Source organism: Salarias fasciatus, chromosome 5 (assembly GCF_902148845.1).
Source record: "Salarias fasciatus chromosome 5, fSalaFa1.1, whole genome shotgun sequence".
NCBI classification, from domain to species: domain Eukaryota; kingdom Metazoa; phylum Chordata; class Actinopteri; order Blenniiformes; family Blenniidae; genus Salarias; species Salarias fasciatus.
This window is the reverse complement of record NC_043749.1, coordinates 4,689,445-4,761,533: the sequence shown is the minus strand read 5'-3', so window position 1 is coordinate 4,761,533 and position 72,089 is coordinate 4,689,445. Positions and strand designations below refer to the sequence as shown.

Sequence of the window (72,089 nt, the reverse complement as noted above, 5' to 3'; positions counted from 1 at the left end):
TCTGTCTCGCTTCATGGCGCCACAAGGGAATCGCTTTAGTCAGATAGAAGCCCTGAACCATGAACAGAAAAGAGCCGGACACCGATAGGACACCGGCACAGGCAGGGAAGCACTGAAAGACGGACCAGAGAGGCGAAATCATTGTCGTATTGACTGACACCTATCTCTCCTCCCCTCAGCCTAACTAGCTGTCTGCCCAGGTCCTGATATTCATTTCAGATATGGATATGAGCTGCAGGCTGAATTAGCTGAGGCGGACAGATCGGGCTCATTCTGTTGTCTGCAGACGCTTCATTTAATGACTCCTTCCATATATCAAAGTCATGATGCAGGGGAGCCGGCGTGTGTCTTATTTCAGCACTTTGTGATGATCTTAGTATGGGATGTACGGCGCGTTTCAGCTCGGCTCGTTGTCAAGGTGATGTTCGGAGTTCATGTGAATGCATTTCCAGCAAGATCTGGGATTTATGACGCACGTCACGCTCCGACCGTCCACCCATTCATTATTCATGTTTCCTATCCAGATTCAGCCTCTAGCTGATACAGTTACATCCACACAGCCGTGATTTATCTGTGCTGAGACCAGAGCCTCGCCTCACACACAACAATCGGCCAGAACATTATGGCCACCTGGCTAATGTGAGATCACATCATGCAGATGTGTGTGTTCCGACATCGTTCTGTGAGATTCAGCTGCAGGAGCTCGTCGTCTTGATCAAGATCGCTCGGGTCGGTCTTCGCTCCCCGCCGTGACCCTGTCACTGGGTCACTGCTTTCCCTTCCCTTGGACCACTCTGATGGAAACTGACAACTGCATTCTGGGAATAACCCGAATGACCCAGTTATCTGGCCATCACAGCTCGATCCTTGGAAAAATCCTCAAATACTGAGTATCGAGTTCCATAGATGTGGAGTAGTCTGGTCTCACTGCAGATCCTGAGGACATGCCCTGTAGTGACCTCTGGTGGCTCCAGTTATTATGACGGGAACAATGTAGAGAGGCAGGTTGTGGGAGAAAAGTTGAATTAAAGATGCTGTTTCTGACAGTGTTTCAAGTGAAAGCACATCTGTTTATTTCAGAGAAGCTTCATTCTCGGTGTTTCTGAAAACGATGTACATTCACTGGAAAATGGTTGAAACACTAAAAACGGTGTAGTTGGTATGCCAGGCCACAAGTTGGCTCTGTTGGCTGTTTCTTTATTGAAAGAGCCCAGAGAACAACACGCGATAAACATCAACATTCATATGGACAGATGGGAACGCTGGCTTTCCGTTATGGGTGACTCTCAATAACGGCACTACCGAGTCCCATTAACCACAGCGTTTTAGAAATGGTTCCAATTTGGGAGCCGTTTATCCAAAGCTGTTCAGCAGCTCTGTGCACCGTTGGCTTTTAATTCTGACCCCCAAAGTGCAGCAAAGCTTTCCTGTTTTCACTTGAAAATGTCAGGTAAACTGAACAGATTTCATTAAAGGTAGATTTTCTCCAAATAGCATCAAATTCTCACTCGAGAAACGGGCTGTGAAGTGTTTCAGTGTTTCATAAGCTACATCTGTTTGTACCTGCGGGTTTGAAAAATCAGCGCTCTTGTGAGCACAATAGGACATTATGCATTTTTCTCCAAAGAAAACCTCGCTGTTCTGGCAGCATTCATTGTGTTTTCTGATGTGACGTGTTTTGATTAAGTTGACCACTAAAACCTCTTTTTTTTTTTTTTTTTACTGCTACAAGTGTAAAGAAAACTGGAATGCAACACAAGACTGAGACGGAGTAACCACATGTTTGCAACGGACATGATTGGTGAATTAGTTTGGGTAAACACTCAAGTGAAAGACACGAACGCTCCCAAAAACAAATCAGTGGACGACTTCGGTGATGCATACGTGTCCACCGCTTTGTTTCTATACATTTAATGTATTGTGTATATAAGTTAATGTTGCAGAAGTAAACTAGTTTTAGCCCTTTTGTGTAATTTGGGAAAAAAAAGAGAAGTCCCGTTGAATTCACTGCTGGATTTCAAGCATTTTTCCACCATCTAATTTGACTCTTAATTACCCAGAGTGCATGTTAGAACCAGATGTATCGGGGTCATTTATCTGTCCATTAATCCATCTAACCGCCGTCTAGCCACACTGCCAGCCGCCCCCTCCTTCCTTTATGACTGATGACTCCTGCTCAGCATCGACAAATCATAATGAGCCCATCTGACGGCCTTTATGGTGCGTTTTAGCCTGAAAGCAGGAGCACAATGGGAAGTCTCTCAATGAAGAGAGTCACTTCACCGCAAAATTACCTTCTTTATTGTTTACCAGGAAAATAAAACGGCCGGTGGGAGGGATGGAGGGGAGGAGAAGTAGATTGTTAACAATCCATGATTTTTGTTGGGAGGTTGCATAACCGCGTGGAAACCACATCCTCATTGTTACAATCGTACAATCGTGTGTCTGCGTGCATGTGGGGTCGGACGTTTCGCTGCCTGCTGCTTTTCAAAGGCCTTCCTGATCATTCCTTTGTTACTCATTTTTTCCTCCTCTCTCGTGTGTCTTCCTCAGAGAGAGGTTGATGTATGACATCTGTGGACTTCCCCGGTGGGCCGTGGAAACGCATCTCCGCTCTCTCTCCACGCGTTGTGCATCTGGGGGTGAAAAATAGGGCTTCGGTTGAAGGGAGGGGTTTTGGATTGAGGAGGGAAAAAAACAAAACAAAAAAAAACAACTCCGTCAATCACCACTCAAATGGCCCTCTGGACTGTCGGTGTTCCCAGTGACGAGAGGAGGAGGAGGATAAATATGTAAAGGAGGGTCGTGAGAGGATCATTCACGGAGAGATGCAGGAAAAGCGAGGCTGTAAAGACGGAGGAAAGCCTCGTTAAACTGACAGGCCGCTGCCAGAAAGCTCATTGTGTTGTTTCCACCCCAGTGATAGACCATCTAAAACCCTCGTCCCTCTTCAGTCTCCACTTCAACGTTGCTTCCTGCCCAAAAGTACATCCACTGATAAAACGCAGGAATTAGGTACTTTAGCGGCTTTCTGTTAAATCCGCTAAAGAGAAGGGATTTCCTTTGTCATGACAAAGTTACTGACCCCGTTTTACTCGCGGGCTCCTCCTGAGTGTTAAGTCGGTGTGGAGAGGATGTTCAGGCCATATGTCTTTAAAGCCTCGCTGATGGGACAAATAGCTTGGCTTTCTCACAGACACGCTGATATACAACACATGGTTGGCTGGAGCTGGATCATGTCCAATCAGGGGGATTTAAGACCGGAGAGTATTAGTTACTGTTTGGAAAATTAGACATTTTCCAGTTTTTTTTTTTTTTTTTTTTTTTTTTTGCCTCTTGTTCTGTTTCCTAAAAATCCTACATTACAAATTTGTTCTTATTTTGAGCTGTGATATCACTACTTGTGTAGTTTGCAGGAATTATATTACTTCAGTCAAGTGATTGATTTTGTTGCACTAAATGGAAACATGATTAAAACTAATCGTTTTACTTTTACACAAATGTAGAAAATTTGAGGATGCTTGATCCTTTTTTATGATTGTCACTGATGTTTCAACATTTCTCAATTTGCACTGTTGATATTTTACTGCAAAGGCCTCATTAGTCTTGAAAATGTTTGTTTAAACACATTGAGCAAAATGAAAGTTGCGCTACATTAAACGTTAAAAAAAACCAAAACAAAAGTCAAGTATTTTACCATGTAGCGAGTAAAAAAGAGAAATCCAGACCAACCCATTCAATTGTTGCAATATTTGATCGAGCAAAACGGAAATTGAATCATTATAGTGGAAGAAGAAGAAATACGTGTTGGTTAATGACTTAAATTGGTATATTTTACTGTGCTGGAACCATTTTTATGATGATTTCAATCAATCTGACCAAATATATTCAACAGTTCTGTTTGTTGGCACAATGAATGTTTGCACAAATGGCAATCAGTCTTAAAAGCTCTGACACAAACCAGTGAGCACATCAATCATCCAGTCAATCAATTATACGTTGTTTGTTTGAGCTGGTTAGTGCAGTTCAATGGGCTTCCAAGATGATTGACTAAACAAGACAATAATGGTAACACTGCATGGAAAAATATACAAACAGTCACTCAGAAGAGTAAAATCTTGACCAGATTTAAAATACCTTCAGGAAAACAAATGGGAAGAAACTAAAATACTAAAATATGGAGTTTACTCACAGTTTCTACCAGTTCTACACCCTGAAACTGCTTCAGCCGATCATAAACACAATCATGCTCCACTGTCGGATCTTCACACACGCTCCTGGTGAGAGTTTAGGCATCATTGCTTGCCTCGCACGTTGATCCAGCAGGGCGGTGGCAAGTCGTGTCCCTGCTTCCCTGCAGTGGCAGTGTTTCGTTTTCTGTAATAAGCAGGTTTTACAGGAGCAGGTTATCAGCGTACCGCCCAACCCCCACCCAGCAGAGCCAGGGGATCACTCTGCCTCTGCTCTCTAACCTTCAACCACATTCAGATTTTTTTAAGTTTCTTTATAAAGGTCTCGACATTTGTCCTCTGATCCCCATCCCATCAATGCAGCATGAGCCACTGCTTTGACAGAACATATTATACTTATATTAACATTACTAATGTTCCGTCAGTCTTTGTTTCATTTTACTTTTCGCTTTATTAATTCATTCAACATTTGCTGAGGTGGTTCCATTTTGGCCAATTGATGGACCAACCTCATCGCTGTATCTTCTGAGCCAGGAACTCTTGGATAGCAGCTCAGGAAAAGCTTCACTTTGTAACATTACACAAAACCTTGACATTCTGTTGTCTGGCGCTCTCTCTGCTCCAACAACCACTGCTTTCTGTCTTTGTTCCGCTGAGCGGATAAACACATGATGGTCCAGTTAACACATCTTGTGCACCACATGTAAAGTCTCCCTTGTATTAAAATCAGAGGATCGGTTCAATTTACTCAACCATCCAGTCTTTGTTCCGACCAGCAGCTCGGAGGCGAACTCCGGGGCCCGGGCGCTGGGTGTTTGTGTGCCCAGCGGTGGGGCCGTTAGCTGGTGGTATCTCATTTTCCATTTCATTTCCCCGACTTCAACCCCCGTCCTCCCAACGCTCATCCTTAAACTGTGCCTACATTATGCATGGGCCAGAAAGTGTATCATTGTAGGTATGAAATATGCATGAGGCTCTGCGCTGTGGCTCCCCTCCCCATTCCTGCCCCACCCACCACCTCCACCACCACAGGAAGGAATCGTTTTGTGCTGTCTGATTGGGTTAGGGGCTAAGATCAATGAATTGTTCTTGGTGGGGGGAGGGGGACGTGTGTGTGTTCCCGTCTGTCTCTTCTCTCTGTGGCATTCTCCTCAAATGGCAACAGAAACGGGTAACGTGAAGACGGGCTTGCAGAGTGGCTGGTGGTGACGGAGAGAAGCGGGATAAGAGTGGAAAGAGCATAGATCTGAAACCCAAAGGTCGGCGTTGGACTGAGAGGAAGATGAAAACCCGGGCAGCAGATCATCAAACAGAAGGAGACTCTTCTGGGGTCTGTCGATAGAAGCAATAACCGCTGATTGATTGTGTCACTGTGTCACATGGAGCTGATCTCTGGAGACTCGGTGTGTGTTTGTGCGAGTGTGTTTGAGGCGAGCTCGGTGGGAGGCTGACGGGGCCTGAGTGGCTCAGCTGTTGTCAGAACAGGGGGCCACGCGCCTCGTTTGGAAACAGTCCAGAAATCCCATATTGTGAAACCACAGTCGCCTCAAATGAAGCGCCTCCATTCTGTCTGCGTTTTTTTTTTTTTTTTTCCGTTCTTTCCTTTTCAGCTCCTCCTTCACGCTGTGGTTTACTCCATCTAATAATTTTTCATGCACTTGAGATGGATTTTTAATGACACCAGTGAGAAAAGTGTGTGCGTTGCGTGATTTGAGAGGTTTAGGTTTGGGTGGAACTGGTTATCGGGTGATTTCCCCTCTGGAAGTCTGATGCCATGCAAATCCTCCAAATGATCCTCTTCTCCTCAAACTCCAGACACAGTTGTGGCCATGATGATAAACAAAGGCATCATCTTTCCCACACGGACCCACAGCTGTGCACATTAGCACACTGTGCACAGATGAAACACTCCCTCACCTCCTATATGAAGATCTGTCGCAATATATGGTTTGGTTTTGAAAGTGTATCTACAGTACATCACACTGCGTGTTTGTCTTCAAACACATGAAGAATGTTCCCAAACACACAATTTATCTGCAGGTCTTTGATACATTACTTACTTATTGTGCATCTCAGTTTGTGTGCTGCAGTGGTTTACACTGTTATCACACTGAGAACCTTCTAGGTTTGAACCCGGTGGCATCCTGAGCCTTCCTGTGTGCAGTTTGGTTTTTCTTCTTGTACCTATTTTTTCCCTCATACTTATGTTAACGTCTTTCCGGAATCCCCAAAAATGCATGTCAGATTAATTTGTTGATCTGTTTTGGTGATGAGTTGTCTGTTATGTTTACTGACCTGGGGGTCATGAGTTAACTCGGACAGACTCAATGAGGCTGGATTGTCTGGATTCATAGTCTGTGGTCGATTACTCGCTGTCTGTGGACGCACTTGTGTCACGTAACCCAACCTTTTTTGATTAAAAGCATTAGTCTTGTTGGGAAATAGAAGTCTTCAGTGGTCAATTTTCAAGCTGCTGCTTATAAGTAGTTGGCTTCAGGTTCAAAACATTAAAGTTTAGATATATTATTTTTAGAAGGAAAGCATTAGTATACAGAAACTTATTCAAATTTGTAAAATCCTGGCCACTTGTCTGAGTCTAAATGAAGTGAGTGTAAGTGTGAGTGTAAATGAGTGCAGTGTTCTCTGAATGGTGTGGGAGGGTTTGTCAGTCCGTCAGCCTCCTGCTGAGGACTTCTCCTGCTGCGAACGGTCGATGATGAGGCATCCCTGACTGGACAATGATTCACCAAACAGCTGACATGTCAGACATTTTGCAGATGAAAGTTCAGTCCTTCATCACTTCTTCTTGAGTTTCTGATGGTTGGCAAACTGCCGCGTCTTCCTCATCACTGCACTTTACTAAATACGTCATTTTGAACCTTTCTATCATTAAAATTTATCATTCGGTCGAGATGAACCAACTCACAGTGCATGAGTCAAAGATTAAGCGCTATTTAAATTTGTAAAGGTGTACAGATCAGCCATCGACACGTGACGTGAATAAAACAAACAAAAACAACGTTTTAATATTGATGTATTCAAAATGAGACAAACATGCATGGGAGTTAAAGAGATGCAGCTTTGAGAGTCTAGTTTGTTAAGCTCACTCAAACAGATTTTAACAGAAACTGGTCACTGTAGACCAGGAATATGCTCCAAGAAAGGGAGAGATGAGTTGAACACACCACAGCAGCACTAAGTGACAGCGAGCTGCTCCTCTGCAGGACTCTGTGTGGCTTCTTACAGGCCCACAACGAAAACATACAATAGAGGTTGGAAACACGAGAACGGCTTCTCCTGATTTTTGGCCAGTGGCTGAGAAGTGGTTTGAGAGGCGCATGGCCAGAAGTGGTAATCTGTTTGGTCTGAGAGATCCTCTTTTGTTGTCGTTACTGTGGCACTTTTACTTTTTGCTCCCTACCAAATTTCAGTATTATGGGTTAGTATTTTTTCGTGCTTTGGAAGTTTTCATTTGTGGTAGAAATAGCCCAGTATTTGTAGATTATTTTAGTTTCATATCTCTTTCCATGTCTCAGAAAAAAGTCACGCTGCGAGAGCTCAAATTAAAACCTGTTTTCTCTCGTCCTCATTTCTTATTTAGGAAAACCTGAAACATCAAACTCATTGTCACCAGCCTGTATCATCACGCAGAAATCGGTTGTGCTCTCCTCATGTTGACTTTGACTGACAGCTCTATTTACTGCAGTGAGCAGGTTATTAGGCGTGCCGGAGACGGACTGAACGGTTCATATTGTGGCGACCTACTGGGGACGCTACCAAAGTCAATTTGGGTCTGTGTTTGTTTGCTGTGAATAATGTGTTGCCCCGTATTCCCAAGAGATTCCCTCTGTCGGGAGACTGAGCGGGAAACATAATGGAAGTGACGATAAGAGAGGAGAAGAAGGCACTACAAAATGTTTCAGGGAACAAGACCCTTTTTGAACCGAACGGCTCGATCTTCCATCACCTCCAGCTAATTCCTCTGTGGAAGCGTGTGTCTGAGTGCTCACTGTAAGAAGGAATTTTCATGGGCTTCACTTGTGCAAGTAAAACAGCTGGATTTTGTGAAATCCGAGCTTTCCTCCAAAGAGGAAGATTGGCTCTCAAGAGCTCTCTGAGGATGTTGTTAACTCCTGGAAGACTGTGTTAGAAGTTAAATGGTGATTCACTGTAGAGTTATTGTCAAAAGTGGCAGATGCAACTCTTCCCTCCTGCTCCTTATTTTGCTTTTGCTGCTCTCCTTCCTTCCTTTCGTGCAGCTTTCTCTCCATTTGCCCAGTTTTCCATTCCTCCCCCCTCCTTCCCCTCTTCTCCAGTCTCCGTCCACGTGAGGCACAAACAGATCGGAAACAGCTGTGAAAATTATTCTGTCTAATAAGAGCCAATCTTGGCTTCTCGGTTAGCCTCAGTCTTGAAAAAAAAAAGTCACCCTTCCTTGAAAATCCCCTCAAAGTTTGCAGCTCTGCTTTTACTTCCCCCTTTATTTGCGTGTCTCTCCACAGGGTTGCCCATGTGCAACTGATACGTGAGGTTCTGCCAAGCCGGCTGAATGCCAGGCCAGATAGAGGAGCAGAGAGGGTGCAAACTTCTTCTCTGTTTCATTCTCCTCACTTTTCTCCCAGCACCAGTCGTTTCCATCTCCCCTCCCTCCCCCCAGCTCGTTCTTATCGTTTGAACAAAAGCAAAAATATTCCAATCCGCCTGCCTCGCGGTTTCCTCTCTTCTTGAGCCACCCCACCTCTCCGTCTTTCTTTTTCTCCCCTCACGCCGTCCCTGGCTGCCGTTCAGCGCGTGGTCTCCGGCCTCGCCGCTCCTCTCATCACCCGCTGAACTGTATGAGCGAGAGAGATGCAGCCAAGCTATTAAGTAGAACGAGCTGACAGCCAGAAACCATGAGATGATGAGTTCACTGCTGAGCTGTGTGGACGGACTGGGTCACAAGGCAAATTCCAGGTTCCCCCCAACTCTTTTTTTTTTCCTCTTTTGTGGCTACGTGCGATAAGCGTGGCCTTAAAAAGCGTCTAGACGGCTCGCAGCTCGCACACTGAGGCTTCAGTGAGCTGCAAAATGAAGGAGTTCTGCTGGGCAGCCTCTTTCCCTTCATGTGAAGAAATCTACTTCCATTGAAGCCCTCGACAAGGCGGGATTAGGAGTTTTTTCCCACTGTACCGCCATGTTGATGATAATCTCCCTCCATCCTGTCTGTAATTAGTTCAAGCTCGTTTTCAACATGACAGTTGACTGAAATAGCTGCAGCCGTCTATGTGAGGAAACCCTCAGTCGCCTGCAGGTACTTTGTTCCTTTTGAAAGTCTTTCAAAGACAAAACTGACTCCAAACTTTTCACCTCCACTTATATTTCTCTATGTGAAAGTTCTGGGCCATGTCAAGGTGTTGGGAGAAAGTTTGTTTTTCTTATGTGTCTAATTACACCTCTTTAGGGTATGCCAACTTTATGATGTCTGGGCACAACAGAAATGAGCTCATTAAAGACAGAAGAGAGTAGCTACAGATGCTTAGATACTGACGAGGGCTACAATCTGTATTTCCTGCTTAAAAACTTGGTTTATTACAAAAAACTTGATTATTGTTTCGACAAAGATTCATTCATCGCATGGAGAGTAAAACAAGGGTAGCTTCAGTCGCTTTATTTGCGTGGTTTCATTTTACACAAGTGAAAACACATTTTTCTTGTATTTTTATTTTTAAAAACAGTTCTGCATTTGCACGGCAACTTTAGAAAAAAAGATATGTTTCCATGGAACAGCAGAAAATGGTGTTGGTTTCTTGTAGGGCCACTAGTGGGTGCTGTTTGTCGTGATGAAACCACGCACGCGTGCAGAGAACGATATGTCAAACATTAACGGTGGCGAGTAGATAGATATTTATATGGACAGATGACAAAGCACGGATCTCAAAAATCTAATGGAAGTTTTACATTTTCACTTGAAAACGTCGTGTAAACAAGCAGGGTGTAAACTTATCTGAATGAGGCATATATGAACTCTATGGAATGGCGATCTGTCGGAGGTCCGTCCATCAGTCCACCAGGTCCTGACCGGACAGGCTCCAGCTTCTCACCACCAAAATGTAATAATACTTCACAACTGCTTGTGTCTGATGCAGGGATTGGAACTGTTACATCTGTAGTGGGGTGATTTATAGGAGTATCTGTATGTATTAACTTGATACGTGAGTTTAGATCACCGTCCTTGCTACTGTGCTGCTGAAGCATGGTCAAAACAACAATCAGCTTTTATTCCTGTGTTGTTTTTGGCCGTCTCAGATGTGCTCTCGCTATGCCTCTGGCCTCCTCCTCCCTCTCTCCATGGGACTATGAGATTGATTGATACCTTCAGTTGTTCCTGAAGGAAAGAGTGGGATGAGTACATGACTTGTGCTTTCTGTGTGTTGACAGAGAGACGAGGCGGAGGTTATTTTCCTTCTTCCTTTCCTTCTTTTTGTCTTCTTGGAAGCACCTCGGGCCCTCTTCACACGGGCTTTTAAGCATGACAAATGGGCTCATTTTTTAAAAACGCATTAGGTCGGTCATTAAGAAAGTGAGGTGTGACGACTTCTCTTTTTTTTTTTTTGCCGGTATGGAGCTTTAGTGTGCAGTTTGGGGGATGCCCCTCTCCTGCTTGTTTCTCCCCTTTTTCATCTGAACAAATGGGAACAATTGTTCCTGGCACAGCAGGGTGATTCTCAGCATATTTTGGGCATGATAGCAGGCTTTTCGTGCCAGATTTGAGTGATGTGGACTGCAGCAGTTCAGTTTCCATAGTAGCAGGAGAGGAAACATGAGATGCTGCGGCTTGTTGCCTGTAACTGATTTATTCAGCCTCAATATTGTCCAGCATTGTGTTCTTAAGACAAGCGACTGTGAGGTTGCACAAGAGTTTGGTCATGGTTTGATTTCCCCCGTGTGCTTGTTGTGGTGTTTTTGTGTCTTTGCATGTATTTGTAAAGAGAAAAGTCAGGCATCTACTCTGAGTTTTTAGGCATAGGTGTGCTTGTTCTCTGGAAATCCCTCCTGATTTACGGCTGAGGACTCCGGAGAACAGTAGATGCAGTCTCTGCACCAAGAGGAGATGACAGTCTGCCTACGTCACCGATGCCTGGCAGACCTGGAAACCTCCAACCTGAGTAGGATCGCTCTTTCCTGCGTTCACTCGCTCCCCTCACCGTTTCTCTTCCTGTATTTATTTGACATATGACTGGCAGGGGTTTGAGGGGGAGGGGGCGCCTCCCTTTGGAGTCGGCCATTTTGGGCTGCATGGTTAGTTTAGGATCCGGCATCCTGAGACCCATTACAAGGACACAGTCAAGTTGGCCTGATTTAAGCCATCGGCCGCACTCTGAACGTTAGTGCAACTTTGACAGAGGACTCATGGAAAGCGCTCTAACAGATGTTTCCATAGCCGGCTGCCTCTGTGGATCCAGAGGAGGGAGAGTAGACTGATTAACTGCTGCACAGGGGGACACTGCTCCGGTGCCGACTGTAAACCAGCAGATCAGTCACTGCAAGACAGACGATACCGAATTTGCGTTCAAATTTAATTCAGGGGAGCCTGGTTGGTGCTGCGTTCACGGAGGAGACATAAACCGGTGAAGCTGCAGATGCAGGCTTAGAGTGGTAAGATGCTATTTCAGTTAATCACTGCTCCGTCTAGAATCTACAGTTTTGCACCAACACCAGTGGTGAATGAGGCGAATGTTGAATTTCTTCTTCTGTCAATTCATATATTATCTGCTTGATGTACATGAGACAGACCACCCCTGTAAACCCCACCATTACAGATCCCAATGCAGTAAGAACAAACAGTGCTGAACATGGAGAACGCGAAGGCTCTGATAAATCTTCAAATATGTATAGTTTACGTGTGCAACTGTTGTTACACTATTGGTTTAATCCCAATAATTACTAATGCGATGAATTCAATCACAAAATTGTCTCTTAATAAAAGTGATTAGGCTTTTTCTGTCTGTTTATTCTGAGATGTTGAATATCTGCTGGGAGAAGGGCACCTGAATCCAGATTTCTACTGCTGATGGATGAACAGCAGCTTCCTCAGCTTTGGAGGGTCAAGCCATGAATTGATAAGTAGACATTTTTCACAGAAATTTAGTCTTTGCAGCAATATAGAAATTTTAATCACGTATATTCTGAGACACTGCAAAGAAAAGCTTTAAGATTTGGAAATCCGGCCCATTCACGATGAGTAGATAGTGTGGGTGGATTCATTTTGCAAACTCATGCAATATTAGAAAAAATATGAACACGACAGTCTTTTTGCTTTATTTTGCAGTGAACTTCGTGCCTGGATTCAGTTTTGTTCCTTTAAACCTCCATACATTCAGACTCTGCTGGTCTTCCTGACGTCAGCACAGAAAACTGCCAAAACATTTATGGGGGCACTGAGCAGAGGAGGAAAAGCTGCAGACTGCACTGTGGGTGGGGTCGCTGTTAATGCTGTTTGCCCTCTCGCAAACCAAGCCTGGTGGTCAGCCGTGGCTGCGCTCAGCCCCTTAAACTCTGCTGTCTGTCGCTTCTTGCTGCTCTCGCTCGCTCTCGCCCTGCCGGCCTGCCGGTTTCACCTCAATCCTTCCGTCCGCTGCTCCCTGATCGGAGGGAGATGAAGACAGACCTTTTCAATTAAGGAGCGCTGCTGAAAGTGTTGCCTTTTGCTGCTGCTCGATTGGCCCCCCTGAGATCTTCTTGTCATTTAGTGTGTGTTCCCCACCCCCCCAACCTTTCCTCCTCATTCCCAGCACAGCCCGGGGGAGGCCGGGAAGCGGTGAGTAACTTTTAAACATTTTCATCGTCTTCATTCCGCTGCTGACTTGTTCATGCTGGAGCTGGAGGTGCTGATTGGCGGAGGGGAGTTGTGTTTGGCTGCAAGTCAAGACTTTTCCCTGGGTGGTGTAAATTTATTGTTTTGACACCTCTTCTTTATTTTTTTTTCTCAACAGCTCATCCCCTTGGTAATTGTTTAGTTTTCTTAAAGGCTCTGTTAACTTATCTCCACAATGTCGACCTCAAGGAACATTTAAACTTCAGGAGGGCATGCCATGAAAATATGGCCAATCCGTTAGACGTCTGCTTTCACTCGTACGACTGTAACTCCGAGCCACTCTGCCAGGGAGCGAGGGTACATTTGCATTGCTGTGATGTTTTGTTTTTCCCTTTTCTGTGAATTATGACTGAGTGGTGACAACTACGTAAAAAGCCTCACTTGAAGTCTCGTCTCTCCGCTCCCTCGGGTGCCGCTTTGTTGGGCTGCCAATGGAGTTGTCAGAGGTGGGTGGCTTCATCTTTAGACAAGAGGAAAAGACAGAAGTGAGAAAATATGTGTCAGGGGAGGGAGAGGAACGGGGGGGAAAGTGGCTAAAGGTGGAGTGATTGATTGAGTTTGAAGGGTTGGGGAATAAAAAAGTGAGCGACAGAAGGGGAAGAGGAAAACGGCGGTTTGAGAGACGGCGCCTTGTCATCTCAGCTGTTGTGATTTAAGTGGGCTGACAACACACAGAGCTCTCCAGCTTCTCACAGCTGTGCAACATGCCTGCCTCTTCTTTTATTTTTAACCCAGATACCTATATTAGGCTGGCAGGTCCAAGCAGCTTGCAGACCATTGTCTATTGAAGTGTGTGTGTGTGTGTGGCACACGTTTGGATCTGCATGTGCAAAAGCGAGTGTGTGACCGTGTCAGCAAATGCCGATCTATGTCAGGGCGTGTGTGTGTGTGTGTGTGCAGTCCTGTGACAGCTTTCAGAGGAGTTTTTATGTACAAGCTCCAACACCGCCCGGCCGTCTTATTGACCATGTGAGTGTGTCCGTAAATTGGCAGAGTGCATTCCACACACACATGCTGCCAGCTCTGTTGATGGCACCCTCATGCGAGAGGCTGGTAAAAAAGACAACAAAAATAGGGGGAAGAGGGAGGGGTGAAAATACTGAGATTTACTGCAGGAAGAGGCCTGTAGCATCCTGAACTCCATGCACCTGACAGGGACTGCACCTGGGCTGCAAACACCCACCCACAACAGGTACATCTACCAGGTAATGGCCTCTGCTCCGCTGCTGACGGATTTCAATGTATTGCCTGGGAGCATGCTGTATGTGTGTGTAGGGAAAGAAAGTCTGGTTATTAAGGGAATTAATGAATAAAATGGATCTGTCGAGAGCTGTGGAAAGACCTGTGCTCTCGCTCTGTTACCGCTTCCATTCAGACCTCAAACAAACATCCCTCACTTCAGTTTCTTCACGGCGAAAGACCAAGATCTGCTTAGTTGACTAAAGCAGAGGGAGGATTAGCATGAGGAGTCCGGGTGGGTTGGAGGAAGGCGGGGGTTTGCAAAACAGAGGGATGAATGAATTAAATTCTGAAAGTGGATCTTTAGTCGCTCCTCAGGCGGTGAGTTCAGCAATTGATTTGGTAAGTGAGCGGTGGCCTCACTCGCCCACCACCCCCGGCCTTCCTCCTGCTGCCAGCCCAGCAGCAGTCAATACAGAGGAGCTGGCTCACAGCGGCGTATCAACTCAAAGCTGCATTGATCAGCCGCATTGATTTTAATCCTAATTATGTTTCATCACCTGAATCTCTGAAAGGGCTGTAAAGCGTGCCGCTCATTTGCAGTCTGTCTGTGAAATCACTGTGGTCCCGGGAAATGTTTTCACCATCAGTTTTTTTTTTCATGCTTCTATTTTGCTAATCCCCCCCCTCCTCTATCAGATTCATAAATGACAGGTTTATGTTTCCGTGAATGTTCACCCACCCAACACTTCACACTTTAGCTGTGAATTTTCACCTCCCACAGTAATCTTCACATGTTCAGATTTGGACATCACCTCCTGGAGATGCATCCACGCTTTGGATGCAAGGTACGCTCTAAATAACCGGGCGAAGCAGACGCCGCTATGCTAGCAGCTCAGCCAGGCTGTCCTCATGGACAACATCTGTACACTTCGTTAAATGTCAGTGTCAGCATTCTTATAATAGGTCAAATGTTTGCAGTGTTTACTCTTTTGGATTGGGCTCTCATGCCGACGTTTCCTAATTAGCACCCTACATTCAGTGGAGCTTGCCAGGAAGGACCGGATACACTGAAAGCTGATGAAGCTATATAATAAAAGGTAATCAACACATTTTTAACAATCTGAGATCATTGTTTTCAAGTTGAATCTGACAACTTCTACTGTAATTTGGGGTCTGTTTATGGAGCCACTGACAACACAACTTTTTGAAAATTTCTAGAAGGTGGAGCTTTTTGGAAATGCTGCTACTGCGGTGTTGTGGTAAAGAGCTCTTCTGCTCATGAGTGAGCAGATGGACAATACTGTTTTCCTCCAGCGCGCCGTGACTGTCCTTATTCTCCTGGAACATTTTTGCTTTTATCGATGAGTCAATAACAGTCCAACTTGCTTTGCCCATGTAGTCGTTAATGTTTATGACATTGTTGTTTGGACATTTGTGTGTGGTTAAATGGCTATCTATTTCATTTTCATTGTTTCTTCCATCCCCACGTAAACCCGAGCTTCTCAGCTCCGGGCCTCTATGGCCAGCGTCCTGCATTTTTTGGTACCTCCCAATTGTGCACATCTGATTGCAATAAGGGCCTGTTTATTGGGCTGTTTTACAAGCTTGGTCATGACATTAACATTGGATCGAGGTTTGCTGAAACAGGGAGATATCTGAAACACGCAGGACGTCGTCCCTCGAGGCCTGGACTTGAGTATCCCTGGTGTAAATGGACACTGTTTTCAAAATGTTGCCATTTAAATGCAATTTTTTTTTTTCTGAAATGAAGACCAATATCTCTCCACTTGAACTGTTGTCATGTAAACAGGACCTTGCACTGATTGTTTACACAAACTACCTTTTAAGAATAATTGTTGGATGTTTCTTGCTGTTACTTTGCAGATTCAGGCTGGTTCAGGTTTTTTGCATAGGTTGAGTAAATCATGTAAAATAGTTTGTCATCAGCATATAAAATGATGGGCTGTCAAGCTTCATCCCTCAAGCCCACCATCTGTATCTCTTTATTAAATTAAGGTCAAGTTAGCAGTTGGCTGTGGTCAAAGGCAGGGCAAAGCCGAGATAGGTTGTTGGCCCAACAGTGAGACAGACCTTAACCACAGGATCACATTTACACCTAGAGGCAGTTGATAATGACTGATTTACCTCAAACCAGGTCACCAATCTGTCACTAGGCAAACATCATGAGACAGTCGCACTCACCCAAGGGCAGTTTAGAGGCACCCGCTTGGCCTCAAATTTGTTAATCGTTGTTTCTTGAGGGGAAGTGAGCAACAGCAGTTTATCTAGAAAGAACCACACAAGTGTTGGGTAGAACATGCGAACTCTGCGCTCCTACAAGGCTGTATTCAGACCTCGTTGGCTTGATAAGGCAGTTTTGTTTTATAAAAGTTGCACATTCATGGTTTTGTGGATGCTGTTTTTGGAGTGAAACCACAAGCATGCACACAGAAAACGGCATGTCCATTGTTTACATGGAGCCTGAGTGTTTTCAAAAAGTTACGTTGTCCCTGTTTACACGGTATGTTTGGCAAGTTTTCGGTATCTCTGGTCGTCGTCATGTAGACGGACCCTGATAATGCAACGAAATGTATTTTCACTTCAAAACAGGGCTTATTCCCACGTTGAGATTAAAATATGATCCACCACACCAGGTGAAACCTTGTTTCTGTTAAACATTCAAGCTATATTTCGATGAAACTTTGAGAGTAACTCAAGTTTTTAAATCAGATCTGGTGTTGCCTCATCGGCAGCGTCTGTTCTTTTTTCCCTCCCCTCCTGAGCCTTTGTTTGTTTTCAGTCTTCCAAGAGAAAATAGTTGGACAGGGCTGTACATCATCGCCAAACATGACTGTACAGCATCACATCTCCACCCACTCACAGACACCATCAGCGCAGGGACATGTTGCAAGACATAAGATCCCAGCTCAGCTCGGCTCAGCCAGACGAGATTTAATGAAACCTGACTGAACCTGCAGAGAAATTAACTAACTGGGTTGTGTCACAGTTCTGACAGACCCCATACTGGAGGGTGGGGGGTGGCCGAGAGTGAGGTGAGTGGTGTCATTTCAATTAGAAACAAAAATGTGCACTAGCCTAATTTAAATTAAACAGGGAATTGCAATTATAATTCTTTGTGTACAAGGACACTTTATCTGATGGGCCTGGTCTTGCATTAGTCTAAATATATTTGTGCGCTCACATACACACACACATGCGCGCGCTCACTGAGCTCTGGAGACTACTGGAGGCGAGGAGTGCAGCCAGAAAAAGCGAACAGCCACTCAGCTCTGCCAAGCTCAGTCACTGATAAGGTCGACCGCGGGGAGATGTCTGCACTCAGAACCTGTCCGTCAAACACGAGAGTCCGCTTCCTCGCCGCCTACTTTACAAGAGAGTGATGGGAGTGATTAAGGGGGAGGAGGAGTGTTGGGAGTGAGAAAGATGGAGAGGCAGGAAGACAGATATGGAGCGGCTTGGGAATAAGAGGATCGAACCGGATGAATGAAGAGAAAGTGTTCCAGAGCGAGCAGAAAGAGTGGAGGAAAAACCTGAAAAGCCTTGAGAGATTGATAAAAAATGAGCGAACACGTGTCGGTATGTGCGGTTGTCGGGCTGAAAGAATGTGACCTTCCTGTCATGTGGCTGCCAAACCACCTATCGCTAATAACCCTCCATTCTTTCAGCCATTATTCTTCCTTTCTGGTTGTTTACTCCCTGAAGCCTTGATTAGGTTACAGACATTAAATCAATTACCATAGAAATCGAGTCATTGTCGTACCGAGATCCAAAAAGAACAATAGTGCTTTGTTCCCGATTCACAATACGTGTATTGAACGCTGCACTGATTTCCAAAGTAAGAATGAATCCTCATGGCAGCAGTGTTTGGAGGGACACGGGGCAGCTGTTCAGGTCGTGAGGAAACCTTCTTTATCCTCCAGTTCAACAATTTTCTTCCTGTCAGAACTACTGACAAGGCAGGAAATGAGTTTTAACCTAAGGTATTTATTTAACAATGGACAATTATGTCTTTGGAGCATGTGAACACACAGTTACTAAGAAATATGTTCACACTCAGTCATTTTTTGGATTTCTCTGGCATTTCTTTGATCATTGATGGCTCCACATGGGAGTCCAAAGAGGCCCCAGATGTTGTTCCTCAACTATCTCCTTTAACCATCTCTTGACATGGTTGAGAAAGCGGGCCTGGCTGTAGCATTCGTCTAAACTGAGGACCGCCTCTCATCCTGCAAAAGTGCTCATTACACGTAAAGAGATGGATTGGATTTTCACAGGATGTGGAGCGACCTCAGATCTCCTGCAAGAGGCAATAAGCACGGGAGCCGCACAGCTGAGCCGCGGCTTCAGCAACAAGCTGATTTGATTTTCTTCCACACCTCCCGTGTTTTTCCATCGTGTTGGGTCAGGAGCAGAGAACCCTGTTACAGCACAACACACCACCTCTGTCTGTGGGAGCGGGCTCAGTGGAACATTTTGGCAATGGAAATTTGTGCATTTTGGAACCATCTGCTGCATGTGCCACACAAAACCGAGCTATTTTTGGTCCTGCAGCAAGCCGAGGAAGTCTCGCCTCGCACGTGGTTCATTAAGGTTCTGATTGAGGATGACAAACTTTCCTCAGAGGGTCTGGTGGAAGACTCTGATGGTGTCTCCTTTCTGAACTCGGTCAGCAACTTAAAGCTGATGTGTTAATGCCTCTATGTCATGTCTTCTGCTGGGGTTAACTTCAGTCCCAGGAGAGGGAGAAAAGCCGCAGATTTATGTCCTATAAGACCTGTAACTGTCAGCTTGATTCAAGTCTCATATGGCCAGAGAGCAATTAATGGAATATCATTTCATAATGGATTTCCCTGATTTGCATACCTTTCGTATGGCTCGGCGTTCACTGTTTTTGTTTTCTGTTTGCTGAAATCACATCCTGCAGTCAACACAAAGAGGAAGAGTAGATTGAATTTGGCACTGTTTGCGGTGGTAATGTGGGCATGTGAGCTGGCATCGCTGGCTGGCTGCTGTGTTGCCTTTTCTTCCGTCTCTATGGCAACGTGTAGAGAAATCTGACTTTTTTCCCTGATCTCCTTTTATCTGCGTTTATAATGCCAAGTTGCCATAAATACAGGACTTCGAGGAGCACTTATGGTAATGCACCCAGTTTGTGGGGCAACAAAAGCTTTAATTAGGCTGAATGCCAACCATATGGGACAGCAGGTAGGCTCCCCCACTCGTGTGGTCCAGGCACACTCACACACGTACACACACAAACACGCAGCGCGTACACACATTATGAGGTGGGGGAGGAAAAGTCATGGAAGGGGCCAAGCCCCAAATTCTTTGCTGTGGGCTCTTTTTGTGTGTGTGCTCGTTGTGTGTGTGTTTTTACAGCATGGAAACGATCCTCCTCATGTGCTGATGCTATACGATCCAACTGAAGAACAGCTTCCCTCACTGAGCAGTAGTTTTACACAAAAACTGCTGTGTGTTCATTCATTTTTGAGCTCTTATAGTGGACTTTTATCCCTACTGAGGAGAGTTCAAAGGTCAAATGGAGGGATGCAGTGGGGCTGATGGAGCTCAGGTGATACAGCAGTTCAGCCTAATCTCCACTATTCTGTGAGGAAAAGCATTGGTGGAGACGACACCTTGGCGCTGCTACAGAATATCCTCTGGTGTTTAAAGCCCCTTTTACACAATGTTTCAAGTGGAAAATGCATTTTTTTTGCTTTACTGTCGGAGAAATTAACGCCACAGCGTAATGAAAGTTTTTCATTTTTACTTGAAAACAATGTTTGTAACAGTTCTAAGACTTTGTTTGACATGACTCCTAGTTCAAATATCAAATGACATACTGAGAATTGTATACGTCATTCTCAAAGATTGTTGTGGGACCGTTTCATTATACTTATTACTGCTAACTTGTACTTTTTCTTTAACTGTTATCTGAACGTTATGTAAAGTGTGATTGACAGACGCTCTAAGCGGGGGACAACATGACTCATATCTGTTGGACGCTTGGTTCGGACCTCGCCGAGGCAGGACAGTGACGAGCAAGGCTTCGTGTTCAGACTGCAGTGTTTCATAAAGGATTACCGTACACACAGCGGCAGTGAAAATGCTGTATTTACATATAAGGCCACTATTGGTGCTGTTTTTTCAGTATCAGACATAAAACTGTACCAAGCGTTCAAGCTCTTTTGAACTCTTTCTTGGTCATATCGGTTCACTTGGTCTGAAATACACGTCTCTGCATGTGATGCCGATAAGAGTTTCCTTTATCTGTGAATTTCTCCAATATGAGATGCATTGTGATGCAATTGAGAAAAAGCGCTGACAGTAAATGTATTGCAGCGTTCAGATACAGATGCGTTTGAAACAATTTTCCTCGTGGAAGCCATTTTCAAGAACTTCTGGTTTCAGTGATTTCCAACACCGTTGGCAGGTTTTTGATGCATTCTGGCTGTTGGTTTACATGACATTTTTACTGGAACACATGTTGTGTGAACAGGATCTTAATTGCGAGCGTGCAAAATCAGTGGTCTGACTCCATCAGCACCTATCAGCACTCATACTCGGGCAACTCTTCATACAGCTGTAGGAAGTAAAGTAATTTGATTCAGATCACAAATAGCAACATGTGTTTTGCACTAGAGAACTGTTCTCACTCCTGTTCCTGAGAGAAGTTTAGAAAAACCCTTGAGTCATCAGTTTTCTCTCATCATGACTTTGCTGTAATTATTGGCGCAGGTTGGATATTAAAAAGTCAAAGATGACGCTTCCTGAAAATCATTACTGCTAATTGATACGTGCGCTCGCTTCTGGCAACGCGGTGTATAATTCAGCGCTGAGGAACTCGTAAAATCAGATCATTGGTGGCATTTTGATCTTTGTGGGTTCTGTGGTTACCATGGTGACATCGGAAGTACGTAGCACATTGGTATAAAAAAAGATTCCCACAGTCTTTTTGTAGATCTGTAGGTGCTGCTCGAGGTGCCGTTGTCTGATAATTGAACACTGGATGATTGCTTGAGGTTGAGGTACCACCAAGCCAACTGTAAACATGTCATATAAAACATTGATTTTTAAACGAATTCAAGAACACAACAGTGAGACCGAATATCAGTGAAGCTGTTGTGAAAACGAGCTGCCTTGATGCTACCAAATTTGCCTCAAAGCCAACTTGTCAGGGTGAGTTTGTACAAACATGCATAAAACAACAGCTATAGGAGATGTTTTTTGGACATTTCACTGCACTTTCCACCTGAAAGTATAATTGAAATTGGCTTTACGGTGAGATTGGAGTCTTTTTCAATAGCAATTGTTTGGCAACTGTTTGAAAGCAGACATTTTCATCACGTATAGTCTGTGCCTCAACGAAGAAAACCTTTCAAAATAATATTAAAATCTAAATTTAAAGTATTTTAACAGCCCGGCCCACTCGAGGTGAAATTGGACTATGTGTCCCCCTGTAGATAAAATACTTGACACCCTTGATGTGGAGCTATTTTAACACTCGCCATGGAGCACTGGTGGCTCTGCTGTTCCATCAGTATGTTCTAGAAGCAGGTGAAAAGGCTTAGCAGGTCACTTTGTGGTAACTTCTACAGATGGAGCTACTGATCAGTTCTAGGAGGAATGAAAAATGAGCTGAGTCGACGGGGAACAGGGGAAAAAAAAACCGAGGGAGCTAATGAAAGCGTGGGAGGATGGGTCAGGACAGAGGGACATGGCGGATTAGAGAGACTTAATTAAAAAAATAGGAGGGTATAGAGTGAAGGTTAGACAAAGGTAAGTGAAGCGAGAGCTGGGAAACACTGGAAGGGGAAGGATCTGTCCAGAGGAAAGAAGTGTAGGAAGCACAGTGGGATTGTGTGCTGTGGGAGGGAACTGAGGTGAAGAAGGTAGAGGAGATGCTGAGCGAGGGACCAGTGCTGCTGTAAGTATGGAGCCGAGGTTACAGCGAGGTGGGAGGAGGAAGAGGAGGAGGAGGAGGGCTGAGAGCAGTGCCAAGCCATCCCGGGGGTGATGAATGAGGCCATAATGAAGTATCTGTGCTCCTCTGCCTCTGCCGCTGGCTGGAGAATAACCGCAGCCTTGGCACGGCTGTGAGACCCGTTCAATCATGCCAGGAGAACGAACACACACACACACACACACACACACACACACACACACACACACACACACACACACACGTACGTTTGTGACACGCGCCTGCCTTCAGAAGTGCACGCACATATTCACGTACTGAAACTTATGACGGATGATTTTTATTTTTTCTCCCACCCACCATGCCACAACACACACACACACACACACACACACATCCCTTCACCATCCTTCTCACAGACCGGCAGAGACACGAGTGCGGGATTTGTAAAACAGGCCATTGTTCGGTGTGACAGGCTGGTAATACACACAGCGAGTGATGGGAGTCGACACAAACGGTGAATTCCTCCTGCGCGGTAAACAAGACGTGCCACCCTGCGGTCTCCTCCGCCGTCGCTGCCGCCGTACTGTAACATCAGCCCGTCGGTTTGTCAGTGGTCCACAAACAATGCATCTTCAGTGTGCAGAGGAGACGGTGACTAACGGTGCCTTGCTTTCTGACTTGTGTGGGTCTCTACATGTGTCTGCACGCTGTTTGCCTCCTGAGTGAACTCCTCACGTCCACAGCAGGAGTATTCACCGGTCGTTATGCTCCTGGGACACGGACAGATCCGAGTTCTGTCACGTTTAGCATGTGAGGGAGCTGGCCGTGACAGCTGAGCCACAGGGACCCGCAGGAACTTTTCTGTAGACGTGTGGCGGGGCTGAGATGTCGTTTGGAAAGTGGCGAGGTCAAACCACGGCAACGCAGCCGGATCGAGGAGGATCCATCAAATGAGAAGAAGGAATGTCCATTTGGCCCAAATGCATGTGAATGTCTGTAGTGTATAATTTGAAAGACTCATTTTTTTTCTTGTCTGCAGGCTAAAATGAGTCCAATGAAAGTCCAACCACAACCCAAAGAAATGATTTTGAAGTGTCGGCAATTTGTTGAAAACTACTTTCAAAAATTTAGGGCGTTTCTTTAGCAGTTACATCAAATACAAAATAACTGGTTACCTATACTTACGCATGTCTTAGTGATTTGCATGCAGCTGTACTGATGTGACGTGTTAGCCGAGCTGTCAGCTCTGTGCAGGACAGTCTGGTGAATGATTCTCTTTGAAATCGGATGATGTTACCTCGGCGCTGCGCGGTGGCGTGGCGGTTAGCACTCGTGCCTCATAGGAAGGTCATGGGATCAAGTCTGGGTCATTCTGTCTGTGGTTTGAGTCCTCTCAGTGTGCCTGGGGGTTAATTGGCGAGTCTTAGATCCTATTTGGACGACAGGTTTTCAAGTGAAAACGGATCATTTTTGTGTTTTCGTTTCAGTAAAGCTTTGCGTTTACCTTATGAAAATGATGTCTGTCTGCACAGAAATGGCATAAACTCTGAAAACATTGTGCTTTTTATGTTTGGCCACTAGTAGGTGCTTCCACATCGACACACTCAAAACACTATAGTTTTCGGTTTTAATCTGTTCAGTAAAAAGGGCCTAAATTCTCCATTAGCGTGGCAGCATGTCTGTGAAACGGACTCCATCATTAGTGGTCCTGAATAAGACACTGTTATATAGAAGCTGGATGAAGTTAGTCAATCGAAGATGATTTGTAATCTGAACATTAGCAGCTATCTAAAGAAAAAGATTTCTTAACTATTGGCAACGAAGCACAACACTCTGTTTACTCATGCCTGCAAATGGTTTGCTGACTCCATGGTCACACTACGGCCTTATCTAGAAGTACGCAGGTGAAAACTTATTCTACCTCAAATATTAAAGAGTCAGTGACACATTTCTTCAGTCCAACAGTCCCTCGTTTTGACCTGGTTTTCTGGCAGTGTGCTCTTTGTTCTCAATGTCTTTCTTCTGATCCAAACTGAGTCCCAGGAAAGTCTGTCTGCAGTGTAAAATACATTTGGGCTCCTCTTTGTTGGCAACATTGCGAAAAGGAGGCTTTGAATTAGGAGGCAGCCCTGCTCGGTGTACAGTGTAGCCTGAACTTTGCTGACTGGCAGGTTTTTTTCACTGATTTCTCCCAAAAGACTGGAGCGAGGAGCGAGAAGGAGAGCTGTAGTGGAAAGTAGGACAGAGACGATGGATCTCTTTCTCCCTTCCTTCCCCTTTTCTGTGTCTGGCCAGTGTGCGAGTTCAGGCACAGAGACGGGTTTCTGTGAATAGCCGATGCCTCTCTGCACAGCGGTGGAAGTAATTCATTACCTGAATGTAACTCTATCTCCAGACAGGGCCACGTTGAAACGAGAGGCCCCCGTAGTGTGAATACCCGACGGTAATGCAGCTGTGTCTGGTCCAGAATGTCGCCTCTGAGAATGACAACCATTCTGTCATGTCCTCCCAGTGTCCCCGCCCCACCGGGGGACCCTCCCAGTTCCTCATTCATCTCTGCATGGAGCGGATTTCCACGAACAGCACCCCAGTGCCTCATGATGCCCGCTTGGATTTAGCCTTATGCCAACTTGTTTAAAAATTTGTGAAGAATGGCATTTTATCTGTACACAAGGAATGTGGAGGCTGCATATTATAATCACTGCAATGGCGTTTTGAAAAATTTTATATAAAATAGTTAAAATAGCACCAGTACTAGATGTCCAGGAAACTGATGTACCTGGCTAAACTGATGCCCAAACTTCGACCAAAGTTATTCTCACCGGAATGAGCTGTACTGATGCGGCGCTGCAGCGGTTAGCATGGCTAGCATTGCTGTCGCGCCGGATGTTTTCTATCTGTGTGGGTTTTATTTAGATAATCAAGCTTTCTCACATTTTTTAAAAAAAAAACATGTGGATCTTTTTAGAATTTGTGCAACATATTTGCAGTGTTCTGGTGACAAACTCAAACTTAAAATGAAAATTTTCACTGATTTGAATTTTTTCAGAATTTCTGATTTCCTGTGGCAGCACAGTGGGGGCATTGGACTTGTAAAGCCTGATGAAGGAGGGCTGTAAAGACAAAACAATATGTTGAAAGGTGTTATTGGAATCTAAGAGAAGTGAGTTGTTTCTCTCAAATTATATTGGTGATAGTATCTTCAGCTTGCTTGTGTTTGGTAGAGGTGAGTGTAAGGCTGAATCCCATTTCACCCCTTAGCCCTTCCCCTTGGCCCTACCCCTCGTTTTGCGCGTTCACGTGGAGGGGTAGGAGTGTCCCAATTGTCATTATGACGGAGGGGTAGGGCCAAGAAAAAGGGCCAGTCACCCCTCCAAAAGGAGATTCTCGAGAGGCACACTCCAAACGGAGGGGTATCGGCCCATGGCGAGGGGCGCTTGTTCTTTCAGCTTAGATCATGCCTGGCGGGCGGGGTTAATTCACTTCCGCATTGACTGGAGTGATCGTTTCCACACCCGCGCATTCCAGGCGCATTCCAAACACAACAGATAGACGATTATTTTCAATAAACTGGTTTCTTCAACACGGCCCGCCTGGAATGCGCGGGTGGGAAACGAGCGCCCCCGCCAATGCGGAAGTGAACTAACCCCACCCGCCACTGACGGTCCAGGCGAACAAAACAAGCGCCCCTCGCCACCGGCGCCACTGGATGACAGATTTCTCAGAAAGCCTTCCAAGATCGGCAAGATGGCGGCGTCCGCAACGAAAGACGTTCATAAATGTCAGTATTTTGTCAATTAATAAAGTTTTAAAATGTAAGAAAAACATTCTTCTTCGGCAGATAATTGTCGCATCTGCCTACGTCATCGGCAGCGGCGACTACTGATGACGTACGCGATTGTCGGAGGGGTGTCCCAATTCGGAGGGGTTGACTTTCTCCCCTACCCCTTAGCACTCCGTTTCATAGGCAGAGGGCCAAGGGGAAGGGCCAAGGGGAAGGGCTAAGGGGTGAAATGGGATTCGGCCTAAGTATCTCAGGTGACGGAAGCGTTCATCATTCTCAGCATCTTTCTGCTCCATGTGGCCTGTTTACTTACAAGACCATCTCTGCTACACAGTATAACCTACACTATTATCAAAGTGTGTGTTAATTTACACACAAGCATATGACTCCTCTTTACAGCTTGTTTCTGTGTTTTTGCTGTTTTAGTTCAGAAATCCAGAAACACATGCAGTCAGAATGAGAGCTTGTCCTGGCTTATCATGTTCTGGGTGATGGAGGTCACTGGAGTGCTGCATGTGTGTGTGTGGATAGATGTGTGTATTTTGGCTCTGCTTCACACAGACAGACAACCAGCAGACTTCCAGCTTACCAGCCTACGTCCTGCTCCCTGTAACACGTCGCTCTGCCGCCGCTGCGAGCTGTTCTTTTCCCCGCCACACATCCTCGTCTTCTGGGTTTTACTCCTCTCTCCTCTTGAGCTTTCGCACAGCCTTTCTCTTCTTTGTGTAATTAAGCCACTAATGACAGTCGAGTGCTTATTGTCTGACAATCTGTGATCCACGTCTCCTCCTGCTGGGACTTTGCCAAGTCTATATAGGGAGGAATGCCACAAAGCAAACAGGCACACAGACGTCGACAAAGCACAGGCTGTTGTCAGTGCGTTGTTGAGCTTTTGTTTCCTTCGAGTGTGCATGTGGAGCTGTGTTTAATTTGTGAAGCAGGAGTACAGAGTGAAAGATAAACATCAGCGCTGATCACATCCAAAAGAATGCTATGGGTTGAAAAAAAAAAGTGCTCAAGACAGGGGGCGGTCCAATTTAATGGAAGGGAAATGAGGAGCGAGAGGAAACTGTGAGAAGATGTGTACAATCTTAATAATAAAATGGCCACACTTTACACAAAGGAGTACCTTGTTTTTCCATTTGCTTACAGAATTGAGGCACTGGCTTTGTTTAGTGGGTTAGCTGACAGATCCAGTATCACTCTGATTTGTCCTTGAAGCTCCTCCAGATTGCCTCCAAGACATTGTGTGGGACCCCCTCTTTGGTTTCTGATTCACCCAAACAGTGAAGCTAACCGGTGGACACCACTCCTTTCACCAACATACGAGAGCAAAAGGCAGTTTCCCATGTCTGCTTTTGATTTTACAAGTGGTCCCGTTTTCACATTTGATAATGTAATTTTGATAACCTCGGGGAAATCTAAGGTTTTTCTGGCGCTCCCTCAAGAGAGGCCACTGCATTCCAGTTCAATTCAAACATGGGATGCATGTTATTACAGGCTCAGTGTCACCAATCAAAAGTTAGATGTCATGAAAGGCAAATCAATTTTAGCATGTGTGATGAAGTGTGTGTATTTTTAGGAGCACAACTCAAGGACAAATGACACAGTGCAGCACATAAAGCTCATCCCGAGTTAAGAGGTCAGACTAGCAAAATAGGTCAGTAGCTGCCTAACCAAGCACTCGGGAAAGTACTATCCTCCACGAACCATGCCGTCTACACACTAGCAACGTTTTGCGTTTGTTTGCACAGTTATGACAGAAAAGCTGAAAGTGTTAGCATGACAGGCTAACAGTTAGTGCTGGTGGTTGGTTTGTTACAGTGGAGAATAAAGGACATTTGGGTGGACAGATGACCAAGTTGGATTGCTAATAAGTTGCATTTCTCTGTCTACACGGAAATGGAGAGCTTTTTGAAATTTAAACCTTGGGAGCAGTCTATAAAAAGTTGCGTCTTCAGGGGTCCGAGAACCGTTGCCGAGTAAACAAACACCCATAATGCAACATAAGTTTGAAAATGTCTGGACTGAAGTCAAAATATTGATGGAACCTAATTTTATTCTCAAATTGGAACTTGTCTCACTGCTTTTCCTGCAGCTCTAACACATGGATCAGCCTGTCATGAGTCTTGAAGAACTTTTTTCCGACACCAGTGTAAAGAGTGACTCACTTCCTGTCTTAAAATATATATTGTGTCTTGGTCCGTTTTTTTCTCTTTCTATAATGAAATCTGGATCATTTTGAAAGACTACGTTCTTTCCAAGACCACTGATGCAAATCTTCTAGCTAAAAATAACTTCTTTTTTTTTTTCATGGGACAATGTGTTTTGCAGAGACGGTGTGTCCACTGCCATTCCAATGTTTCCGTTTCCATATTTTCATCAATTCTCTGACTGACAAAATCTGAGAAATCAGTCTAAGCCGGCCCAATAATGACTGAATGCTGCTGCCATTATGCTTCTGGAGGACAGACGTTTCCTGTGTGTGCGTGCCTGTGCAGGCGCGTGTGTGTGAGTGTGTGAGTTGGTAACCCCAACGGAGCGTGTCGCATTAATGAGCGAGCCGGAGACAGGCCTTATCACCAGCCCTCCAGCTCTGGCCAGACTTTAATTAGCACATAACTGTTTAGCACGTACAAGTCTATCATACTGCGGGCCAGGCAAAGGTGAGGTGCACAGACACACACACACACACACACACAAACGCTTGTGAATAATAAAAATCCATATGTTTGTAAGTACAAGTGTTAACAAACCAACAACCAGAAATGTTTCCAGTGTACAGGGGCAAAAACATACAACTCAGAATGACTTCCGAGTAACTGATGGATGAAATATTGAAGCAGTTATGAAGTTTCTCCTGGGGAACGCTTGTTTGTGGTCCTGACTGATCGAGGCAGCTTATCAGTGACCTGTGGTCCTCATCTTTGCGTTGTCGTCCCCATTACTGCAGTGCAGACGGGAAGTTTCACTCCCTGGTTTTCAGACCACCCCTGAATGCTTCCACAGTTTCTAAAAATGCCACCGCCGCAGATAAGACAGAATCGGTCCTTCCTGAGAAAAGTCCTTATCTTTCCATGAGCACTGCCATGTCACACAACTGCAGAGTTTTGGGTTTTGTTTTTTTTTTTTCACGATAAAGTTCAGAGAGATGCTTCCCCATCGGCATCGTCCCTTTCCTCGTCTTTTTCTCACGGTTACAAACTTCTTTTCATAGTTGTACCTCTGGCCCATGCACACACAGACACACACACATGCTGGTGGCATCCAGGTGTAAAAGTGGTCTCTTGGCTTTTAAACCCACCCCCCCCTTGTTGGCCCCCCGGCCCCCAGCCCCCGTCTTCAAGTCAGAAAAGAGCCCCACTGTTTGTTTCGGGTCAATGCTAGTTAGTGGAGAAAGTTTGGTTTACCCTCCCCCACTTCCCATCCCCCACCGCTCCCCTCAGCTCGCTCCCAGCCCAACGCCACGGTCATGATACACACACACACACACACACACACACACACACACACACACACACACACACACACACGTGATGGTGTCTGTCTGCCTCTGCGTCGTAAAGCAGTGCGTAAAGTCAGGACTTCTTGGCGATGGGGGACGGCTGCGTCCTTTGAAGTTGGACAATGACCTCCAACTTGTTAGTTTCTGACCTCCCCCCTCATCTCCCCTCTGGATTTGCACATGCACAACATTTCCACTACATTCTGCTCAAAAGAAAAAAAAAGAGACTTCCTGGCTGTGCTCGGTGTACAAGGATGAATTCGCACCGGGGAAAGAGACCTGATGGTTTATGGGTTTTACTTTCTGATTATTTCGCAGCCTGATCTGCTGTAAGTTATTCCTGCCGGAGGGGCTTCACGGAGAGAGAAAATGACGCCTCGCAGCCTCCATTCTGATGCAATGGCAGCAGACCGCAGCCGCATGTGGTTGAAGACCCCCATCAACAAGCAAACAGCGATAATAAGAACCAGACACTTGCTATTAATTAATCTGTATAAAACGGTTAGATGTGCTGGTATCTGGCACACGAAGCACTTTTTCCACATGCAGACAGTCATGTGCTCTCGCCCGCCTGCAGGAATATTGCTCCAGTGGAGAAAATCGATGTTATAAGAAACATCCTCTGCACTGTATAGTTGCCCCAGAATGTGTCCATGTTTGGAAAAGACATCAGTACCATATTACTTTGGAGCTTCTATTGTTTTCCAGTGGTTATGTTTACACTCCCACTTTGTCCCATATGTGTGTGTGCGCGTGTGTGTGCGTGTGTGTGTGTGTATAGAAGCTTTCGTGGCCCTGTCGTCATAAAAGATGTAATATAAATCTGTATACATGAACCTCTGCCCCTCAGTTTTGCTCCTCTTTTGTTCAGCTCACCGTTTCCCGCCTCTCCCAGAATGGCTCTCAATAATGCCGAGGCCTCTTCCTCTGGTGTGCACCTGCAGGCACAAACATGCCCTCTGGCTGACATATATTATCTCTCCGAGCATCCCCGTATGCGCTGAACGGCATTTCAAAACAGTGTTTTGCATCAGACAGCCTCACATTTTCGGCGTGAAAAACAAAAAAGCCTGAACCGACATGATCGCCACCCGATGCCCCGCTGTGATAAACGCATCCATCACCGCTGCCTGTTGACGCGTTACCCCTCGATTGCACCATTATTCATTTTGTTGAAACCAACTTGGTGCACCCTGCTCATGTCTTCCCCTGCCAGGTTTGATGTAGGTCTGAACACGACACATTAGTGACCACCTGGCATCCAGCTTTAATTGTTCACAATCTGTGCAGAGAGTTTGTCCAATTCTGAAGGCTGTCTTTCTCAAGTTCCCTCTATTTTACAGTGCAGCCCAAAAGTCCAGTCTGCTGCTCTGTATAGTTTATGAATGTATTAGCCCACTTCGGCCACAGTACAGTGCATCTGACACTGTGTGCGCTGATTTGTAGCACAACGCCCTGCAAAGTGCTGACGGCTCATGCAAACCCTTTGCTCACCTCCGCGTTTCATCTTAATGTTGTCAGCATTGATGCTCTGTTCAGATCTACTGCTGCAACATCCCGTCATTGAGAACGGTGGCCTTGCTCTGTACTGCATGCTAATCCGGAGTTTAACTCACGTCCACAATCTTATAAACGTGTATATGGACACGTCTGCATATCTGCTTTCCATTTTCCCTGATCGTGTTCCCTTCACTGACAGTGGTTCCTTCACCTCAAGCGTTTTCCTACCGACTGGAGTTTCTTTGGAGCTTTGAGCTGAAATGTCCAGCTCCTGTAAAACTCTGTAGTATTCTTGTGGGGCGTGGAGGATGGGGGACTTGTGCCGATGGGGTCCGATCAGGGTTTGACCAAGGCCCCATTTACACATTGTCACTAAGTGCAAGCAGAAAATTTCCTCATGTTTTCGTGTCTGTTTACGCGATAACACTGCTTCAAAACTGTTTCAAAATGCTGCCGTGTAAATGAGAAACTTTTCCGAAATGCAAAGATGAAATGTTTTTACCTGAAATGCTGTGGTGTAAATGAGGCCTCAGTCTGGGTTTGTGGCCCATGGCCCCTGTGTCTCCTGTATCTCCTCTATGTCCTGCATCCTGTATATTATAATCGTTTTCCATCTCTCTGTAATATGTTATTTTATGACTGTTTTTGGTTGTTTTCTTTTGTCATTCTTGGTTGTAGCTGTTGTCTTTTTAGACATTTATTTAATTTCTTGGAAGTTCCCTGTTCTTCTCTGGTTCTCTGTTCTTCCTTTGCAAATCTGGAAACCCCATTTTTATGCAATAGACCAAATAAATATCTGTCACAGACTCCTGTGGATATTTTTAGGAGATTATTTCTCCAGACTTGAATACACTGGGATGCACTGAGGTTATGTTTCTAAAAATATGTGATTGGTAGCTTCCAATAGGTTTTAGTAATGCGATTAATGTGTAAAAAATGCAAGTAGTGGTTAGTGCTGTTGTCTCACAATGGCGGAAATGTCATTGCTAACCTAATTGTGAATGTATACACAACTTACATACTGTATGTTTTGCAAAAATGTTGAATATTTCTAATAACATTTACACGCTGTAGTTTCATAGATGTTTGTTTTTCTTGTTTGACTATCATTTTGTTTGCAAATGTAGTGTAAGATAAGCACGTAGCATCAACCACGACAGCATACTGAGTATCAGTATTGTCCAAACATGAGGAATAAGAGTTGTTGTTTTTTTTTTTTTACATTTTGATTTGATTTCAAAATGCAAAACGCAGAGAACACCCCCATATCTCAAAACGCTTCCTCAATGAAGCCCCATCACACCGTCATCGAGATGGCGCCGGATCAACACATTTTGTTGATGAAACTTTTCACACATGAATTTTCAGGTGTTGCTTGTTTTGGTCTTCATCAGTAAAAGTAGATCTACGTTACTGCCTCCCAGTTCTGTAATCATCTTTTTTTTTTAATTCTTTTAAAGCTAGGGTTGGCGATCTTGGAAAACTAGCATGTAGCACGAATGTAGCATCTCCCCAAGGCTCCGCCCAGCTCCCACCCCATTGGAGGAGCTCCGTTGGGAGTGGAGACGCAGAGACGTTCCGCGCGCGCAGCACTTCCGCGTCCAGTGCGTTCCTGGCGTAACCTGTCCTCAGCGCTTCGTTTCTTCGTTTTTCTTTATTTGCACTATACCAAGTATGGCGCACTCACCGGTAAGTAAAGCCCCAAACATTCTTCTCCGCCATTCTGCAACGACGCTCCGTCCTTCTACGCGCGCACTGAACCAGGGTCAGTGCACGCCATTGACATGTACGCGCAGGGGGCAGGTCGAACGGCGAAGGGATTTGATTGGTTTAAAAAAAGGTGTCCCGTCAAGACGATTGGTTGCTGTTTTTCCCGTTTTACTCCTGCTGTAGATAGCGGATATTTTCCAAACTACTTTAAGAACACGCTATGAATTGTTTCCCATCGGGTCATAAAGATCATTTTAACCAGTATTTAAAAAAATGTATCTCATTCAAATCGCCAACCCTAGCTTTAAGGAAAAGGATTTCTATGGGCGTACCTAGGAAAACGGAGTGAAAAGATAATCTGCAATATTGGACAGCAAAGTTTTGTTTGTGTGGGACACATGGGAGCATTAGGGAACTTTCTAAACACACACTCACACAGTCCCTGACCTCTGAGGCTTGGCTGAACAGTAGACCATGGTGGATCTCTAAGTGGGTTCAGGCAAACCAGATGTGGCTCCACAGACCTTAACAAGTGGCAGCCTGGCCAGCGGCCTCACCGCCGTTCAGCTGCCGGACAGTCGGCCGATGGCGTTATCGAGCCACCGCCGGCAGGGAGCTGGCGTTACCCGGAGCCAGAGGAGGTTTAATGTTTCTGGGTCTGGGCGGCCGACTAGCTTCACGTTAACTAGGTTTGTTAAAGCCACATCCTTATTTCAGTGCTGGCTTCGCGTGCTGCCTGTTAGGATTTAATGCGGCTTGGGGTCACTGGCAGTAACGGGCTGTCATGGATTCATGATGTTCGATCTCATTAGCAGCACTGAATCATAATCATTCCTCTGTAATGCCTCTCTTCACAGCTTCTCCAAGCATAGATGTGCAATAACTGATGAATTTACACAGAATAACATCTCAATTCTTCAACTTGAACCCCTCTTCTGTCTTCCAGTTTTTGTCACAGCAGTCGCTGCTTTTTCTTGCATAAAGGGGATTTAGTTTCCATTACCTGGCATTTTCCCATTGAAAACAAAACAGTGATCGAACAAACATCGATTTTGCATGGTCTCTCATTATTCAAAGAGAAACCACAAATTGAATGTAATTGTAATACAATCTCCATTTTGGAAAGTTTAATGGAAACTTTTTTTTTTCTTTTTCACTTTGGATAGCCAAGCTAACAGTTTGACCCCCTGTTTGTTTGAGAATGAGGGAACTGAACTTATCTGATGTTGGTTTTTCATCATTATAGAGTAACCTCAATCTACTGGCATTCTGCATTTCTGTCAGTCTGAAGATCACTTCAAGATTTTCTCTGATGAAGCTGAAACTTAGAGTAAAAGTGCAGCGTATGAAATGTAAAAGTAAATAGATTTGCAAAACTGAGTAACTGTTGCGGTGACTCTGTTTGCAATGATGAAATATTTAAATTCGAGCTGGAGTCGTCTCACTCCGTCTCTGAGATGAAAACCATGTGCTTAATGAGACCCAATATCTGCAAAGTTGCATTTTTGTTCGCCTACACAGTCGTGTGGACTCCAAAAACTCAACGTTTTTCCATTTTCACGAGAAAACATCTTTTCTCAGTCTTGTTCAGTAGATATACAAAATGAACCTTTTGTGATTTTAAAATATAACCCAGAGTGTTGATCACTGTAGAAGCAGGCTTAGATGTTCTTTACATATCTTTTTTTAATCTTGACATTTACAGTCTCATAAAAATTCCCAATTAAAACAATGATGATGATTATTTAACAGCATAACTTCTGAATTTGGTGTAATTTGTATATTGTCAACCATGAATCTCAGAATTTACTTGACACAAGTCGGTACATCACCGAAACGGTCGTCAGTCAGTGTTGTGTACTTTTACATATTGTTGATAAAGTCACAGTGTGTGTAAAACGTATTAACTGAAAGTGAAATAAATCAATTTTTTTAGGCGACATGGAAGTTGAAAGTCATGCTCTGGGCTTCTTGCGATGGAAGTTCCATACACCTCACTGCCAAGGGAGCCGCAGTGTCTAGGACGACACAGGAACTCTAAAGTTTGCTAAGCCTGCCAACCATTAGGGTGACAAATTTCACCCCTCAACTCTAAATTAGTCATTTGCAGCTGGAAATTGGGGCAGAGTAAAAAAAAAAAAAAAAACCCAATGGTGATAAAGCTTCAATGACTTTGTGAGAGACTGCTACTTGGGAGATTTGTAATCTTTCTGCTGACGGCCTCTCCTCATTCTTCCAGCGTCTCCATCCCTCCCCTCCTCCTCCGTCGCTCTTGCGTCAGCGTCTCTCAGAACTTTGCTTACCATGCTGAAATCGCAACGGACCGGCCCATATGAACAACCCAAATAAAATCCCATCAACCGATTACAGACTCCGGCGTGGCTTCGTTTCCAGAAATATGTAATCCATTGCACATGGGAGCTAAATGCGTCCCAGATGTGAGGGGTTCATGTGACGTTCACGTCTGCACCCCCAGATCTGTGCTGTGTCATCACAAATGTCGCCGTTTTATGCTCTCCTCCCAATGTTTCTATCCTCTTTAAACCCTCATCTAAATGTATTGATTTTCTATTGTTCGGGGGAATAGACGTCTGCCCCGATGCTTTCTCTTTAAATACTCCTGTTCTTGATTCTTCTGGGTAATCAATAAAGTTGACAAAAGTGAAGCAGCACACTGATCTCCTGGTAAGACCAGCAGTCCGTGGAGGATCAGATGGACAAGCGGGGTCAGCGGTTGGAGCTCAATGTAAAATAGTTGGTGATCAATGGCGATCGGGGCCTTGTTTTCTCCACAGAGCCCTTTACAAAGCCTATTGAAGGCAGGAGTGTTACACTGTTATTCCGCCTCACAGTCCTCTTATAAAAGGCACAAAGGCAGCATCGGGGGGACATTGTTGTTTGCTTGCTAATCCAGTTTCTCCACCAAATCCCTGAAGTAAGCCTGTGTCCAGGTCCGTGTGCAGGACTACACACTGCAGAGGGTCCCGTGTGTCTGCCGAGGGGCTGGCGTTGAGCCTGGAAGCCTCCAATAGGCCGTATTGACTGTGTGACTGAGACCTAGTCCACACTAAGCCGGATGTATTTGCAACCAGAGTAAAACATGTTTTTTTCTCTCCTCCCTTGTAAGCGGAGCTTTTCCCAAATGATCTGTCGAGCGTGTAAATCTGAAAACAGCTGGGTTGCTTGGCAGCTTGTTTACAGAGAAAACTGAGCTTTTGTAGCTGCGCCGTGGAGTTTTATTCCTTTTTTTTGGCTGAAGAGTTGTGATTTTAATGCTGTGTCATCATATGTGTACTCACTGGAGACTCTGGAAAGAGGTTTTACTTCTACAGATTCTGTGATGAAGCCATAACCCAACCTTACACTCATGGGGCTTATTGTGATCTCTTTTTGTAAACAATGACTTGATTAGTCTTTTTGTGATCATTTCTTTTGTGTTGTACTAGCTCTGGCACAACTTTTGGATGACTTAGCCAAACAAACTCTTAAGACCCTGTACGGATGTGTTTTCCAGCTTCAACAAAATGGAATGATAATCACTTAGGGTGAAGATCTTAGAAGACCTTTCAAAGCTTGTATTGTCAAAAACATTTGCTTGCAGTTGCGAGTCCTTTATATGAGTCAATCAGATGGTTATTTATACAAGCATGCATCCATTTCAGGTTCCTGTTTCGTTCAGGTTTATTTCACAATCACCTTGTTTGAAGTAGAAGGGACACCAAACGTCTCCGTGATAGCCTACCGGCGGGTTCACCACTGCCAGCGTATCAGACGAACTGGGAGAGAGACTTTTGTGATCGGTTTCAGCTGGGACTTGTGTACATGTGGATTGAACATGGATCACTTTATTCAGTTAATATATACTGATTTTTTCAATCTGATTGTTTTCGATCGGATTGAAAATAATTAGTCGATTTGTATGGACAGACAACCATCTGTCGAGCTCAGACTGGAAGAACTTTCAAACTCACGTCAGGAAGCGACAGGTTGAGGTTTCAAACATGTCTTCTGACTGTGAAGCGAGGGAAACGCCAGCCCAGCAAGCCCTCCACCGTCCACCGTGAACTACCCTGCTCCAATCCACTCATCATAACAAATGCAAGAAGCTGATGAGGACAGAAAATGCTGGTTATTTAAATGACGGCGGTCGGTAACCTGAGAGCACTGATTCTGTCACGTCGGTGTAATGTGGGTCAGGTCAGGAGGGAGCGTGTCCGTCCTCCTATGCCGATGTGAGACATGCATACAATCAGAGGTGAAGCGGTGAAGACGGATCCATGGGTGACTTTCAGAGATCGCCTGAATACATTGGCATGTGGCTTGGCTACAGATGGACGGGCTTGAAGATACCGTGCGCTCCCCCTCCTCCCCTCCCCGCTGTGTGTTGTTTCCCCCCCTCAATGTGTTTCCCTTTTAGGCTTTGTCTCACATGGCCTCCTGCTTTTCATGCTGCCTTTTATGTTTCCCTCCCTCGCTCGCTCTATCACCCATTGATGTTGCTTTTTATGATCTGTTTTATGATCTCTCTCCCTCCGCCGGTCTTCCTCCCTCTCTCTGAGAACCTCCTCGTGCTTTGGCTGGGATGGATTGGCAGACCGAATGTGATTCATTCTGACGCCAGCATCAGTCTTGTGGCTGGCACAATCTTGGCAGCACACACACACACACACGCTCTCACTCACACACATACAGACGGCAGCAGCCTTTCCTGTGCAGTTGATTCTGCTGGCTGGTATGCTGCCCCAGATACCAGAGCAGAGCCAGAACAGGCACCAAACGCACTTGAGCCGCGGCGCTGTGATGTGATTAGACATGGCGGGTATCGACTGTGCCTTTCCACAGATTAGCATGTCACTCCGGGTTCCACCGCCGCTCGCTGATGGGCTCACACAAACTTTGCAGATACCAGGAGCCGTGGTGAAGACACTGGGGCCATTTGCTCAGAGGGATGTGTGTGTGTGTGTGTGTGTGTGTGTGTGTGTGTGTGGACGTGTTTGTGCACAAGAGAATGTATCACATGTGTGTTTTGGCACACACACATGCACATGCCTCGAGTGTGACTGTGCAGCATCATGTGTTCGCTGTAACTCTCGGTGTGTTTCTGCCTGAGGAGTGTTTATGAGCGCTGGCTGCCAGCGATACATGTCGACGGAGGCAAGAAGAATGTTTTACAGTGATTGCTTCTTCCATACTTCATGGAGCAGCTGCAGGAGTTTGACACTGCAGACAGTGATTTAAAGGGTTTTCGGATTGGCCGCTCCGAATGCTGCAAGGAAATTTGTTCAGGAAATGACTCTTACAATTAAACATCTAGCTCGCCTGCCTCTTTCCAGTCTTCCCCTGTTGTCTTCTGCATTTCTTTACTCTAAAGTTGATGTGAAAGTTAACATTTTCTGCCACATTCAACACGCAATTCGATACTTATGAACACCAGGAAGCACACATAGAAGAAGCACATACACATGAAATAAAAACGTTCCTGTTTCGTGCCCAGAAGTGTGTTTCCTTAGCATGCGTCCTTGTTCTCCAGCCTGAATATTTGGCAGCCTTTCATATTTCCTCATCCTTCTCTCCGTCAGTCTGCGCCTTTCAAACAGGGACTTCATTGATTCCCGGGTCTTGTCGTCTTCTGCTCAGGTTCTTGGACAGTTTGAACTAATCTCACACTAACCTCACTGTTCCCCAGTATGTACGTGTGTGTGTGTGTGCATGTATGTGTGTGTGTGAGGTTGTCTCGAGTCACCCCATTGCCGTCTTTGAATGGAAAACTCTTTGCATGCTTGCAATTGTGTGCATTCTAGCCTGCATAAGTGTGTGTGTGAATTTGTATTTGGCGTGGCGTCTGGATGGTTTCTTCATGATTATATAGGAGAACGAGGCCGTGAAGTCACCAAAAGGCCATTCTGATTATTATTATTGTGTCTGGAGCTCCACTGCGGGGTAGAAGTGGTCTGTTTCTGGCTTCCTCGCGCCCCGGGCGGGTTACACAGAGGCCCGTCTGTAGCCCGGAGAACCCGAGGAGCACCGGGAGCCCGTGGGGCGAATAAATACTGTGAAAAGTGTGTTAAGAGAGGTGTGAGAGGAATCAAGGGGCGAGACAGTGAGTTTTGTGTGGGACTGTGCCCTCCCCTTCATCTCTGTGGCACACTCTTTTTCATTCACTCATACACACACGCACGTGTACAGTTTTCTTTTCGCACACACACGCCTCACGTGGAGGTTCACAGTTCAAATAAACAGTGGCTGAAGCGGCAGGCCGGGCCTGGTGTAAACAGCAGCGCTCTGCTCTCTTTTCACTCCTTCCTAATGGGCCGTGCTTTAAATCAGGAACAGAAGGGAGCCGCGGTGAGGCTGGCGGAATGGAGTGGGTGATGAAAAAGCACGACATACCGAGACGTCACTGTGGCTACCTTGTGAGGAAGAAATCTACGCACACCTGGTTTTTGGAAACGAGCGACATTTATAAAAAGGAATGAAGAGCTTTCTAGGAAAAGTTTGACCTCGGCTCGATCAAAGTTGCTCATTGGGATTTGTCTGTCGTCGTGTGTGGATAGCTGAATGTGAGTCATTCCTCCTCCCATGCCCTCTTCTGCAGTCTCGTCTGTCCTTGTGTTGGTGCGTGTTTGCTGCCCACGGTCTCGGCTCTCAACAGCAGTCAGTCAATAAAGCGCCGCCGCTCTCGTCGGCCTGTGATGAAACGCGCCGCCAGTCTGTCACGTCCTGGAAACGGCGATCTGTCCACCGGTCTATAATGTCCGCAGGCCCTGGAGCTCCTGTGGAGAGGAGAGGCCGCAGCACCCTGCTGACAGGGATGTGGTGTGTGTGTGTGTGGCTGTGAATGCCTCGTTTTGTTGAGGTAAACAGGACGACAAGCCGAAATAAGCTGAATTAAACAGCCTAAATACCGGCGAAAGAGGCATCTCGTGTGTGCCTCCTCAGTCACCCGCCAGCTGAGTTGACGTAATCCGCTTATTTCTTTTGTCTTATTCATCTGTTCAGTATTCAAACTGCCACATGACCTCATTCACAGATTACCTTTTTCATTCTCCCTTGTTCCCTTTGTCCAGTAGGACTCTGTCCAATAACGGTGGCAAGTGCTCACCACTGTTCTGCAGGATGTGTGTGTGAATAGATATAAATAGCACCACTATGGAGGGCTGGGACATTAGATCACTTCAAATTTTCTCAATGGAAGGAATTGTTTCTTATTAAAAAAAAAAAAATCTGATTGTTTCATGAGCTACTGTTCCTCTACGTCAGTTTTTTCTGTCTTCTCTTTCTGTCTTGTCTTGTAATCACAATTCAAGCTGTGTTTTTAGCAGCTGCTTGTCCTGCGAGTTAACACATGAGACACCACGCAGCAACCAATAATCCATCAATGGGCAATACCTTCAAAAAAATTACCTTTAAAATGTAATAAAGTACTACACGCATCGTGCATACTAACTTTGATTGGATTTGAAATTTCTCTGAGGGCCGATCAAACTCATCCAAAGGGCCACGCGATTCCCAAAGACGAAATGCAATAATCTCAGTTGTCTATCTCAGTCTGGACGTCTTGTATCGTCTTAGTAGACACACTGATGGAGATGTCAGCACTGCGTCGATCAGTTTCATGTCCCATTCAACTGATGTCACATCGTTTATTTGGAGGAAGATCTCTTTGATGTAGATAGTGATTCTTGAAAGATTTATGAACCGACACAGAGAGGGCTCACTTTCCTGCTGCAGTAAGTGGAGATTCAATCAAATAGCAACAATGAAAGCAGTAATGGTGGAGTGAACCGTGGGTCCATTGAGCAAGACAAACGGAGACGATAGCTCTGAAATGAGTTTTATGTATGATAAAAGTGACAAGCTCAGAAAAATATCTGTGATTCTAAACTGAAATACTAATTATCTGATCAGTTACTATCATCTCGCATGCGGCAACACATTAAGACCTCTGTAGTGAAATACAAGAATATTTCAAAGCAAACAAAAACTCTCCAGTGGACAAATGCATATTCATATATTCAAATAAAGTCGAGTTTCAGGCCATCTGAAAGTCATCAGTGCTCAAAAACAATCATGCATTCATAGACTCCTCGGTGCTGCACTGACTCATTCACACAGCTCGCAGTGTATTGTGTGGGTTTGTTTGTGTTTGTGGTCCTGAGATCCGTCAGTTGGTCCACCAGGCAAAGTCGTCCTTCAAGTTTTCACTCAAATGAGGTTCATGAAGAGACTATAAAACGTTTAGAACAATGCCAGCCGGGCCCCTCCCTTCATAAATATGTTGCCACTTGATGATACAGTGTAAATGCAGCAAATCAAACCTGATGTGTTTTTTTTTTTCCGCTCCGCTCGTGTTGATTATTTCATCTAAAACCATGAACATAAACACAGGCTGGGTGAATTCAAATCAACGTGTTCAAAGAACTTTTTGTTTTATTTCTTCCATCTCATTGAGTTATATGAATAACAAGTAATAAACCAAACTTACGGTGGAGCAAAGCGGCGTGTTTGTGTGAGTTCAGCTGTATTTCAGAGCGGGTCAAACGGCCTCTGGCTGAGCCGTTTGATGGACTGTTACTGCGATACCCACAAGCTCTCTCGAGCTAAATATTGAACCTCATCATAACTGATGGAACTGGTCAAAAACTTTAGGTTTAAATCTTTACAGAGGAGCTCTGGAGAAAGCCGCTTGGAAACCACCGTCTTGGCGTGCAACGTATTTTTGCATAACTTGGCCAAAGATATTTTCCCGTCACCTCATTTCTTCTGATTCTCTGCTAGTACCTGACAGAATTCGTATTTATTTCGCTTTTCTGGCACGTTATCTTCAGAGCTAACGTTCACAGGCTCCCCAGTAAGCATCCATACTTTCTCTTGAGGCTAATATACATTCAAGATGTGCTTTAGTTGCACTCTTTCACCCTAACTGGTTCTATTAGTTTGTAGTCCTCAAACCTCCCGTAATGGCTTTTGTGTGGCCTCGCCTTTGTGTAGCCGTCTGAAAAACATGCGGCACGATCGTATATCAAGTTTGTGGCTACTCCCCCTGCAATCCTGGTCCCGGCTAATGAGCATGCTAATATTTATTATTAATGATGGGGCATCTGGTCAGTCAGCATGTGATTGTGGTGACGGGCTGCGAGGCGATTTGTTACCCAGAGCACCAGAAAATAAAAGTCAGGAGAGGCTCCAGATGATGGGGGGGCGATTGTAGTGAATGAAACAAAAGGCTACATTGAGAAGAGAGAGAGAGGGACGCCTCCACCTCTGGTGTGGGCCGTGTTGGTGAGGAGTGGGATCGTCGGCGGAGGCTGAGCTGAGTCATGAACGGCTGCAGGGGCGCCGGAGGTGGGAGGCTCATTCATTCATGGACTCATGACTTCGCTCCGTTTCAGAGAGATTTCTCTACTTCACAGCATCTCCTGAATGAGGGGATTATTCATCACAGATGGGAAAATAGAGCAAACGGAAAGCAGAGCCTCCTCTCCCAAGACTCTATATTTCTGAATCACGAACACAGGAGTAATAACAATGTCAAAACCTGTTTTTTATTGTCTCTCCATCTTTTTTTTTCTTTTTTAATATCCCTCTGCAACCGCTACAGTATTTTTCTGCTTCCTACAACTGTTTCTCCCACTACCTTCTCTTTTCAAACCAGACCGTGACCTAATTGTGTTTTTGAATCAAAATCCACATGTACGTTACGGCTGAGAGAAGCTCGCCGACAAACCGCCGCTGTTGGACGCAGCACTCTGGAAACCGAACCGCGTCGCCCCGCGGAGCTCTTTCCTGGCCGTGGAGACGGATGGTCAGATAGATAGGTGGAGGTGGAGGGGTTGGAGTGTGTGTTTTTTTTTCCCCCTTGCTAAAGAGCCCTGGTGTAAGTGGGCCAGCGGGGGCAGAAAATAGCTCCCCATCCCCTGGAGAAGTCACGCTGCAAGGTCACCTCCATGCCCTGGGCCTTTGTGCGTGAAACGAAGTGTCCATACTCGTCCGTTCACTTCTCTTCTCTCTTCCTTTCCCTTTTTTTCCCCTTCCCTCTGTGGCTTAATGGCTTACACAGGCCTTTATATCAGCGCGACTTCTGCAGCAAGAGTGGAGTTTGTGTGCTAACGAACCCTGGAGCTAATTAAAATCCCGGCCAAACTGGCTTCTCTGCTCATTTCCTTGCCATTTCTCTCCCTTTGGAGATGTACAATTTCACCCCTCCACCCATGCAGAATTAATCCAGTTAATGTTCAACACGGGATGAATAATGGTCACTTATCTGCTGGGAACACGGGTTCAGGAATAGTGAGCCCTGTAGTCTGGGTCCGCTCTCTGGGACGAGCAGTTGCTCCCGATCTCCTGTTCAGCCGGGGTCGTCAGGGTTGACATCAGGCCAGGGAGGCTCTTACACTGAGCAGCAGCTCTTCTCTCTTTCCGCTGTTGCCGGATGTTAAATGTGCACGTGAATTGTTGCACACCTGGGCAGTTACCCAGCAGCGTGGCAGCAAACAGCTGTGAACGTCTGGAGAGAGTTATGCGTCCCTTCCAGCAGTGCTTGATAACAGCTCACAGATGATCTCTGGTATTTAAAAACGAACTCTGAGTTGTTGTTTTTTTTGTTTTCAGAGTTCCACGCTTGAAACCATTCGGGACAAGTAAAATCTAATTTCATATTTTCTCACATCTGGAAAATGTCACCTCGCGGGCTGGATCGGACGATCTGGCGGGCCAGTTCTGGCCCACAGGCCATGCATTTCACACTCCTGGCATGTAGAAATCTCATTTTAGAGCTGTCAACTCAGACGGGAAGAGAAGGCCTCATAGTGTTGTTCTAAAGCACATGAAGTATTACTGTATGAGTAAACTAATCATCTTCATTGAACCATATCCTCGTCTCTGTGGTAATTCAGTGGATCGGCATTATTATCTTTAAGGGGACTTCGGGAATGATGTTGGCTTGTGTCCAAGCAAAAGACGGCTGGACTGGACCAGAAATGTCCAGGCCGATGTTTTCAGTCTCAGTCCAGCCCTAACCTCGACAGACAATAAATAACATGAGCATTTCTCAGCTCCGTCTTTAGTAACAGCCACATTTCAGTTTCAAGCTCTCAAAATCTCTGTCCACTGGAGACCGACAGTCTTGAAGATTAAAACCTTGTTGCGTTCACTTACTGGAATGGCTGCCAATCGAGAGAAGCAGCACAGTCCGACTCAATATTTCCATCCAATCAGGAAACAATATGTCAAGTGCTCCATCAGTAAATTTCACCCGAAAATGCCGTCTACAGCCTGTCTGCTCGCAAACCCCCAGATATGTTTATTGTTGGCACTTCCTGTGAGTGTCCGGTGATTGTTCATCCACTTTAAATAAATGTTTCAATGCAGGCGACGGATTCAGCCTGACCAGACATTTTCTTAATAAGATACTGTATAAAGTGAATGAAACTAGTTTGAGAATCAAGGAGGAAAAATGGCTGAGATGTTCTTAACCAACCTGCAGACAGTTTTAACAGAGGCTAATGTGTATTTAATGCAGCTAATGCATCACAGGTTAGCGGGCTTTACTTACAGTGGGACATCTTTAATGTTGCTGTCAGGAGGACTCGGCTCAGGATTAATGAGCTGCTCTTCTCAGTGAAGCAGTAGTTTGGTGAAATAGCAATTCACTGAAGACGCTAGCTTAGCTTGTAGTGCTAATGAAACGGCTCTGTGGGCAGGACAAAACGAGACAGCAGCTCTGCTGCCGAAAGCCAAAAACTTTTGTTGTTTTGGATGTCCGTTTACATGACAGCAGTAGTCAGAGTCACTGAAAACACAACTTTTTGAAAACTCGGACTCTCTCTCTGTGAAGTTAGTGGAGACACTGTTACTGTCCTCTATTTTCCCCTGCAATTTCAATAACGTCCTCCAGAGTGTCGTGACTTCAGTCCGTATTCTGCTGGGACGAGGTAGTTTAATGGTTGAGTTCCTCATCTGTCCATGTGCACGTCTGTGTCGTGTGTGTGTCGTCATTGCTGATATTTATAACATTCTTCTCTGCATGAGTGTGTGGTTTCATTTTCAAAGTAAACCACAGCACCCACTAGTGGCCCAACATCAGAACTACGTCTACCATTTTAACATGAATGGACAAAGTGTACAATACATTTCCATATTAACACCGAACGTTTCTGACATGAAAACGCAGAAACGTTGCCTTCAGGCCTGTGATTGATCACTGTCGGTCCTTTTTCTGTCTGAACTGATTCTTTGCTGATTTCTGCTTTCCTTTTGTCAGTTTTTCTAATTGTGATAACCCATACGTGCTAATTGTGCTTTCCATAGGAATGCATAAAGCACACATCCATGAACTTCGCGATCAACATTTAACAGTAGTGGGTTTAATCTCGTATTACACAGCTGTATTGTATATATCAGTCGGGATCCATTACAGTTGACGGGATTTCACATATGGAGATGTATAAGAGTAAGCATTGTGCACATTCGATACTGAAACAGTGAGTTCAGTTTACTTTCTGGCATAAGAACAGTTGGCATTGCTTCCAATGCCGACAGTCTCACATTTTGGCCGCCTCTGGAACATCTGTCCCAGGACGGCTGACACGACGTCAGCCTCCCAGCCGCCGCCAGCGAGCCGCTTTGTACAGTAGTAAGACTTTACTCGCTAAACCCTCCACAGCAGTGGGAAGAAAAACTATCCGTCGGAGGAAGTGAGCTCTCTCCCACCCACCCAACATGTCTGAGCTATCAGCTGTTGGGGTGAGTCCCAGCTGCCTCGTGTGTTGACTCTACAGTGATAGCCATCACCATTTGCCACATGAAAGGAAAGGAGACCGGTGTTCCTAAAAAAGCAGATGAGAAGTAAAGATGAGGAGGCCATGTTAGGATCTTGGCCACAGTTCAAATCCAGATAAAAGATTTACCAGGAGTGTTTTTTTGACCATATCAGACTTTATATAAATCAGTTCCTTCCCTGGTATAACGTGAATGATGTCGGATAAGATCCTTTAAGCCGGCACAATGTTCTCGCATTCTACAAATAGGCTTCCAGCCTGGGGTGGAGAGCGTGTATTTACAATATCTCTCATCCTGTGCTTTTGATAACGACAGAAAAGGAAAAAAAAAAAAAAAAACAATATGCTGTGCATGCTTGGGAAGGGAGTAAACCTGTTTGGCTCTCTGTCTAAAATTATCAAGCAGAGTCTCCCAGTGCATGCCAGGAGCACTGCTATCTGTGGTATGTCCCCCACGCCGGCCTCTACGCTTTTATTCAGTCCCCATCGTGACTTTCGGAGCAGCTCTCAGCAGGTCTGGGAACAGTTTATTAGGGGAAAAGTGAGGGATGTCTTCAGGGAGTTGACTGGTCCTGAACCAGCTGACCTCTTCTGTGGCTGCAGGACACTTAAAGCCCCTTGTAAAGTCCAGCAGAGCGTCTCTAAAGCACAGCCTGAGCTGGAAGTGAATCTCCTGTGTTTGAATGATTATACGCTCTCATACATTTAAGAAGCAGAAAGAAAGAGGTTTTAATAAAAAAGAAAGGATTGACTGAGGTCGTCACACTGACTTCTGGACATCATTTCCAATTCCCCTCTTCCTCCTTTCTGAACCTCTTCTTTCCTTTTTTTTTAAACTTGTTCCAGACCAGCAGTCAACAGTGAGATTTCCTCGCCAGCCCATTGTACATCCTCAAATAGTTGCCTCTTAAAAACTCTTCCCCCCACAAAGCTGTTGAATTTTGATCACCAGGAAACTTCGGGGCCTTTGTTTCTTTTTCTTGACACATTTTGTGTCACATGAACAGACGACGAGGAGTGGCGGTGGAGGAATATTAACCGTTGCGCCCTGAGGAGGGAGCGAGAGAAGAGCGTCGGCCCTCCAGAACCTGGAGCCCAGCCAGTGTTTGGGGGATTAAGAAGGAACAGGAATAGATGAGATGGTGGCAGCTTTTTGCAGTATAACGATTGAGCCATTTGTGCTGAACTGTTGGCGAGCAGTCTGCACGTCCAGATCATATCAATCAGTCGCTCGGGGGTTTTTAAGTCCCTTTTTTCATCCCCTTTTCACTTTTCTAATCAAACATTTGACTTGAAACCTGATTTTTTTTCTAATGAATTCACTGAATTTGTAAGATGCTGCCGATTTCTTTGTGATTTCAGCATCTTCTCTCTCAGTAGTTTTCTCTACAGGTGTCCGCCTCCCTATTTGCCCCCTCTCTCCTCCTCTTTACCCCTGAGGCAGTAGATTCAGGGCAGCAGTTGGATCCACGTGTAAATCCTGTCTGTACAGCAGTCATTCACGCCACTAATTACTCCAATGCTGAGATGCTGACTTGCTGACACCACACAGGGATATTAACATCGGAAGTGCGCGTGTGTGTGAGCGTGCGCGCGCACGCATGTATTTGTTTGTGAAGCAAACAGTGAAGAGGTCAGAATAAAACAGGAAATGAAGAAATCTGCCTTCAGATTAAGTTGCAGGTTTAGAAAATTAGCCAGGATAGGTTATATTTTCAGATTAAAATGTTTTGGAACACTAAGTCACTGGGAATTCCTGTCTTGAAAGAAGTTGTAGTTCTTCTACAGTGAAAATTTTCAACTATATGGTCTCCAAGTTTTAACAAGTTTATAATCTGAACAAACCTGTTTATCTCGTGTGTTTCTGTATTTGTGTGTCAGGTAGTGATTGTTCACTCCTCTTAAAAAAAAAATATGATGCCAACATGGGATTCAGTCATTTAAAAAACCATTCAGGAATGAGAAGAATGTTTGAATCTCCCTTAATCTACTTTTTGTGGTGCTGATTGAGGGTTAATATGAACCCTTTGCTCATTAATTGAATTAAATCAGGCCATCAAGTGACATACTTGGGAAATTGTGTTGAGTTATTTTGCTCTGTAGAGCAATTTGATGTTGATCTGTCTGTTTGTTTTGTTGTTTTTGTTGTTTTATCTGAAGTCACATCACAAAAGAGAAAAAAGATGTTTTGCACAGTAATGGGTAGATTACCAAAAAGCAAAAGATGTCAATTTAATTCTCTCAAAACGTGACACTGCTTTTATTTGGAAGTGGTAAACAGGATGTGGCGTGGTTACTCGTGCTGTCTTGCCTCGCGCTGGAGGATTAAAGGGCTGCTGCTGTTCTCCGGGACGGGCAGCAGTGAGCGCAGCACTCGGAGCGCTCCGTGCCTTTTTACGCAGCGCAAGTCTGCGCGGATCTTCACTCTTCTTTACTTGTGCTGCAGCCGGAGGAGATCCCCTGTCTTATTCCTTTGGATTGCACGTGTTTTCTGTGGAATTTGCGCTTTTGCTCTTGGACCTGTGACTCTGTGCATAAAGGAATGTCTTTGTTGCTGTTTTTTTTTACGCACTTTAAGTTTTCTCTCGGTCTGCGCTCTCTTTTCCCCGGGGTGTAAATTGTGAGAAGCAGCAAACTGGTCGCACCAAAAGCCACAAAAACGGTTTTATTTTGAACAAGCGGTGGAGGAGAGGTGCGGGGGTCACGCTGCTGTGTTTTTCGTGGCAAAATAAAAAAATCTCTGGCGCTGCGCGTTGTGTGACAAAACCTGCAATGAGGAACGCACATTTTAAAACCCGCAACACCCCCCGCACGGAGCTTCCAGCCGTGGCTTCGCTCGGACGCACTTTGTAAGAAGGTAAGCAGAAGATTAACCGGCCGGGTTTCTGTTTCCATTTGCTCGTTTTTGGAGGATCTTGAACGAGAGTTTCTTGTGCGCAACGGAACGTGTTTGTGCCACAAATGAGCGCCGATGAACTGATCCTACTCTGTCAGCTTTTTATTTATTTTTTATTGTAAAGAAACCACAGGACCTACATTTTTATTCATCATTTTTCCTTAAAATAACAGAAACAAAATCGCAGTTTTTCTGGAAAGCTTGGCCTTGCTGCGTCCCGTCCTCCTCCCCCCTGGAGCGCAATAGTCAGCCTATAAAAGAGAACCTCTGTGCAAGATTGATCTTTTCCAAACTGACAAAACGGATAAATTGACATTCTAAACATTTTGTCTCTTTACATTCGCGTCTGATTCAGCCAAACTTCAGTCATTCTAAATGGAAACATTCATTATTTCCTTGGATTTTCTGGCTTCTTTTAAGAGCAGCTTTACAGCACCCGATACAAAGTAATTGACCTGTGAAGATGGTTTAGGCATTACATACATTTTAGCAGTGAAAAGGCTCAGTGGATTAGCACATGAATGGCCTTTAAGGGTGAGCAATGAATAATGTTTCCCTGGCAGCTGGCTGCAGGACCACTGAACTGTCAGGATCTGAAGGCCTCGCCAGCATTACTTCTGACACTCACAACTGCTTTCTGGAAAGAAAAGAAAAAGGAAAAACCCTCCAGTCTTTGTTAGTATTTGCAGTTCTCCCAAAGCCACTTGCAAAAGTAAAGTCAACAAATCATTGTAAAATTCCAAAATGGAGTGAATTAAATGCTGATGTTTTCTCCGAAAATAAGCCGGTGGTTAAAATAACAAATTTGTTAGTTTTCCATGCAGTGCACCAGTCACATGTCACCAAATTGCTGGTGGCAGAGCATGATTTGAAGTATGGACAGAGTTGCTCTGGTAGCCTGGCCTTTCTGTGACCTCCCCCGCCCTGTCCTGAGCTGTGCCACTTGGTGGAACAAGTCGTCACACAATGGTTATGGTATATGAGCGGCTCTTATGCATCCTATGGCTGCAGCAGAAGAGTGTCCCGGTCTCATGTTATTTAAAGAACTCTCTCCTTTTTAGCTCTCCCATTCCACTTCCCACACACACACTGCATCAAACTCACAGTTCAGAGAGAGAGAGGAGGCCTTCATGTCCAATAACCCGAGTCTGAAGATGGCTCTAGTATGAAAACTAAGTTGAAACTCCCAACAGTTCTGCTTGGAAGTGTCGAGTTGAGAACTCAGTTCTGACACCGAGATGAGAAATTTGGGAAAATCTTGAACCTTAAAATGCAATTTCTGCTAAAATCAAACATACCGCTTTTGCACATGAATGCATAAACTTCCATAATTACATCTGTTTGTCAAATTAACAGCACTATTATCATATTCCATATTCAATTGTCTCAGAAATACAAGTTGAGCTGTGAAAATCAGAGTAATGAGCAAATATGTGCACTTTTATTAAGCATGCGTAGACCAAGCTCCTAGAACATTTTCACATCGTGTTGCTGGGAAAATCCTTTTCCTCAACTTCTCCTGATTATGTTTGGTAAGTTTTGGAAAATCTTTCCAGTGGCTTACAGTACATTTCCCCTTGTTTACACAGACTGTGCATTACTCCCTGCAACAAAGTCACCTTTTTTCTTTTGTTACTGATGAATGTTAACAAAGCATTTTCTGTATTTTAAATTAAATTACCAAGCTCTGTATCCATTGGTGTTTATTAGTGCTGCAGCCCTGTGGTTGGCTAGCAGAAGGTCAGAACTTTGGCTGTGTGTAATTGGTTGTGACCGGTGGGTGCAGGCCTAATCTCTGCCCCTCAGCAACACGTTGCATCGGGTTCCTGCTAATTGGCCACTAATGGAAAATGTCTTTGTTGAGCCTGATTCTCGTCAGCGGCACCTCACTTTTGTTTATCTGCGATTAGCTCCTAATGGCTCTGAAGTCCACATGCATCCTGCGGATCCAAAGGCTTTGGGTTTTATGCTTTTTTTTTCTTTTTTTTAAACCCCCCAGTGTTGGTGAACATACAAGAATTTGTAACGCTTTTGTAAATTCAATTTCAACAAAGACTAGAACCCCGATTTCTCCAAAGAAAGCAAAAGCGGTGGTGGGAGCTATGAGTGAGACTTGGCCGCCCTGAGCCCAGCTGTTCTCTCCTCTCCAGCCTCGGTTTCTTGTGCAAAGCTGCCGCTTCGAGATGAGATTTAAATCTGACCCATCTCGAGTGAAGCCATGGAAAAGCGACCGCGGTTTTTGCTAGCTGCTCAGCAATGTGAGCAAAATGAGGCTTCTGCTTGAAGCTTCCCAGAGCTGCACGTCTGTGACTGCTTTTTGGATACATTAAAATCAGATAACCTACCAGAGTTTCGGGTTAAATACTCTCCGAACCCTAATCCTTTAATTAGAATCAGAAATCGACTCCCATTTTTTTGACTCTCGGAGATAATTTTTGTCTGCGGCCCATTTTCAAAGATGATGAATTTGATTAGTTTTGTAATGGTCTGTTTAGCCTGGCTGGAGCCTGAATGAATGAGAATGCTCGAGGTCTTGTAGTATTTGTCCACAACGGCTCGGTGCAGCTGTCAGACTCGGGTTACACATTAAAAGCGGCCGTCACCTGGGTTACAGCGTGAGCCTCGGAGACCGGAGACCAGGACGATGATAATTAACCTGAAACAGTGAATCATTGTCCGCCGACGTCGCGGTCACAGTGATTGCGATCCAAAAACAAACCCCCCTCCAGGTCTTGAGCAAACCTCTCACTCCCAACTGACCAATCATGCGCCTGCATTTACATTTCCCCCGGGGTGGAAGAGGTCGGCCCTCTTTAGAGGAGAAAACAAGCCTCTTTACATCCTTTCCTTTGCCCCCTCGAGTCACTCATGAAGCGTTAGCGATGCACTTGACTCGAATTACCCGAGTCTCTAAATCGGACCTAATTGAAATGATGTCGTTTTTTGAGGGGGAAGTTTGAGGTTTAAGTTTCAACAAAAAGGAAATCCCAGACATGACACATGTTGTAAATCACAAGAGTAAAAGTGGAAAGAAGGAGCCACAGGTCCTGTAGGTCCACATCTACACCAGCGCCGATGGTCGAGATGCTCTGATGGGTTTTTTAATAGATTGTTTGCTTGAGAGCAACGTTATGACCGTGAATTAAAACCGAGTGAATCAAAGAAGTCATTTTTTCAGAAGTTATCTTGCATCTTCATACACTTTACAAGGTGAAATTGTGCAGCGTGAAGTTTTTGACATTACCACTTAGATGTAATGTGGTGTGAAATGATTTCCTTCAAGCCCAGTCAACTCCCTGTGGCTATTTGCATACCGTGTATTAAAAAGTAACTCATCACACTTCGAATGAAAATCACCGCTATCTACCTGGCAGCATGCAAGAGGAATAGGAGAACGGTACATACATGTTTAATCATTTTAATCTGCTCATATGGGACATCTGAGCTGTATTTTTGATAAGCGTTTTCGCCACAACTCGTCCGGGACGCACGAGGATTTCATGTATATCATTCGAGCAAACGAGCTTTAAATAAGCAACAATGGTGCAGGCGGTAATGGGGCGTGCTGGGTTTGCCTCTGGCTATAACATCATCCTGCTGGGACCTCTGGGATTTGCTAAACACTCCTCTTCCTCTCGTCCCGCTTGATCGCTCTTTGATGACTGAATCTGCCCGTTCCCGTTCGTATTATCATAACAATCAATATGCATGGCAGCAATATCTGGCCACCGTATGTATTTTGTTAATATTTATGGAGCCTATTTATGAAGTCTGTGGTTTGCCCTTCAACGATGACAGCACATGTTGCGGAGGTTTGCTTTTCTTCACAAGGTGGTGTTAAAAGCTGGACTTGACAGTAAAAGTCTGTTTGGCTGATGGCAAATGGCGAAGAATTCTGAGTGGTGATGGAGAATTCACCCGACTTGACCTGTTTATTTCTGTATTCTCTTGCTAGGATCATGTGTTGTACAGTAAGTCTTGGCATGTCAGTGGGATGTTTTATTTATTTTAGCTGTGAACGGTCTCCTTAGATTTCCACTCTCATTAAAATGTCTGGATTGACGATGTCGATAGATTGCTGTTCCGGGTGTCTCAACTGTAAAGCTTCCAAATCCCAGGAGAATATCGACTGGACTTGAGCCTAACTTTTTTCTTTATTCAATAATGCAAGTTATTTGATTGAGCAAAATATTTGATTGAAAGCAAACACTTGCTAGTACCAAAAAAAGCCAGGAGCCTTCAAAATACCGTGGAGCAGGTTCCCACGTCTGCAGTCGGTTCTGGAAAGTGTCTGTTTTTCTCTTGACATGTACAAACCGAATTCTGACAGTCCTTCTGCAGTCAAAGCCTTGGTCCCAGCCCCCAAAGGAGGTCTCTAGGTTGGGAACCACAGCTCTTGCAGGCCATTAAAGTGTGAATTTGAAAAAGGCTGGGGAAGCATTGACAGCTGTACTTTGGAAATGAGACGTGGCTTTGCAGTGATACGCCTCAGATGAACTTGTCCATCCATCCGCTTTCTATACCGCTTTACCCAATTTGAGGTCGTGGGACGCTGGAGCCAATCCCAGTGAACAATGGGTGATGGTAGAGAGCAGAATGGCTTGGTATCATCACAGACCACTCACATTCACACACACCAGCAGTTTATTGCTTCACCAATGGATGCTAATGCATGTTTTTGGATTGTGGAGTTACACTGCAGCAGAGAGTTGATACATAAAAAGGAAGCACGAACAATGTTGGTCACATGCGAGTCTTTGAGACTCAGTACAGGCTGAACAACAGATATACAAGAGGCCAAACACTGGCAGCAGCTTTTTATCCTTAATTGTGAGCACAGCGTAACAGATCCTTGGCCAGCCAAGGTGTCAGTCTGTCAAACAGTGTCCCGGGTGTCCTTAAGCTCCTTCGTGGAGCTGTCTGTCAGACGGGCTTGGCTTCCATCTGGGACGATAATGGGATTGTCTCCCTGGTTTGGCCGCCTGAGGGGCGGCAGCGGTTAGTGGGATGTGACCTTATGGCCACCCAGTTTCCACTCGCGGGGTTTAGCATCGTCAAGGACACGGAGATCAGTATGTGTGCCGTGTCCTCACCCTTCTCCTTCGGAATACAGATGTGTTGAAGTTGGCCTGAATTTTAATGCTAATCCACTCACGGGGGTATTTAAGCCGCATCCTGATCTTCTCTCCTGAGCCAGCTCATAAGCTCTGAGTCGGAGACATTCTTGGAAGTGTTTGGAAGACGACGCTCTGCTCTATGGACATGAATGGAGCTGAACTAGCTGCTTTTCTGTTATTTCTAGGGTGGGGCCACTGGGATGTGGAGCCAGTGAGCAAGTGTCCGTGGCCGTTTGTACGGTGCTGTTTTCCATCACTGTCGTGTGCTGCGCTCTGCTCGTTCCCCCAGGCTGTCGGTGATTACCTCTCCTTCCTTGATACCTCAGAGGATTGTTGAGCATTTCATTTGTGGCATCCACGTTTTTTACCATGAGAAACTGTGACCTCTCAACCCTCTTCCGGGGGTCCGCAAACCGAAGCCTCCAGCCACACAGTCTGAATGATGGATTTTCTTTTTCACCTCTAAAAGAAACATTTGGGTTTTTTTATTCCTGTGATTAATGGCACACTCCTGAGCCCAAAACAGTAACTGCAGGATGACGTCTTGTTTGCCTTGAAATCCGACCTGAAACGTAGTTGTACTCACTTCGTGATTTATGAAACTGGGCGTTTGTTTTCACCCGACTGGCAGCGTATCCAAGAAAATGGTGAGGGAAAAATGTACGGCAGTCATTTGGAAACCACAAATCACACTTTTCAGCAGTGTAATTTACAGGATGAATTAACTGCTGCTTTTATTTCTGATCCGAGGCTCTTGTTCAATTAAATCTTTCATCGGTATGCACGTGAGGCGCGGGCCGGACTGATCCCGTCTGTGTTTACCTCCGGCAGGAAGATCTGCGTGCACTGCAAGTGTCGTCGTGAGGAGCATGCAGTGACAGTCATGCCTGTTGAGATGGAGAAGACGGTCACCAAGCTGATGTACGACTTCCAGAGGAACTCGACTTCAGACGACGACTCGGGCTGCGCGCTGGAGGAGTACGCCTGGGTACCGCCGGGACTCAAGCCTGAACAGGTATTATGTTTTTTTTATTATTATTATAACGCTTTCCAGTCTTAAGGTCCCGTTTACACGACAAAGTTTGAAGTGAAACGATTCAGGTTGTGTTGATTTTTTGGGGGGGATTTTTGCCAGACGATTCGGGACACACAAAGCATCCTCTTGTTTCAAAGTATTGTTTACAGTTTATAAAGCAGGTGTTTGCAAACTGAGTGCATCGAAAAGCGATCGAATAACAATGAGTCCTGCCATCACGTTTGGGTTCCACTCCCTGAGCTCTGATTTCACCAGGCTCTCAATGATTTCTAACACACATCTAGAAGAAGCTCTATAGCAGTGAGGCTGAAATGCTGATCGGACGACTCCACAGATGAGTACGGGCAGGTTGCAGTTATGAAACCAAAACGCATCACGCTGTACTCCTAATAAAAATTCCTCACACTGCACTGTTGGTTTTGTTACATGCTTGTGCACCTACATGTCGTCATGTGACGGCATTCCTCTTCTGCTGACTGCGCTGCCTGCAAGCTAATGGATAACAAGGATTATGCTGCCCAGGCGCTCAAATTAATCTCCAATTAATACTGCTTGCAAAAATGTTTACAGTATGTTTCGCCGCCTTCATAGCTGCGAGGCCGAGTCTGTGCAACACATTGCGTGTTCATGAAAATCCTATTGTATAATTGTAAACCGTAGATGTGCACATGTGGGAGGGTTTACAGCTTCATTGGACAATGGAAGGGTTTACAGAGCCTGGTTTCATTTTGTTGATGAGCTGAGAGCAATGAGCTGGTCAATACATCGCTGGCACGGCCGCTTGTTTTCACCTCGAAGCCCTGAGAGCAGCTATTTTTCATCCCTCTCCAGAGTCACACTCATAACCCCAAAGTCAATTAGGTTCTCGTCTCGTGGCAATATGACCTCAGGAACAATGGAGCAATAATGAGGGCTGGGCTGTTTGGCAGGGGGAAAGGCTACACTGCCTTTAAAGTAAATGATTTTTGTATTGACTATCCACATAAACCACAAAGCGATTCTGTTGTGCATTTAGGCCGGCACGTGAGACGTGTTCCCAGCTTTAACAGCTTTTTTCCTTTTTCATGTTTTAAAGTAATTCAATGTGTGGAAACCTTTTTGAATAAGAGCGGAAGTAAACAGAAAAGCTGCAGCTCTGGGGTCTGAACGCTGGGTTGAGATTTTTCCTTGCTGGGAGCCAGTTCTGTCAGTCTGAGCTGGTCGTATTGCAAAGTCACTGCTTTCTACTGAGAGATTCCAAAGCCACCCTATAGCAATCAGTCAGGTTTCTCTTTGGGATCATGAGGGATAATGCAGCTCTTAGTTGAAACTGTTTCCATCAACAGAACAACAGCCAGGGATGTCTGGCAGCTGATTTAGTCCGTGCTTGTTGCTGAAACGCAAACACAATAAAATAGCCTTAATCGCCAAATGGTAGTGTTATTGAGTGTGGTGGATATGTTATTCAACCGCATTACAGAAGAATGTTTACTGGTCCCTTCACTCTCTTCTCCATTCTTTAAAATGAAATGATGAAAAGCCGACAAGCTCGTTTGCCAAGAACACAAATGTTCGTGTTGTTTTCTTGCTCTTTAACCATGGAAGTTTTCAAGCTGTAGTTGAATGTGCACACTCTGCACAGCAGATGCCAGGATCTGATCTGAATTTGCAGTCGAACATGAAGTTTCAAACCACTCGCATGTGGGAAATTTGAATAGAACGTTGGCTCAAGGTTATTCGTACAGGCTGGAGGTCTCTGCAGGCTCTGAAGTGGATAAATTAACTCTCAGACAACAAAAGGCCGGCGTGAACGGGGGAACCGAGGGCGGTTTGACCTGCTCCAAATCGGGCTCGATAATAATTAGACCCAGTCCGGTCCGAGTTGAAGGACTATAAAAGCCGCCGGCTGCCGACCGGATTCCAGCCGGCGGCTGTGAATGAGAGATAAATGACGAGTCTCTGGATGGAAATGTCATTTGAGTCGTCCGTCTCAACTTTCTCCAAAGTTGAAAACGTGTAGAAATGTGTGATCTCCTGAGGAATGAGCTGATCTGGTTTTCCTTTTAGAGTGAGCATAGCTTGACTTTAATCGTTTTTAGAAAAATGTGCGACTCCTCGACTGACTGCCAAAAGCTTTCATGCATATCGTCACGGTTTGGCTGCTGCATTAGCAGATAATTTGATAGTTTTACCCTGAAGTCATACTTTCTTAAATTCTTTATGATCAAATATGTCGAGGTTGATGGAGAATGTCACGTCAACGTGACGACACTAGCTGGTAGCTGCTGCATTTCTGGAAATGACTGTGGTCTGTAAATGAACACTATCGGTCATTCTTTTAACTCGGTTTTACTATGTGATCATGTCCAACCAAATACTTTGAAATCAAGTGTAAACTGGCACCCAAGACGTAATAGAAGTTTACCGTTTGAGCTCAAACGTTGTATAAATGGAGCCTTAAAGAGTGAAAATGGAACTTAAACCCTGTTTTCCATGGAAGCACGTCTTTCCCACAGCGTTCGACTGTCGCCGTCAGTGTTTCCTCTACAATAACCTATCTGTGTCCACTAAGCGTTGCGAAGTGGCTTGTTGAGAGTATGTCGGAGCTGGTGCCTGGCGGTGTCTTTCCCTCCGCCTGTCTGGCCCGTAGCAGCAATAGAAACCAGCTGTGAGGAGCGATCCCTCCTGTCACTCATTTGCAAAGTCCTACCATTTGCTTTAGCTTTCCAAAACACTCCCTCCAGTAGGCTACAGTTCAGAATCCTTCCCTGTCTTTAGTTTGGCCTGCTTTCGATTACAGTTATTATCACAAGCTGCTTCTCCTGGCTCTCACTCAGACTTTGTGTGGAGTGTGTGCGTACAAGCGAATGTATATCTGTCCTTAGATCTTTTCCTCGGGGCAGTGAGCGTTTTACCTCCAGATAGCAACTCTGTTGTTGTTGGAGCCTCTTCTCTCAGTTTATCACCAGGTCTGTGTTTCCATGTGTGTGTTGTGTGACTTATCGGTGCTTGACCACGGTCTGTCCTTCGTGGGCCGTGGTGAGGCACCGCCCCGCCCCCCGGCGTCCGTCCTCAGTTGTCCTGCTGGACACGGATCCGGGGTCCCTCGCCAACTCGAGTAGAAGCCAACAAAAGCAGAGCGGGAGGAATTGGGTTCCACTCACAACAGGATACTCCTGCTATAAATTCATCCCATCAACACAGATAAAAACCCTCTTTAAGGAATCTGATCCCCCAGCTGAGACAGTCAGCCTTGAATAGGTGAGGCCTCGTAAAAGCACTGCGGGGTTACGGTTCAGTCGTTCTTTCAGGTTATTCTGGTTAATCTTTGTTTTTGCCAAGGACGGCACTGATGTAAATCTATTCCGCCGTCTGAGAGGTCATCAACGGAGACATGACTTAGTCAGCAGCTATCGATCATGGATGCTGCCTTTCCGAAAGCGTCTGCTGTTTGGTGGTTTTTGTCTTTGGATTCTTTCTTCTCTAATTTCTCTCTTTTCCTTCTCCTCTTCTTCCTCCTTCCTTTCCTTTTTGACCTCTGTCCTCAAATCTTGCTTTAAAATGCCGAGGCTTATTTGGCTCGTTCCGCCCCCTCCGGTCACGTTCGTATATAACCGCCTGACCTCCGTGATACCCCGGCCCCCCGTTACAGTGTAATAAAAAAAGACGGCCGTAAATAACTTGGGGATGACACTCATTGTCTGCCTTGGTAATGTGAAGAATGTGCAAGTCATTTACGGAGTCCAGATTAGCATTAATCTGCTGCCGCCGAATGCAGTCTCGACTACACACACATGCGTACGTGTTACTGTTTTCCTCAAGCGTGTGTGCGTGTGCATGTGTGTGTGTGCGCTTGACAGGTGGGTAATACATTCCCATGTCAGTGTGTAGAGATGGAGAGATGGGGGGCAGGTTCCATTAAGTCTCTGCTGGTGGGCCATAAATCAAAGTGATTTTAACTGTGTGTGTGTGTGTGTGTGTGTGTGTGTGTGTGTGTGTTTTGGTGACCTCCAGATGTAAATCTTAATCGTTTTGTCTTTTCAAACCAATATGTTTTAGCACTGAAATGATAAATTTACCAGATTAAAATGGTCAAAGCTACTTGTAATCTGTCGTCTGTCATTAATTTAAAGTGTATAATATTTAATGGGGCTGCTTGATGTTGGTTTAAAACGAAAGATGCAAATAAAAAGTGTTAAAAGCTTCAATGAATTATGTTGATTTATTTGAGATGTTAAAGATTCTTCTTTGGACTTGATGCCAGCTTTTCTTTAACTGTGTGTTTGTAGTTTCTACCGCCAGCGATGCAGAACCAGCTATTTTTTTGTTATTGTTGTTTTTAGTCATTCTCCGTTGATTTTTGTGCATCGACTTCTGTCTCATTAGTACCATGGATGGTGTAATGTTGACACAATGAAGGCTAGGCTAATAAGCGATTAAGAGAATCATAGTAAAGTGAGTTTATTTTCAGCAGTGCTCAGCTGTTCAGGACGTTTGGTCCACAGGTGAGGAGCGTCGGAACTAAAAGCTGCTTCACCTTGTTTCTCGTGACTCTGGGAACACTTAGTAAGCCTCTTTCAGAGGACCTCAGGGGTCTGGCTGTTTCATATTTTCACATTTATTGCTGTTCAATCTTTATTGTTGCTAAATCTCTGTTGATATCACTTTGAATATATCGGACCGCTGTAATTAGTCTGAGGTTAAAGTTCAGCTGATGGTCCTCTCCATCGACAAAGTCCAGTTTTTTTCTTTTTTAAAGGCTAAACCTGTTTGTGGGTGGAGCGTTTTGGTTTGTTGCAGTTTGGCTTCATCCTCTTTCTGCTCCTTTGTTTTGCTCCTCAGGTGCATCAGTACTACAGCTCCCTGCCCGAGGACAAGGTGCCCTATGTGAACAGCCCGGGAGAGAAATACCGCATCAAACAGCTGCTCCATCAGCTCCCGCCCCACGACAATGAGGTGAGAGTAAAGACTGACGCCCTCCCCCCGCCACCTCCACCCATCCATCACCCCTCGCTCCCCCCGCTTCAGGGCAGTGCAGAGATAAGAGGAGCACAGACGAGACGGACAGGAAAAATGGAGTCTGTCTTCTTAATGGGCAGGAATGAGATAGTGAAGTGTTTGTGTGTAGCTGCCAATTTCCTCTACATTATCACAACCTTACCTCAATTAACCATCTCATATTATCACATGTGGCAAAACTGACCCTTTAAAGCAGCTTTCAAGTTGCACTTCTGATTTCCTTGATTATTCAATCATTTCGTTTTATTTTGGTAAATATTTTTCCCTTTTCATTTTTAGTTCTGTTACAAAAATGGAGTGAAAGAAATCCAGTGTGTGGGATTTTTTTTTGGTGGGGAGGGACAAAACTGGATCTGCCCCCAAATCCCCTGCAGTACAGAAATCATGGGAACCAAAAACTATTTTAACCAAACAGATCAAAATAAAATCAATGTAAAACATTTGAGCCATCTTCCACCATCTTTGAATTCAAGAAATAACGACTATAATCAATTACTGCCCGTTGGCGTGTCTCATGTCTGACACTGGTGTTGTATTCTAAAGCTATAAACAAAACGTGTGTCCAGGTGCGGTACTGCAACAGCTTGGATGATGAGGAGAAACGGGAGCTGAAGCTTTTCAGCAACCAGCGGAAACGGGAGAACCTGGGCCGCGGGAACGTCCGCCCATTCCCGGTGACCATGACGGGAGCGATCTGCGAACAGGTAGCTGGCCCCGGCGCATCGTGCCGTGGCTTCATCTGGAAACGCCACTCCTGCCGTCGGCGCCGCGATAAGAGTGAATGTGGTGTGACGGGGTCAGGGGTGTGTCATGTGGCTGCTGGAATGAAAGCAATGAATCGTGTGACGGACACGGCGACCGGCCCGATGGTGTTTATGATGTACGGGAGGAGCTTTGCGTTGACCTATAAAGGCCAACGACGAGGATAGTTGTCATATTTTATCTCTGTGTTTTGACCTTATCACTCTCACAACAAAGTGCTGCTCTCAGAGCACCTGAGCTTTATCTTCATTTTCTGTCCATCGCACCAGATGAGAGCCTCAATAAAAATCACTCTTATCCCCAAAACATTAAGAGGATTAACGTTTAATCTGTTCCATACGTGCCTGAAAACATCAGTTATGTCCAGGTTCCATTAAATGTGTGTTAGTCCCTGTAGAAGTGCGTAAACACTTGATTTTCACCTTCTAAACCTTCCAGAAGCGCTATTTTTATAGAAACGGTAAAAACTTTGCACATTGCGTAAACGAGGTCTGAGAGCTGTCAAATCCATGGTCAGTGGTCGGTGGTCCAGGACCCCAGGTTGTAAACTGTTGACCTAATGCAGTCTACGTTTAGCAGGTTTCAGAATCCACCCGCGGCTCCTTGCTGCTGTGTTAATATCAAGCTCAACACAGCTGCCTGTTGTGTTGGTGCCCCGGGTGTATCGCTTCTTTACAGCTTCAGTTGTTGCACGTCCAGCCAGTACACACACACACACACACACACACACGGGGGAGAAGGTTGTGAGAGAGAGTGTGTATTGATTGATTCCCCCCCCAACTCCTCCCCCGCCGCATGGCCTCCTTGTGCCGGTTAGATAACCTGATAGTAACTCCAGCTCCATCTCTACCTTTGCGCCCTTCTGAATCTGCATTTCTGAGCTGACCTTTTCCAACCTGTCGTTTATCTCTCCCGCATCACCGCCTCTGTACTTCCATACCTTTCTCAGTCTCCTTTTTGTCCTGCTATATATCTGTTTTTATCCACTCGATGTCCTTCGACAGTCTCTCCTCTGTTTGTGCACGCCCTCTCCACACACACACACACACACACACACACACACACACACACACACACACACACACACACACGCACAGTCTGGTCCTTGTTCTCTGGCTGTACTTCGGTTTTAATGCACAAATTGCATTAAAGGCGCAGATGTACGGATTCGACACGCTGGATCAGCGTCTAGATTTATCAAAGATGAGACGAAAGGCATTGAAACTTTCCTGGAAAATCTGCATCTCCCATCTGATTAGACGTCTTGGATTATTTCCTGGAATATTTCCAAGTGCATCAATTTTCTGTGTCTTATGTAACTGAATTATTCTGGCTCTTTTTTTTTTTTTTTTTTTTTTTTTTTGTACAGTAATGTGTATGACGAAAATGTCCAGATGAAAAGATTAAAAGAATCGGTCAAATTAGTTAGTTTGATGAGTTAGTTGGTGTAACCAAAATGATCCAGCAGTCACCACCTTTTTTTTCTTACCGTTGTACTTTTTATGTTGAATTGGAGCGGATCTTTATGAATAGTAGCCTATTGGACGGTGCCGTCTAATTTCCTTCCCTAAGCAACCTGTAGTAACAAGGGTTGGTTCACAATAACGGGGAAAGATTCAGTTCTTCTCAAAGGGCTTTGGGTTCACAGGCGTCCAGATGTATCTCTTGAATTCACATTTCAGGGTCTTTAGTTTGAACTGATTGGTTGAGCTGTTGCTAATCATAAAACACCTATTTGAACTTTTTTTTTTTGATATTTATGGATATGAGTGAATATCATATAATTCGCCATGCATTGCTGAGTCATCAGTTAAGCGTGTCAGTGATAATGCAGCGTTTTTATGGGAGATGATTTTGTCACATCAAAGAAAGAAGGTCGTGGATTTCTTCCTTAAAAATAGACTTCTGTAGTGTGTCGTGTACAAAGTGAATCAAATGTAAACACGTATTCTGTAAGCACAGTTATATTTTCTGGCTTTAAAACTAATGGAAAATGTATGCTGTCCTTTTTCTTGTTTGTACCAATTTAGATCAAACCTATCCTGTATAGACCCTGAACTAACTGGATTTTGACACATTTGGTTTTAATTTAAACAGAGTTTGCAGTGGTTTGGCACAGACTGAATCTGAAGCGTGGATTTGTAAATACGAAGCTCCTTCCTGAAATCTGTCTCTCTCTGTCTGTGTATTTTCAGTGTGGAGGACAGATAAATGGCGGCGACATCGCCGTGTTTGCGTCGCGGGCGGGGCACGGCGTGTGCTGGCACCCAGCCTGCTTTGTGTGCAACATGTGCAGCGAGCTCCTGGTGGACCTGATCTACTTCCACCAGGATGGGAAGATCTACTGCGGGCGGCACCATGCCGAGAGGCTGAAGCCGCGCTGCACGGCCTGCGACGAGGTAAACGGCCGTCACATGCACACGCTCCGGTCTGCACACGCTACGACACACCCTGTTTAAGATAGCATGCCTGTAACTACGCTGGTGTGTGCACTATATATACACACATTCTGAACTCATGCATGCCTGCATACACACTCCAGTCATATGACACTCAGTTCCGCAACATGAACTGCTGGGGTTTTATGGCATGCTGGGATTTTTTCCACTCTAATGGGGTCAACGTTTAATATTCTTATCTCCTCGCCATTAATCTGTTACCCTGCGAGTGGAGACAAGGACACTCTGGGTGCTCAGAAGGCGCCCTGGTAGTTTAACAGCCGCACAATTAAAAGCAAATGCACCATCTAGAGTCCCCACACACATTAGCCTCCTCCTGCTCAAGCCGGTGACAAAGAGGGGTGATCAAGACTGCAAAGCTATGGAGGAGAAAGTGGGGCGTATGGACGGGGGAGGGCGGCCCGGGAAAGTCTTTGTGCCGTCAGTCAGCACGCATTAATAACCCAGCTGAGGTTTTTACCTCTGTGGACCGGTGATAAACGATCCTCCTTCCGATCTCTCTTTTCTTAGATCATCTTTGCGGATGAGTGCACCGAGGCCGAGGGCCGCCACTGGCACATGAAGCACTTCTGCTGTTTTGAGTGCGAGACGGTGCTGGGGGGCCAGCGCTACATCATGAAGGAGGGACGGCCCTACTGCTGCTCCTGCTTCGAGTCCCTTTACGCGGAATACTGTGATTCCTGCGGGGAACACATCGGTACGCCGCCTCTTCATCAGTCTTATCGGGGTTAATACGAACTGTCTTTGTCGTCACAAGGCCACAGGAGACCTTAGGTTAAGAAATATTTCATTACTAAATACATGCCAATTGGCCAGGTCCAAAGGTCAGTCTGTAGAAACTTTTTTTTAACAAAAGGACAGACCTTACTCTGGTTTTTAGCAGTTTATCATGGAGTGATATTACTAGTGATCAAGCATTTGAGGCAAATGAACTGAAGGTCCTCTGCTTGCAGGGCACAGAAATATGTATGGTATACATCACGAAGTATGAACAGAACCTCAGGCAAAGACATAACTTTATCAAGAGACTTCAAGTGTCAGGGTCTGTTTTCATCCCTGAAGCAGGCACCAAGTGTCGGCTACATTCATATTTAAACATCTCAGACTGTGTAATGACTTACACGTCCCTGTAAGAGAAGAAACTACGATGTATTACAGCTGGAAACTTTCATTTACTCACCTCTTGGCTCCAGGCCACCTCCTCGGTGTCTGGCGTGTGTAGGTGTGTTTCCTGGGATGCCCAGGTGTGAATTTAGCACATATCACAAAATTTGCTCAGTAATTATTCCTCAGACAGGATACAGGAAAATATTTGGCTGGGGAAAAAAAAGCAACATACTATAAATTGAAACCATCAGAAAACACTCTCGAGCAGATGGCAGCCATTAGCAAATAGCTGGTTTTCTTTCCTCTACTACAACTGGAAACATTCTCAAAATGCTCTGTGTTTATACAATGCTGGCGAGCTCCATAATGAGTTTGCCCCGAAGCACAGAGAAGTAACTGCCTTAAGCTCCCTTTCTTGTTCTCCACAAGCTTCCCGCAATATGCTCCTATTTTCACATTAAATAGCATTTTTAAATATACCTCTAAGATTTAGTCTGAAACCCTTTGATAAAAACAGCATGCTTTGCATTTTCATTTAACTTTGTTCATATTTCTTAACGTCTTGGTCTTGTTTCTCTAAATCATGTGAATTGATGTTTTTACCCCCCTCTCCTGCAGGCATTGATCAAGGCCAGATGACGTACGACGGACAGCACTGGCACGCCACGGAGGGCTGCTTCTGCTGTGCCCGCTGCAAACGCTCGCTGCTGGGCCGGCCTTTCCTCCCCAAGCAGGGTCAGATCTTCTGCTCGCGCTCCTGCAGTCTGGGGGAAGAGCCCAACGGCTCCGACTCCTCTGATTCAGCTTTCCAAAGTGCTCGCTCCACCAGGGAATCCAGACGGAGCTCAAAGACAGGGAAGAGTGGAGGAGGGGGCGGTGTGCAGACTGAAAGATTTTCTGGGGAGGTGGACCCACTTTCTCTACAAATGGACCTTCTGAGTCTCTCCAGCCAAACACCCAGTTTGACCCGTGAGCCTCCTTCCTGGCAGAGCCAGGAGGACGAAGGTGGCACTTACAGCTATGAACCCAAGACGAATCCAATCGCCAACCCCACTCCTCTGCAGCTGCTCAGCCAGTGCAATGTCAGGAGTGCCTATAATCCTGGACAGAATAACCAACCGCAGGATCACAGGATCAAGGAGAACGGAGGTTTGAAGAGACCGCCCATCTCGGCCATGAAAGGCCAGTCTCTGAACGAGGCGTGGTTCCAACAGCCAGCTCCGGGGGAATACTATCCACCCAAACTGAGGACCCAGAAGAGCTTCACTGAGGTGACCCACTGCTCTCAGCACCGCAACGGCTTCTCTTCAGACAAGCGCTCGATAAGTTTGCACGGCTTTCAGAGGGACAGAGATGCCGGCCCGTCAACGACCAGTCAAGTGGCAAGAAGCAGGAACCCCATCAATGCACTTAGCTTCACCGAGCAACTGACTCCACTTGAGCAAACCCCAAGAGGATCCATGGAGTCCTTGGCTCTGTCCAATGCTACAGGTGAGTACAGTAGCAGTAGATGTTGTACTTCTCATCTGTATAAAAAGTAAAAGGCAAAATTGATCTAAAATGCAACTTTGTTGCTTTCCAGGCAACTCAGCGGATGGCGGAGGAAAGCGCCAGGAGCATCTTTCTCGTTTTTCAATGCCGGACCTGAGTAAAGACTCTGGAATGAATGTGTCGGAGAAAAGCAACATGGGCACTCTCAACTCTTCAGGGCAGTTTCGAAGCTCTGAGTCCATTCATAGTCTCAATGCTAATCAGGCCTACATGGAAATGATCCCGTCCAGGTCCTCTCAGTACCAGGTCCAGTTTTGTGACCCTCCTGGCAGGGCTGTCGGTATGGGCATGAATCATTTACCGCCTGGCTTCACCTTCCAGGAGGAGGACAGGATTAGTTTGGTTAGTAGCGCCAATGCTGCGCGCCTGCCACCCATTAACGAACGCAGGATTGGTGGCGTTATGGGTGGAGCTGGAGTTGGTGGAAGAGGTTCGACCGTCCGCATAGATGCTCCAGAAGACACCCCGCAAAGGCGTCGGCACCACCATCACCGATCCCGCAGATCTCGTCGTTCTCGTTCGGAAAACGCCCTAAATCTGGTGGCGGACCGCAGGGCAAGGCCACAAGAAAGGCCACAGATGCGTGTCCAAGAGGATTACGACCGTTTCCCTCCGCCAAGGAGCGCCAGGGACCAGCTGGGAGGTGGAGTGGGAAGATACCAGCCCCCTCTCTTCAGGCAGTGCCCCAGGACCACCTCAGACTTGACTTTACAGAACCCAGGGGCCAGCAGACGCACCGGCTTGTCCCAGTACTCCTGGGACGACTACTATGACGACGATGACTGGTGCTCCACTTGCTCTTCATCCTCCGAATCAGAGGACGAAGGCTACTTCCTGGGCGAGCCGATCCCCAGGCCAATACAGTTGCGCTACCTCAGCAACCAGGAATTGGTTCATAAGTACAACAACGCAGGGATGGGAGGGTCCAGTCGGAGCGGGCAGCTGCACACCCGCAAACGCCGAAAAAGCAAGAACTGCATCATCTCTTAACATTCTGACATTTGGTCGTCCAAATGACCGTTTGTTCAGCTCGTGTACACAAACACCCTCCATCTGGAACCAGACACCAAAACAACCAGTCAATTTATTCAGTGTTTAGTGTTGATTAACATGTAATTGAGAGTCGGTGATGAATTACAGTCGGTAAACAGTGGAAACACAACAATGTTTGCATGTTTGTTCATTTTAATGTTTCAGATTATCTCCAGAGTATTACGGCTATCGGACGCATCACAATGTTTATCTAAAAACTGATGTGCAATCAATTTCAATAGTAACTCCATTTCAATGCAGCCAACAAACAGTTAAGGTACAGTTTAGCTTTTTCATGCAACGTAATTGAGTCATAGGATGTACTGTACAATTGAATTCAGCTCATAGTGTGTATATAGATAAATGAATTAATAAACTCACTTAAGTTAAGGAAGTCTGTGTAAATATGGTTGTAAATGAGGCCTCACATATTTTTATATTTTCTATGGATAGAATCATTTATGTATTGGATATCTATAATGTAGAGATAGAACACCACAGAAACAACTTATGCATGTGTTATTTGGCTGACCTGGTCCTGCATTTGGAATAAAGGAGTATTTCAGTGATTATTTTTGTGACTGACAGCTGGTGTTTCTCCCAAGAGGCTGACAGCCCGAGTGACGAACTGTGCACAACAGTCACTTTCTCCATCTGTTTAATGCATAAATGAATGACAATACGGTGACAGCCTTTGATTCGAGTCATCCTCCGCTGAATTGTCAGACAGTAATGAGTGCAGTCACATTCAAACACAAAGATGCATTGTCCTGGGAACAGATGCCACTGAAGTTTTGGTTTATTGCATCAGCCTCAGCAAGTTGAAAACTGCTGACCTTGGAGATTCTGTTATTGGAACCTGGTGATACTTCGGGCAACATGTTTTCTGCTAATCCTTATGTCATGGCTGCAGCAGTCTCTTATGGTTTAAATTTTTTGCTTTTGTTTTGACTAAATGCAGGCTATTTAATGACATTTTCCTTTTTAGAACATTGAGCAGCAGAAAAAATAAAATGCTGGGAACCATTGGCTTGTAAAGTGTTTTTGTTTTCATTTTTCTTTTTTGACGTGCCCGTTTTGTTTTCTGTGATGGACAGGAGATCTGGACAGAATGTTCTCTACTTCTGCCTGTATTTGTTTTGTCACCTTCACCCTGAGTTGCAGAAAACCGCCCAGAAGATGTATGGATTACATCAAATTCTCAAACCTCTGGAGCAGACAAAGCTGTGGGACCACCAACATTAACATGCTGAAATAAAACTTGTTGTGTAATCGGATTAAATGTTGGTGTTCCCATCAAATTCAACTCCATGCAGTGATGCCCCCAATTATTGCTTTAGTTTTTTTTTTTTTTTCCTGAATGAACCTTTAGGGACTCGCTACTCCTCAAGATTTTCAAAAATGCACTGTTAAGCGCATCAGTTAACCGAATTTAAGTAAACTGCATGTAACTGCTTTAGTTAAAGGCATTTTCTTGTTTGACAAAATGTTCAGGATACTGATGAGATTTTCAGTCCAATAATTTCAAAGCCTAAACCACAGATACACCCTGAACGATACACAATGTGTTTAGTTGGGTTCTAAATGAAATTAGAGGTTTGATGGTGATCTATTAATGTTACTTCAGCTTCCTCCTCGTTAAAGCACAAGTAGCTTTCCAGCCTTAAGTGTCCATAATTACTGCTGCTTTGGAGGAAAGCAAGAAAGCACCACCATTCATGGATGCTGCGAGAGCTTTTAGCTTGGTCAGAGTCAAAATTATTATTGGGGAAAAATCCACTGAAAATGTTTTTAAGATGTTAGAAGTTTTCTTTTTGGTTGCTGCTGAACAGCCTGTGCAGCAGTGGGATTCTATCATGGCAGAAACTCTCAGCATTATCAAACCATAGAAAAGTGACCTGTACATGTGAGGGCTAATTTTTGGCAAATACTGTACAACAGGTTGTATAGTGAAGTGTCAAGCGGTGTCATACTGTAAATTGGATTACTTGTGACGTCCATGTGGTCAGGGGATTATTGCCACCAGCCCCCATAATCCACAAACACACACACACACACACACACATGCACAGACATATGTTGGGGAGAAGAAGGTGTGTGGATGCCAAACTCTTGATTAGACACATGGAAGCTTTAACGCTCTTGACATAACTGGCACATTAGTGAGTTTAATTCGCCTAACCTCAACTTCCAGTGTGTGCATTCCAGTTTTCATATTCACGACTCATAGACTTGAAGGAAAATGGGCCGAGTCAAGTTGACCATAATATCACAAAACCAGCTGCACAAACCCGCGATGCATTATGTCAGACAGCTGATTCAATGGTCTGTAAATGTCTGGTTTGTCTTTAGTATGTCTTGAAACTCTCTGCAGGCCGTTGGGAACATTACCGGAAAGCCGGGATGTCTGTAAAGCTTTCTCTTCAGGAGTTGAGACAAGCTTTCTGCTGGTCTTCAGTCATTTGGTTATATTCACCTTTGACCCACAAACTCTCCTCATATCATCATATTTGTATCTTTATTAGATGATGCGTGTGTGCTGTGTCTGTGTGTTTAATTAAAAGCAAATGGAGGTGGTGCAGTGAGGGGGAGCCACAGATTGCTGCCATATGCTTCCTGCGCCACGCCACATTCAAGGTAGCGGATGGTGGGGAGATAATCCCTGCGTTGTGCCGTTGCCTCCAGTTGTTACAGTCAAAACGCCAGCCAAGCCAGCAAATTACAGCCAAGAGTAGTTTGGTGCCATCACAGCTCATGATCACTAAAGTCATGACTTTTACAACATCGTCGGGGAGAGGAGGTACAAATAAAATATAGCAGAGACGTGATCTCTCCTCTTTTCATCACGTATGAAGTCCTACCAGCATGGGGATAATACGTTTAATTCATAAGTGCCTCTAGAGACGGGAGATCAGTGTACATAATGAAATATGGTTTACAAACAGCAACAGATGCTGTTTGATGTCAATTCCTGAGGAATTCACATTAATTGAGTTTAACAGATGTTGGGATCCAACGGCAATCAAAAAAGCTTAACAGAAGGCATGCGAGTCAGACGTTTTTCCTTTGAAAGAGAAAGTCGATTCGGGTTAATTTTAGTCAGGCCTGTTTACACATTTTTCTAATTAAAATGCATCATTTTTTTGTTTTTGTTTCTAAAAAGTTTCTTGTTAACCCTGCAGTATTTTGACAATGATACATGTTTACATAGAGCTCCTGAACATTTTTATGTAGTGCCACTAGTGGGTGCGGTTTGTTTTTCTAATGAAACCATGCACACACATGCACAGAGAACAATACACTACTAAACTCACAACGCCATTCTGGGTGATTCTCAACTCTGAAATCACTAAGTCCAGGACAATCTGGACTGGGAGTCATGGCACTCATGCATGTGAAATATGATCTATTTTCTATGACTATAGTGCCGATTCGCAGCAGCAGTATTTCAAAAAGTTGCGTTTTCAGTAGCTGTGAGCATCGTTGCCATGAAAGCACTTTCATTTGAGATCACAGAAGAAACCTTGACCCCACCACCTCCACCTTGTAGGAACCACACCTCCTGGTCAAAACACACCTGATCATGACTGGTGATGCATATCAATGCAATGCAGCTCTATCTTTTACCAATCGTGAATCAGAATGATAATCCCAGCGATGAAAAGCTATTCATTTAGATTTCAAAAAGGCAATGACATGGTAAAATGCAGGCTTTCTAAAATCAAACAGAACTGAATTGCACCTCGGATAATCACCTTGCTGTTGCGTAGCAACACTGATCTGTGTAATTACCTGCAGGTTAATTGTAATTGTGGTATTGATTTTTTTTTTTTTTTTCCGACTATAATTTGGAAATGCAGCTGCTTCTCCACAGTGACAGCAGAGCCTCTTGCTTTCCTCGGGCCTCCACTGAAGCTCACGCTGCTGCATTTCCAAGACGAGTCGAGGAAAGTTATCTGGAGCTACCTTTGGTGCTCTCTGTTTTATTAGAGTCAGAGTAGCCAGTTAGTCTGGAGACCAGACAGCCTTCCCTTTCACCAACTGCAAGCTATGGCTCTGTGCAAGTCGAGTGAAAATGAGCAAATTCATGGTCTGCTCACAGTACGAGAAGGAAATCTTCAAGGCTATGAAGTAATTGGAGGAGAGGAGTTCCATTAAGTTTATAGAATTTGAAAGTTCTGAAGTAATCCATCTTCTTGTGTATTAAACTCCACTCCACATGGAAAATGCCCTGGTTTAATTAACAACCACACATATATTTGTGTAGGTTTGTGTGTACAAAGAGCCAGATCCACAGCTGTCATGAGTTGAGGCCATATGAGTTGTTTTTAGGAGACTCTAAAAGCCATAATTACCGGTCCTTAAGAGCAGAACTGCTGCAAATTACAGCTGCGCTCGGAGCAAACGAAAATAGCCTGATTCAATTATTTACAAATGAAGAGCTCCAACGATGTGTTATCGCACATGCACACACAACCGGCTGTCTCCCAGGCACGCCAGTGGAGGCGAACGCTGTCTACATGCATGCACGCTCCAGCCTCGGCGAATAGGAGACGCGTGACAGGACCGTCTGAGGTCTTTTCTCGCAGCCCGTCACGCCCGTCATGTGCCTTCATTTACCATGGCAGGAGTGCACGAGTACAGCTACCACGGTGCCAAAAAAAAAAAAAAAAATCACGTTCTCAAAGCTATGTGTTGCAATTTTTCATTTTCAGTGGAGATTCATTATCAGCGGTAAGTCATCTTTTCCTCGTCCCTGCAGGGTGAATGTCTCTATTCTGACACAATGTGAGGGAATAAATCAGGGATATTGTCCCCGTATGATTGATGATCCATATAAAAGGTCAAGAGTGCAGGAAGGGGATTCCCTCCCGGAGTGCCGGCTCACAGAATCCCCTCTGTTTCGACGTGACGGCGTCTCTTCTTCCCTGATGCGGACGTGCTAACATCATGTGACAGTAACCCTGCTCTCCATCTGCCTTCTCAACTGCTCCCTTCTGTAAACAAAACCCAAACAGTGAAAGATCGCCAAGCGGCGGAGCTCGTGGACCGGCACTAAAACCCGCTAATCCCGAAACGCGTTCTCACCCACTTAAGCATAACCTTTGACCTTTCATCAGCCTCCAGTGCTACTGGTCAACACCTTATGTTCGACTCGGCTTCACTTCTCGACCTAATCCTCCCCCAGGAGTCAATATGCTCGACGGCGAGTTTATGAAAAGCAATTAAAGACTGTAAACAGGCCCGGCGACACTGCTGCATTAATCAGAGCTAATAATGAGCCTCTACGGGGGCCTTCATCAGGCTTCTCTGTTGTCTTTCAGCCACAGTCAGAGAAAATAATTAATCTTGGGTGTGTGGCGCAGTGAAACGCTCACATCTAACCCCTCAAGGGGGCACCGGCATGCCGGAGCACCAACAGCATGGTGGGTAGTTCGATGCCAGTGGGCCGTGTTAGATTCTTGGTACCAGGATCCCCCCCACCCCCACCACACCCCTCCTCATTAACAAGCTGGAATCCCAGGAGGGGGTCCCATCTGCGGGCCACCTGAACCAGATCACCGCTGCCAGCAGCATTTACTGCAGGACTCTGGTCACTTTTGATTCAGCGCCTCCCCATGACTACATTAAACTCCAGTTGTGTGTTTAGTCGTTTCCTGCCCTCTCTTGGTTCCGCAGCCT

At 45.2% G+C, this 72,089-nt stretch overlaps 1 protein-coding gene across 1 annotated transcript; it reads left to right on the top strand.

Moving 5' to 3' along the window:
* The first annotated feature begins 47,823 nt into the window (after window positions 1-47,823).
* prickle2b (prickle homolog 2b) lies at window positions 47,824-66,976 on the top strand. The gene is made up of 8 exons (XM_030091694.1): window positions 47,824-48,306; window positions 54,294-54,477; window positions 59,320-59,433; window positions 60,063-60,200; window positions 62,454-62,657; window positions 63,228-63,414; window positions 64,443-65,315; window positions 65,407-66,976. The coding sequence occupies exons 2-8, from the start codon at window positions 54,346-54,348 to the stop codon at window positions 66,363-66,365; spliced, it is 2,607 nt and encodes an 868-aa protein (XP_029947554.1). The 5' UTR covers window positions 47,824-48,306; window positions 54,294-54,345; the 3' UTR covers window positions 66,366-66,976.
* Window positions 66,977-72,089: the final 5,113 nt, after the last annotated feature.

Bases quoted from the DNA above. Each gene is read 5' to 3' on its own strand.
- prickle2b (XM_030091694.1), top strand. From the start codon at position 54,346: ATGCCTGTTGAGATGGAGAAGACGGTCACCAAGCTGATGTACGACTTC. The intron at 59,434-60,062 runs GTGAGAGTAAAG...ACGTGTGTCCAG, and splicing joins TCCCGCCCCACGACAATGAG to GTGCGGTACTGCAACAGCTT. The intron at 63,415-64,442 runs GTACGCCGCCTC...CCTCTCCTGCAG, and splicing joins TTCCTGCGGGGAACACATCG to GCATTGATCAAGGCCAGATG.